The following is a 72,089-nucleotide window of genomic DNA, read 5'->3' as shown; positions in this document are numbered from 1 at the left end:
ATAGAAGTGCAAAGCTATCTAGGAGATAGTTACATAATGTTATTTGTAGATGACTATTCCAAAATGATGACTACCATATTCTTAAAGAAAAAATATGATGCATTTCAAATGTTTAAGTGGTATTTGGCTAGAGTTGAGAAGGAAATAGGTAAGAGTCTGAAGTGCCTAAGATCAGACAGAGGAGAGAAGTATACATGAAAAGAGTTTGAGATATTATGCAATGATAAAGGTATCAAAAGGAAAACATCAACACTAAGAACTCCCCCACAGAATGCCATTGTGGAAAGAAGGAATAGATCAGTGATAGACTGTGCCAGAACATTGATGATGGACAAAAATGTTGCTTTAAAGTACTAGAGAGAAGCTTTAAATACTGTTGTTTACACCCTAAATAGAGTCCAAGTCAAGAAAGGAACAAATGCAACACCTTTTGAACTATGGTATGGGCATTCACCTAATGTAAAACATTTCAAAGTATTTGGTTGTAAGTGCTATATTCTTAAAGACATTAGAAATGGAAAGTTTGATGCAAAAAGTGATGAAGGCATATTCCTTGGATACTCCACTAGAAGTAAAGTATATAAGTGTTTGAATACTAACACTAACAAGATTGTGGAGAGTGTGAATGCAAATTTTGATGAGCATGCAGAAATCCAAGTTGATGAATCTAAGAAACAAAAAGATTATAGATCCTTTGTATACTTCTGTGAAGGAATGACTATTGAAGATGAAGCAAAATGACTCTGAAGCTAAAGAAATTGTACATTTTGATTCTAAAATTAGTACACATGGAAGTGATGATGAAATAACAGAAGGAGAAGAGCAAAATGACTCTGAAGCTAAAGAATCAAATATGGAAAGAAGGATAGAACCAAGACTAGCCAAGTATGTGAGAAGACATCACCCTGTAGAACAAATCAAAATGAAGAAAATGCACCTTCTGATTCTAAAATTAGTACACATGGAAGCAATGATGAAATACCAAAAGGAGAAGAGAAAAATGACTCTGAAGCTAAAGAATCAAATATTGAAAGAAGAATAGAACCAAGACTAGCCAAGTATGTGAGAAGACATCACCCTGTAGAACAAATCATTGGTGACAAGGATGCAAGACCAATGACAAGAAATAGATTAAGGAATGAATCATGTCTACTGAGTAAGATTGAGCCCTAAATAGTGAAAGATGCATTACAAGATGATAATTGGCATAAAAATATGGGAGAAGAGATAGATCAGATTGAGAAGAACAACACCTTGACCTTAGTTCCTATACCAGCTAATAAAAATATAACTAGCAAAAAATGGGTCTTCAGGAATAAACATGATGAGAATGGTGAGATAAAAAGAAAAAAGGATAGACTAGTTTGCAAAGGCTATGCACAAGAAGAAGGATTGGAATATGGGGAAACATTTGCCCCTATTACAAGAATGGAAGGAGTTAGAACACTACTTGCATATGCTACTTACAAAAATTTCAAACTCTATCAAATGGATGTAAAGTCTACTTTTCTAAATGGTATACTAGAAGCGAAAGTCTACATAGAACAACCAGAGGGATTTGTTGATGAAAACAATAATGATATGATTTGCAAATTGCATAAAGAACTTTATGTTCTAAAACAAGCACCTAGAGAATGATATGAGAGACTGCACAAATATCTTGTGAAGATAGGATTTGAGAGAATAGATGACAACAACAACTCGTATATCAAGGAAGAAAAAAAAAAGACATTCTAATATTTGAAATATTTTTTTATGATATAATATTTGGAGGAAAATATGTCCTATACAAATATTTTGCTGATCAAATGAAACATGAGTTTGAGATGTCAATGTTTGAAGAAATCAAATTCTTTGTTTGATTACAAGTACATTAATTGAAGCATGGCATATTTTTGACCCAATAAAAACAAATCAAGTAGATACTCAAAACATTTGGATTAGAAGACTTAAAACTAGTTAGTACACCAATGATAACAAGACATAAGTTATCCAAGAACGATGAGTCAGCTGAAGTAAATTACACAATGTATAGATCAATGATTGGAAAGATGTAGTATGCTATGCATAGTAGGCTAGACATTGCATTAGCAGTTGGAATAGTGGCAAGATTTTTTGCTAACCCGAGAGAAAATTATTTGATGGTAGTAAAGAGAATACTGAGGTACCTAAAAGGAACTGATCACTTTGGTTTATATTACAAGAGAAGAAAAGTTTGAGTTGAGAACCTACACTAATGCAAATTGGGGAGGTAATATTGATGACAAAAAAAGCACCAGTGGAGGAGCAATTTTCTTAGGAAAAAGATTGATTACTTGGACCAGGAAAAAGAAAAGTTGTACCTCATAGTCCATAGTAGAAGCTGAATATGTTGTAGCTATTGTCAATTGCACCAATATTGTATGGATCAAACATCTGTTCCAAGGTATGAAGGAAGAAGTAACTAAACTTATGATACTCTATTGTGATAATACAAGTGCCATCAAAATATCAAAGAATCCTGTGATGCATGCCAAAACAAAGCATATTGCAATCAAGTATCACTATGTAAGATAAGCAAGTAAGGATGGAATATGTTAGTTCTAATGAATAGATTGATGACATCTTCACAAAAATCACTACCTAAAGATGTTTTTGAGTATCTTAGAGATATGTTAGGGGTGATACCCCTAGCCAAGGCTACTTATGAAACAACAAAGATTCCCTACATCAAATGAGTTGATTTCTGAAATATTACATTGATGTAGAGGATACTTACTTTAGGATTTTTCCTAAAGTAATTAAAGTGTTGAAGAACTTCCAAATTAGTCACAAGCAAGGTGACAGAGGGATAAATTGGAAGTATCTACAAATGCTACACTTGTATGTTAATGATGTTGAAACAATATGTCTTTGGCATTGTTGTCAAAGAGGGATAAGTAACATAAAATTGATCAACAATTGAGGGAGAAGTGACAAGATAGTTGAGGAAGAAGTAGAAAGAAACTAATCAAATCTACAGGATCAAGTGGAAAAAGGGAGAAGAAGCTGATACCAGTATAACAGAAAATGAGCAACGCATGTAGAGGGAGAGATAATGAAAGAAGAAGTCGGGAATAGTACAAGATCAAAGTAAATAGTATTAAGCCATAGAAAAGAGGGAGAAGCAAAATTGAAGTAATCAGTTTGGTTTGCCATTAATTCCAAAGAGGGAGATTGTTGGAAATTTGATTGAAAAGATCATTGTTGAACCTGAAGTAATGCTACATTTGCATGTTAAAGATACTGAAAAATTATGTCTTTGGCATTGTTGTCAAAGAGGGAGAAGTAACATAAAACTGATCAACATTTGAGGGAAAAGTGACAAGAAAGATGAGGAAGAAGTAGCAAGGAACTGATCAAATCTATAGGATCAATTGGACAAAGGGAGAGGAAGCTAATGCCAGTACAATAGAAAATGTGCAATGCATGCAGAGGGAGAGATAATGAAAGAAGAAGTCAAGAATATTACAAGATAAAAGTAAACAATATTAAGCCATAGAAAAGAGGGAGAAGCATAATTAAAGTAATTAGTTTGGTTTTCCATCAATGCCAAAGAGGGAGATTGTTGGAAATCATATTGAAAAGATCATTATTGAAGAATGAAGAAGATTGATTACAAAGAAAGAAGATTGTTGTTAAAAAAAAAAATTCAATCATTGTTTTGTCATTTATGTCAAACCTTCTATTTGTTGAAATGAAAATTTATTATAAGATCCAAGTACTATCACCTAGTTGATTGATGAAAAGGATTTAATCAACAAGATGTAACAAAAACACCTAAGGGAAAGGTTGAGTTATGGTTTTGTAATAAAGTGCAAAGATAAATTAAGACAATGGTTAAATGATGTATTGATAATATACATGAAGATATTGAGGTTGGCCATACTTAGAAATACTAGAGGAATAAGTTACAACAAGGTTGATTGCAAAGCTTAAACTAAGTTCATTAGTAAGTGCCAAGCAAGTTAGTTCAAGCCGAGCAAATTTTTAGTTAGTGTCGAGCAAATGTAAAATCTAGTGTATGCCAAGTGATAGAGAATGAGTCAAGCATATTCAAGTGTTGAGCAAAGTAATAGGTGCTGAGCATTAGAAAAAATTAGTGGATGTTGAGTCAATCCATAGTAGGTGTCGAGCATCAGTAAAATGTAGTTGATGCCGAGTAAAATAGTATGTGTCGAGCACTAGAATTTCAATAGTGCCAAGCTGCTACATTATTGGAAATGTCAAAGATTCACCAAATTTGAGCTGACAAAGTTGTTACTTTAAATTTTGTGAACTAGTTCGAGGATAAGGATGATGAGCTAGTGGCATAGAAATTTATGTAAACCATTTTTGAGAAAATTCAAGAAGATTTTTCAAGATTTTTCTAGAAGAAACAAGATGTGGGTTAGATTCAATGAATCCTACCTAATCCTTTTGAATTGAAAGTAAAGGAGGGAAGAATCAAGTAGGAAAATCATTTCTAGACTTCTATTTAAGGAGTCATAAGCCAAGAAGAAATATTTTCTAGTGTGCCAAATAGCAAAGTGGTTGAAGTTTGTCAAGAAGAAGGCATCTAGGAGAAGACAGAACAAAACATAGAGACTCTACTTGGATTAGTGGCCATAGAAATGATTGCACTGGTACATCAAGTATGAAGACTCAAGGAGAAAAAGCTTGAAAGGAGGGCAAGCTGTCAAGAGCTCTAGAGATTGAAAGCTAGGAAATGTGAAGAGTTGAACAAAGATCTGAAATCTACAAGATAAGTTGTGAATTGTAATCAGGTCAAACCCCTTATTGTTACTCTCTAGCCATTGTATCAATTAGGGTAAAAATCCTATGGACTTAGGTTGGTTTAACATCCATTTGTAAATCCTTTAATAGGGTGACATTCCAAATGAATGTTCAAGGTCCTCTAACTAGGCCCACTTCTAGTAGGGTGGTTAAATCCTTTATCTAGGTCACATTTAATAGTGTGTTGTTGCATTTAATAGGGTAGTCCTTTCACAAGGCATCACTGCAAAAGATTGAGAATTGAGTAGCATGTTACTAGTGTTTTTTTCTAAATTTGGTTTTCACGTAAATCACTGTGTCATGTGTTGTTCTTTTCATGTGTTATGCTTGCATGTTGATTTATAGTAACTTGTTGAGTAAGGAATTTTTAAGCTTGGATGAAAGAACAGTTTTAAAGGTTCACTTTATTTGAGGAAAAAGGTTTTAATTGGACATTTGGACCTTGAATAACTGATTCACAGAAACACCCCCCCCCCCCCACCCCAATTATTCTAAAGCATTTCTAACTATATATATAGTATTTTAAAAAATTTACTTACCAATTCAAACTAGTCCAGATATATGGTTACAATTAGTAGGAATGAAAGGAATGTCATCAAATGTTTCATCTTCATCTCGATTATTTGTATTAGTAACAACAAGTGGCACCAAAGTCCATAAACCTACATTCATTGTAATTCTTAGCAAAGCAATAACAACAAAAACATGAATAGTCTCTCATGTACAATGTCAAATTGCAATGATTGGTACTTGTAACAAAATGTAAGGATCATGTTTTTTTCTATCCACACCTGAAGATGCATATTTAATATATACAAAAACAAATTTGAGACAAAAATATATATTAACATGTCATGTGTGTATAACTTAAATTAGATTTAAGAGAAAATATATATACACAAGCATGCACATTTACTTGATATCTCCCAAAAGACACTTCATGGTACTAGTTGATGCACTCTTTATGATGCACCAACCTCATTTGATGCAAAATGTGTCTTACACCATTCAACAACATCATGTCCATTATTTATATGAACTCCCTTATAATTTGTTTGATACTTTCATAGAGTACATTTGATACAAGTTCCATCACCATCATGTTCACCTTTGCCATGTCCACTTTCAAAGAAACTCCATAGATGTGGTATTTTTTCATCACAATGATATCAACAAAGTGCATAAAATGGTTGATTTGATTTGAATTGTGTCGCACACCCATTTGACCAAACATAATGTTCATTGATACTTATGCCTCTTTCTTTGATATATGCAAACAAAATTCTTGAAACAATGTTCTACATAATGAATATCATGTTCTTTATCATCACTTATGTAGAAGTGATATTCTTTTTTAATGACTCATGCTTTGAAGTTGTGCTTTGAATATCATCAGAATCTAATAGCACAACAATAGCACACTTGTACCATAATGGTAACCTAATTTAAAAAATATTAGTCTAATTGAATAGCCTTTTGATGAAAAAATGAATAATTTTCTACAAATTCAACAACTAATAAAATGGTTCCAAGTGGGAAGTTATCTCTAAGTGTTTGAAATTGTTGAGCTTGCCACTTTGAAAAATATGCATGTAAAATATATGGTTGTGTCAAAATTCTAAATTTGTCCATAAATGCTCCAACCATCATCTCCTCTTACATGTATTCTAATCTTTTCAATCCTTTCCCATAGTTTGATTCATTACATACTTGTAATGCTTGCAAGTTATCATTTTTGTGACATTAATATCTTCATTATTCAATGTAAAAAGAGCTTAATTAGAACACATGATATATTCCTCTAGTAAAATTGATTTGACCAATAGGATCATCTATTTTTTCACATAGAATAGATGTGATGAGTTCACTTCATCTACTAGGAGGAGCATTTTTATAACCAACTGATAAACTTGATAGTGGAGATCAAATTCAATATTATAATGATAGAAACAATTTCCAAACATTGTGTTTCTCCTAACATAATATGGCTTCAATCTTCCAAATAATGTCTACCTAATCTTTATATTAGGATTTGAACTAAAAAATGAGACATACATTTCATGTTGTGTTATGTCCAATCAATGTTTTGTAAGATATTCATAAAGGTTAGGTCTAACCCTATGTATGAGAACATCTCTAGTATTTGATGAAGGATGAGTATTATCATTCCAAAATGATATTACCAAATTTTTCATTCTATCATCAATCATATCACAATGAGGAGCTCTACACATAATTGCCAATTTCCTTCCAAAGTGCTATCATCCAAAACCATTCTCCTCTTAATATATTTTGATATGTTTTTCCTACTAAAACCAATATGTGATGGAATTGAAGATATTTGTATATTTTGGGGTATACTACTACCAAGAATAGATTGCAACATAATTTGAATAGGGTGTGCTCTTATCTTCACTTCGAGTTTTCTTCCCTATAGAGCTCAAACCTTTCGTAACATTTAAATAATATCACTTGGCATGTTAGAAATTTTTCTCTTTTTTGATGTTGTGTCTATGCCTAGAAATTTTTAAATGACTCTTCCAAGTTTTTCTGTAAAAGAACATGAGCAAGTACTTGCCAGTTCTTAAGAGTTTACAAAACATCAAATTTAGTTGCTATATCTTTTACCATCTTATTCAAACCTCTTTTTTTGGAAAGACTTAATGATTTAATATCAACAAGTGATTTCAATTTATCCATGTCCATTGTAAGTAAATGATTTAAATTTCTATGACTAATATTTTTCTTTACACTTGTGTTTGGTCTTATGCATTCATCAATACCAATTTGAGAAACTAATCCTGACTCTTCTCCAAGTTCTATTGGTTCATTTCTTGAATTCTCATGTCCTAGATTGTTGTGTCTTAGATTGTCATGACTCAAATCTTCTTCAATATGTATTTTCTCATCTTGTGATTGTTTGTTAAGACATAGATGCATACAAATGAATACATTTAGAAAAATAATTATAAAATTTCAAAATATACATGTCCATATGAATTTATACATGCACATACCTTCTTCTTTTGTGATAATTTGGTAAAGGTTTCTCATGATTTCTTTGTTCTATATCTATTGATCTATTTCTTGTAGATTTAATTTGTCTTCCTTGTTGTCATCCCATCTTTGATTTTCAAAAAATTATCAAAATATTTTGAATTGTAAAGTCAGTCTTCAAAAAAATAAAAAAATATTTCAAATTGTCTTGAGTCTTCTTCCTTTTTCTTCAAAACAACAAATTCCTTGTAAGATTTTTGTGTATTGACTTAAAAAATGAGCTTGCATTTATTCTTTATATCAAACAACTCAATTTTAATATTTTTATTTCAAGCCAATAAGGAGCTTCAAGTGAAGCCTTTTGGCACCCAAAATGACTACCATGGGGCTTCATTCAAAGCCCCATGGCACCCAAATAGATTTCAACAAGCTTCATTCAAAGTCTCTTGGCATCTAAAGTGGCCAAGGGGCTTCAATCAAAGCTACTTGGCCCTAAAGGGTTAACCAAGTGAATTTAATTGAAGGCCCTTGGTTGCATTGGGGACTTTGAATGAAGCCCCCTAGGGCTTCCCACATGGCCATTCTTAGCATTCAAAAAATAGCCTAGGGGGATTTGAATGAAGCCCCCCTAAAAGTGGTAAACTACCCAAATGACTTTTTTTGAAACCCTTTAATTGAAGTATTTCTAATTTAAGATGATACATTTAACCCCACCTTAGTTAGAGTGTGGACTCAAACCAAACTCTTAATCAAGTAGAGAATAAGGCATGATTTGATCTCATCATAATCAAGGAGAAAAATAATCCACCAATTCCCCAAGGCTTTGAGTCTTTGCTAACTACAAAATCATAATAAGAGAGAAATCACTGACTGAAAGAGGTAGAGAGAGTAGGGTTGTGATTAATTCTCTTATGAGAAATGTACATCTCATTGTGAATCATAGAAAAACAAATGTGTGATCTATAAACTCCTTGTTATGAATCACTTACAATTTTAAGATTCACTAGGATATAGATTTAAATTAAAGATCATAATTGATGTTACTTGTGAAATGAGAAAATAATACTTAAAAACACATAAAATATCTAAATGGACAAAAATATTTATCAAAAAGAATAAGAGAGAAAGGATTTGATTTTTGAGTTCACTAGACTCTGGCTACGTCTCTAGATATGCAAACTTGTAAGGTTGATGCCATTATTATGATGCAAAACTCATACATCACCATGGTCTTCCATGGAGTTACAGTCTACTACTTGCTTCCACACTGCAATGATAGGGACTTTCTAGCAACATGTTCATGCCTAGCTTCTTTGCCACTTTTTACAATGCCAAGAAATAAAATTGCAACTCTCTCTTAATGGGCATTAAGCCTTTACAAAAATGACATAATGTCATAAAAATACTCTCAAGAAAATTATATGTTTTTGTCTCATATTATGAGACCACTTAATTCTCTAGATAATTCTCTCCCAAATTCTCCTTTCAAGAATTACAAAGACTTATCAAAATCCTCTTCCAAGATTCATTGTCTTCTCTAGAAAATAAATCTCCTTTTACACAATTATTTTCCCATATTTGGTTTATAACAAAATTACCATCCTATTAACTAAAATAATCCCTTGCCTTAAAATATTACACTCATTAATAGATTAAATCCTTTTTTTAAAATCCATATATTAACAACCCACACTCAGATCCTTGAAGTTTGAGGGGGTTGAAGTTGTTGACCATACCATGCAATTGGTAGTTTAGGTGTTTAAACCACCTATCCCTACTTTGCAAGGATTTATCATGTGATTTGATACAATAAATCAAATATAACCAAAGAAAAGCTCCAAGATTTGTGCATGGCTCAATGGTAAGGAAGGAAAATAGGAGTTGTGAGGTTTCAAGTTTGAACCTCACAACTATATTTTGTTAGGCTTTAAACCAACTAATTATATCTAGGCCATGTGGCACTTCTATGTTTTTCACATCCTAACATGTATCAAATTATTACTAGTCCATTGTATCTAGCTACTGAGTGTATCTATTAATGTCATGCTAACATCATTATTTGGACTTAATCTATTCATGATGTTCAAACAAGTAAATCTTCCACATGTGAGCTCCATTTTCGATGAAATGAATGCTGTTGGAAAGCTCTTGATGAGATCTTTAATTTGAAATACATTGTTGGCCACTTTCAAGATGGTTAAATTTCACCATTTTGGTCAGTGCCTAGTTTGCTAGTTTGACCCAAACTTTGATCAAGCATATCTCGAGCAAACAAACTCCTTTTAACACACTTCAAATTGTGTCAAGAATGTTTTATCATGTTTTATGTAGTGCCTACCCTTGTTCACATCTTTTTGGACACATTATTGTTATCATTATCAGACTATGTTAGACTAGTTTTATGTTGATGGATTAGTGGTATTGTTTTGAGACTATCAGACATTATGCTATGGATTCAGTTGATATATGATGAGATCATTTAGACTTTACATTTCATGTATGCATGATGATCATTACATTTCTTTTAGTTATTGATGATGATTAGTTAGATGGTTTATTATCTTGTGTGTTTTTATTATGGATACTTACTCATACTTGCATGTGTATGGTGTGCGTGATTGTTCTGATTGTATGGCATTTCTAATATGGTTAAGGAAGGGAGTCATAGTCACCTGCTAGTTGGGATCTACATGATGCACCACTTCCTACCATTGCTTGTTTAGTTTAGCATTATATATATTGTATGTACATGCATAGTTTTTATGTAGGTTGTAGGTACCGGGTATCGACTTCCCTGAATTGCCAGGATGAGCATACCCTATTACACTATCTCAATGATAAGAGAAGGGAGATAAATTCTCAAGTCGAAATCCCAAACCCTTAAACCATTGTCCTAGAAAGATAGGACAAATATCTGGATATTTTACCCACCGAATGTGTTAGATGACATAATTTGTGATTTTTAACCCATTAGATTAATTTTGTATGGATTGTTCTATGATGGGTTTTCATATTCTATCTTGGAGGTCTATGGTGAATTTTCTATTAATTAAGTCTTAAATAAATAGATTTAATTAATAAATTAATTATTTGGAGAAAATTAAATATAATATCATGATCTTTGATATTTTAGATTAAAATTAATTAAATGAGAATTAAGTGAGGAAAGAATAAATAAAAGTAATTAATTAAAAATTAATAATAATAATAAATAATAATAGAGTAATAAATAATAATAATAATAGAAGTTATAATAAAATTAAATAAAAGTTATAAGCTTGCCTAGGAGTTAATGCACCTTTTTATTTCTCTTATGTCAACAACATAGGGGTTAGTGCACAAATTAAGCACGAGCTTTAACCTAAAATTTCACTAAGTTTGGTGGCATTTTAGATTAATTATTTGGATCCCTTTGCGGGGCATTACACTTTATGCATTGATGTCAATTTTGGGAGATTTTGAGTGGGCTGAATTTTTGAGGTCTTCAAGATCCACCTAGATCAATGTATGAGAGTCAACATGTTGTGCTTGAATACATTACCTATATATGATATTTAGAAAATGCTTATCTGTTACCCACATATGAGATTTACCATATATGTCTAGATTTGGTACCTATGTATGGGACTTAGTGAGCTAGTAAGTGTTACTCATAAATGAGATTTTGCATATTTTTGTGAAAAGAAGAGAGAGAGACCTAATCTCAAGGACTCTTAATTCCTAAATTGAAGTTGTGCATGGATGATCCATTCTTTAGGATTCTGCATAATCCACAAGGGATTCAAAGGATGTGTGTCAAAGATGAAGTAATGAAGTATCAATGCATAGATTTGAGACAAATTAGAAAGTACACCAAGCCCACAATCTAAAGTACTCTAAGATATACTTGGAACCCATATTTTTTATTCCATGAGAATGATTTTAGAACATGCAAGGATAGATAAAATATTCTAGCAAGTGTGTGTATCATGCTAGTCAACTAGATTCAAGACATATGAAAGTAAGGGAACCATGTGTGCCCCCCTTGAGATGGAAAATTAATTTCTTATTTTAACATCTTAAGGAAGTGATGAAGAAGGATAAAATAATTTTAGCATCAATATAGTATCTATAAGTAACACCTAGTCCAAACTAAAGATGTCACAACTCCTATGAGTTTGTGTAATGATAAAATAAAATGAGACGCCATGAAATAAGTGAAAAATTAAGTTTTTGGAAAATATGACACACTATTATGAGGATCCAAGGTAATTGATCTATTTACCATGAAATCCCACTTGGTAACAATATAAGATTGGACATGAATTGATAAAAAAATAACACACAACCAAAGGAAATATTGGATCTATGAGAGAATGTGAAAGATGGATAGGGTTCCCTTTCCCCCTAAGTGTAGCAATAAATAAAATAGAGGACCTATTATGTTTAATCACAAAGTGTACCATGTAGGACAATGAGCCCCCAAGAGAGAGGCTATCAATTTTACATGGTGCAAAGAAATATAATAGGGACCTAAATGTTATTTTAAGAAATGCAAATTAAAATAGATCTATTACAAGGAGACATGTGAATAATATCATTAAATTAATATATTGTTGAACCTTGAAGTGTAAAGCTGGACAATATTAGTAGACTGATCATGGTAATAATGATACATTCAAAATAGAAGATGCGCAAAGTTTTTACTCTATTTCTTTCTACATTTAGGTGTAGCAATCACCTTAGCATGAAGAAGCATTTCCAAAATAAGTTCTTTATTTGTAGAGGATGATAAAGGAGAGAATATGGATGAAGAAAAACTTTGTTGCACACATCCTAATATATGAGAAGAAAAGATGTTGAATGAATAATTGTGCCCACCATTTTCTATGGGCATATAATATTCATCATTAGGTTTGTCATGCTCAAAATTCAAGGTGAAAGCACATGAAAATTTATTATTTTTATGTTAAATAACACCATGTTTAACATATACTAATTTGAATGAGTTTTGGAAAGTTTAAATTGAATAGATGTCACTTTCAGTTACAATTCATTAAGATGTAGAGTTGACATTTCGACCATACAGTATGGGTTTGGAACACTCAAGTCAAGATGCTATGGAAACACCTTGTTCAAGTCAACTAGGTGGGCTGACTAAACCTTAATTGAGTGATGAAATCATGTTTTGAGGGTATTTAAGTTTCCTTAGTTTTTTCATTGAATTTAGATTAAATTTGTTTAGGTTTTAGTTAGTTTAAGTCCATGTAATTCATGTTCTGACATCTCAAAATTTCACCCTTACAGGGTATATTTGGGTTTAAACCCTAGATATTGACTAGGTCAACCTTACTTTGACTATTTTTCATGTCTCATTTAATTTTATGAAATTTCATAAGTTCTATTAGGTTATCAAGTTATCTCATATGCAGTTGTGTGTCAGGTCAATCTCTTAGGTGAACTGGTTTTACATCTTCAACAAGTTTATCAAATACCTTAATACCTAACTACCATTATTAAAATACACTATTATACTGATTGAGACCATTAAATATTTATTATTTCATTATTCATGACAATTTTTTTTAATCCTTAACTCATATTCCTAATTCTCTATCCAGTTATCAATATATGATTCTTTCGATACCCCTTCGATCTTATAAGCCTTGAAATTAGAATAAATGAAATTTTGAGTAGAAGCATAGAAAATTAAAATGTAATATTAAAATTAATTTTTTAATAATATATTATATAATTTCATTTTTTTTCAATGCTTAATATTGAATCAATCTTCGAACCTACACCTAGCATAACTTCTAAATTGTAACACTATCTCAATTGATATTTAATACTAACCTTTTGACTAATATTCATGATTATTTTATCTATTCCACTAAATTTATTATATCTTATCAAATAGGTAAAATTTAGATTTCAAAATCCCCAATAAAACATTTAAATTTAAAAACTAACACTAACTTATAACTCCTAACCATTCCCCTAACATCACTAAACCTATCCCTTTTCTCTTTATGACAATCACCCTTTTAAAAAAACATGACAAGTAAATATTTTATTAAAATAAAAAAACTAAAATGATAATAAAATAAATCTAAAACCAACATTACAACTAAACTTACTCTACACAACCCAAGTGTACTAACCTAACACTTACCTACTAACCCTTAACTCTTAACTACTAATCCTACCCACTACCCCTCCACTTAAAAACTTTCCATTCCTAATATCCTACACTTCCTAGCATGCTTTACCAAATGGGGATGCTACCCATGGGGATTGTCCATGTCCTTGTCTAGTGGTATGCTTGGAAGGGAGCATATAAGACAAGGAAGGCTGATATATGACCTACATTAATGACAAGGGAGATAGGTGGTAGTTTGAAGATATGTATTGCCTAATTCACATTTCTATTTGTGTTGAATTTCTTTATGTGTAAACCTATGCCAACTTTGAGGTAAGGAGGAATGTGGAACATGTGACATGGGGGTTGGGGAAATTGCATGGGTGTAAGAATTGGAAGAAAGGAATGTTAATCTCAGATTTGTTTTGACATATGAGTGACAATATACTTAAGTAATTTACTTCATTCATGTCGAACAAGTAATGTATGTTGAGCACAAGTTGTCAGATAGTATATGCAAAGCAAGAGATATATAGTATATGCTAGCTAACTAACTAGTAAGTGTTGAGCAAACAGTAAGTGCCTAGTCATTTAGATGCCCAATGATCAGTGGATGTCGAGTCATTAAGAGGCCAAGTTATAGCACTGAAGAGATAGTGGATGCCAAGCATCAAATACTTCAAGTGTCAAGTAATACAATTTTGACATTGTTGTTTGTAATGACAAAAACTACTATGTAAACCATTTTTGAGCCAACTTAATAATTTTTTTGTGATTCAAGATAATAAGGTTAAATCTTTATTGAGGATCCCTATGAAGTACATGAAGCCAATCATAAAAAGGGAAGGATTAAGAAATAATATCGGTGAATCAAAATCATTGATTCATACCTAACCCTAAGTCACCTAGGTCTTCTTAAGGATGACAAACCCTAAAAAAATTATGACTGTCAAAGGAGAAAAGAGAGAATTTTGCATGTGCAAATAGAGCACTCATGGTGACTAAGGAGTTGTGAATTGAGATGCATTAAAAAATTAGTTAGAGGATAATAGAGGAAAATAATTAGAGAACAAAACTGATACATCTAATCAGTGAGGATCAACTACACATCATGAAAGAGGTCATCTATTATCTAGCAAAAAAGTGCTAACTACAGGATCATTGCTAAGACATTCTAAAAGGTGAATCAATTAAATCTCTTAATAGAGTAGTCTTAAAAAGATATTGTAAATCCTTTAAGAGGATGCTTACTTTATTGTAAGTTAAAGTCCTTTTACCACACACACTTCTAATAGGGTGTTGAAATCCTTTAACAGGGTAAGATCTAAAAATCTCATAAGTCTTTAACAAGGTAGACCTTTCACAGGGTAGATCATGTTTCATGATCAAACATTATAACCTTCATTGAATACACTTCATTACTATAGTAGTGGAGATTTGTGGGTGTCATCCCCACCCCAATTTTACCTTCTCATTGGAGGGTTTTTGGGTAACCAAATATCTTGTGTCATACGTGTGTTGAATGTTATTTTCTTTCATGCTATCAATGAATATTTTTAGCTAGCTATTTCAATTTACATGAAAATTATGAGATGAATGTATAATGAATGAATTTATGGTTAAATCTTTGAAGGACTAATTCACTCCCCCCCCCCTTCTCATAGAGTTTACTGTCACTATTGTATTGCCAACAAGTGGTATCAAAGTGAAGGATTTCTACAAAGGAAAACTTTATAGCTTTGAGGAAATATCTTGAAGATGGAAGTCTACAAGTTTGGAAAGATTATTGATAACCAAAAGATTAAAATATAACTTTCCCTACATCAGCTGAATAAAGCAAGAGATGAGTTAAAATAATCATTGAAAGGAAGGAAATATGTAGCTATTGAAGAGAATGACACACATTACCAAGAGATTGATACTATTAGATTATTTACAAATGGAAAAAAAAGTAAATTTGATGCAGTAGTTGTAGATCTAATGGAAAAGAATGGAGCCATAACTAAAGAGGTCAGAAATTTCAAGATAAAACAAGAAGTCCAATCAATATTTCTATGTGAGGTGACGGAGTAGAAAAAGAAAGCTAAATAAGAAAAAGTCACGATTGAATATGACAAAAGGATTCTAACCAAAAGACTAGAAGAAATGACATTAGAGGTGAATATGATCGATCACATGCAACTAGAAACATTCAATCAAATGATGATTGCAAATCATGAATTGAATGGAAAAGATATTGAGATCACAACATTGAATTTTTAGAATGAGCAAGTAAGAAATGATGTAAAAAGAGAAAGAATTTGCTAAAAGTTTCAATAGACCTAGTAAAGCCATCAAGTATTTTGAGAAATTGATGAGATCTCCTAGATCGAACAGTGATAATACTAGATTGGGTTACACTAGTACTAAAGAAGGAGAATTATCTTAAAGTGGTGAACAAAGTAATGTCAATGGTAAGAAATCCAAACCTACTTGTCATAGTTGTGGAAAATTTGGACATACTCCTAATGTTTGTAGGAGCAAGACTACAAATCAGAATCTTAATCAAAAGTTCATGGGTCATTGCCACAAGTACAACAAGTAAGGACATTAGGCACATGAATGTAAGACCAAGACATCAAGTACACAAAGATTTGAAGGTTATTGCTACAATTTTAAGAAGTATGGACATAGAGCATATGAGTATAGATCCAAGCCTAAGTGGTCATGAAACAAGAAAACAAAGGTAAAGCACAATGGTGACTCTTATAATTGGGATTATAATACAAGGTATAGTTTTCACTATTGTCAAGATTATGGACATATTGCTGAAAATTGTATTATAACACATTTCAGAAGTGAGTATAGAAGATGGCTAAGTCAAACTACATGTTTTAGCTATTTGAAGACTAGTCACATAAACAAAAATTGTCCAACAAGGTCAAAGGTACCTAGCAGTGAATTCAATAAAGGAAAAGGAAAGGTTGATGTTAAAGAAGTCAAAATGTAGATGAACAAGAAATGGAAGAAGAAGGAAGATTGCAACACATCAAGTTCAGATGTGATCACTTCATCCAATGGATCAAGTGGTCATGCCATCCCGAACTAGACAATTAAGAGGTATGTATGGGAGTAATATTTTAGAGTTCAATTATACACCAGTTCCAAGAAGTTAGTTCTAAAAGGATCATATATGCATGAAGAAAGATATAAAGTATTGGTTAGAACTTAAAAGAAATCTAAAGTTTTCATGTTTTTGTCGAGCATTAAAAGTTTCACTATGGTTGTTGAGTGAAGGTTAGTTGTTGCTGAGCTATTGAAGGTTATAGTGTTTTCCAAGCTCATTGTGGTTGCTAAGCATGGAAGGAATTCTATTGAAGTCAAGTGAGTCAAAATTTATATAGGAGTCGAGCTTATAGCTATGTAAGCACTATGTATTTATTACAAAGTTTTAAGGGCTATATGGTTGATTTTTGACTCATTTGCAATCATTCAAATTTGGAGAGAGCACAAAGAGCTAAAGGTGAATTGGGAAGAAGGATTCAAGAGTTTGTAAAGTTAATTCAACCACTATTTAACACCATTCATTAGATTTGAGATGGTATTTATCATGTGCCAAACTATGTAGTTTGAATTTTTGCTAACCTTAGTTAGTTGTTATGGCATCTAGTTCTTCTATTGCTGCATACAAGGAAGGAAAGGATGTGCTAAATGTTCAATTGATAAGTAATGCTATTAAGCAACCATATTTTTGGGAAATTCCTAACATTTCATATAAAGGAGACCTATCTGGTGCATTATCAATTATACCACCAAAAGTTTTAATGATACAAGATGTAAGATGTTTCTAAACTTGTAAGGTTGGAAGCATTGGAGACATGGAGATAAGAGAGCTATATGGAAAATTGTGTGAGGATAGAGTATTGAAAGAAGAATTCAAGGTGGTAGTGAGAAAAGAGTTAACCCATGCCCTAGATTTTCCAAACATTTTCAAAATAGAATGGATAAGATTGTTCTTAGCAAAATTCATGATAATTATGTATGGTTGGAGGATGGCCTTATAAAAATTTCAAAGAGGGTTATTCATAGAGTGAGAGGGTACCCAACCATAGATAGACCTAAGACAATTAGGACTGATGCAAAAGAGACAATTAAAAAGAATATAGGGGCATTATGGAACAAGAGAGGAATGACTATAGATATAACTTTTGATCTCCTAATTGCTTTTGCAATAAGAGTTATTGCACATAAGTTCTTTCAATCCAGAAGGTTAAATGGTGCACCATGTATAGTTGAGGATTTGGGTTACAAGATAGTGAAGAAAGACCATTCTTATGACCTTTCCATATTACAACTCTAATAGTTATCTAAGAACTTGTGAGCCATAAAGAAAATAAAAATTGAACAATTCAAATTTGGTTCAATGCTTGTTTGTATATTTTTCTATGTGAAAAACACTTTTCCCACATTTGGGAAAGTAGCTTGGAAGACTAATAGATCAGTTGTAGTGTAGATTGATGAATTTATAGAATAACTTGGAGATAATTTTGAGAGTGTGATGACAAGCTGCTTTGAAGACTTAAAGAATTCAATGGAACAAAGACAAAAGATTTTGGTATCACTAGTAGAGAAGTATTATAATGATGTTTCTTTTCTAGTGATGTTGATTTCACATACGTACAATTTATTGTTCCAAGGGTGAGATGGTTCAAACTATTTCCTTATGAGATTAATATCAATGAGGCATTTGTAGCGATCGCTACTTTATTGGTAGAAGAGGTAGATAAGGATGCTACTACTTTTTGAAACTATGATGTAGCAAAGTAAAAAATAACAATGGATTTAAAGACAACTTCTATGATTAGGAAAAAGAATAAGCTTGTAAAGAAACTCAAAGAACAATTTGGTGAAGGGGAAGAAGGAGATGAAGAAGAAGAAGATAATGAAGATGATGAAGATACACTTGTCCAAGCACCACTTGATATCACACAGGGTCAAGGAGAGGACTAGGGAGAAGAAGAAGCAAAAATTGATGAAGGTGCTGAGGGAGAAGAAGTCAATGAAGCACATGTTTCCTTAGAAGAAAAGATGAGAAAAGAAAAGAAGCTAGAAATAAGAAAACCTAAAAGGGTTGTGAAACAAAAGTCTATAGTTCCTATTACAAGGGCTAGTACTAGAGCTACTATCAAGAAGAATTAGGAGATTCAAAAGCCTAAAGGCAAGTTAGCTAGTACAACTATAGAATGAGATGAATCTAAGTAGAAGAAGAAAAGGAAGTGTATTTCTCTAGCTAAATCATATGAGGATAGGATAGAGTTAGATGATAACAATCAATTCAAAGTGGTAAGTCATTGTCCCTCTTCTGATTTGGACAACTTGCATAAAAATATTAAGAATAATGCTAATTAAGTGGATCTACACATGTTGAGTTTGATAAATTTGAGAAGTTAGATATGAATAAAGTAGAAGAGTCTATATATTCCATGATGGAAACTTTTAAGATGACTCCAACTGAGTTTTCCAAATCTCTACCAAAAAGCCAATATGATAGAGTTGAGGAAAGGTGGAAATATAATCTCACAACAGAGAGAAATATTAGAGAGACTAAACTTGCAAGAGTCATGCTAGAATTGGACAAATCTAAAATGACAAAGGATATTAATAAGTATAAGGGAAGATTTTCTCCAAAGTACCGAGCCTTTGATATCCTATAGAAAAAAATTGAAGGGCTTGTTTAGAATAGTACACATGTATAGATGGTGATCTATGGGCGAACAACACAAAAGTCTATTGAGAAAGAACCTAAGGAAGTAGGTAAAGAAAAATTAGAGGAAGAGGTAGATGAAGCAAAAAATGATGAATCTATGATGGAATTACATGGTGAAGGCACTATAGAGGCAATCGTTAAAGATGAGCAAAAAATAGACTAGAATGTACCAATGTTGAGTGACAGTCTTCAAGAAGATATAGTAAAGATGAAGGATGTGTCTGACACTACTATTTAGAACATCAATCCTCTCACAAAGTAGGATTTTCAAATGATACTGACTAATTCCTCCGCTAAGGCACAATTATTTAGTCATCTTGTGTTGGTGAGGGTGAATGAGATTACAAAGGTAGAATTGGCATCTACAGGGGAAAAAACTCAAGCATTATCAAATGTCCCCTCTCAATATATAGAGTTACAACCTACCATGCATATGGTACTATACCACATGAAGGACATCATGCCTTCACATATCAGCACCAAGGTACCTACAATTACAATAATTGAAAAAGAAAGGACACTAGTTCAAACAGGTCAAGAAGCCAGTCCTACACCTACACAACAAAAATAAGGTGGAGAAGAGATCAAAGGGAAGGAGAAGGATAGGACTAAAGATTTAGTCTTGGCTATGAAGCTAGAGGAAGTAATAGAAATATAGAGACTGGTTACCTTACAAGACAGTGCTACTCCTAGTCAAGCACTTCACAGGCCAAGCACTAAAGCTACACCATTGCAAGCATCAAGGCCAAGTATTAGCACATATAAGGTTGATGAGGTTACATAATTTGGTGACATAAAATTAGATGAGTTGATTGAGTTAAAAATTTATGATCTTACTACAATCACAATATAGAAGTTGAGCATATTGCACGATGCTATAGAAAGGAAGAAACACCAAGAACTGCTCAAAAGGGAGCACATGTAGAAACAAGCACTTCATAACATCAAGGACATATTTATTGATGCATTTAGCCTCCTTACACTTGATAAAGCCAAACCCATCATTGAGAAGTTGGAAAATATTGAAGAGAAAATCAATGATGATACCTAGATACCAATGTCAAATTATTGAATAGGTCTGAGAAGAAATTTCAAACAAGGTGGAAGAAGAGATATCTAGTGCCATTTCACTACACCAAGTTGAGTTAGCAACCAAGATTGAGGGTGTGAAGAAAGTATTAGAAAATAATTTTTTTCTTTACACCAAGTTGTGTGATACAACTTTTTTCACACAAGAAGTGTAGTGACATATTGATACTCTACAAGGAGATATGAAGCTAACAGGTACTACTCTACCCAATTATCTAGTATAGAGTCAAAAGCACTTCAGGACTTTAATGACCTCCCAAGGTTAGTTGGTAGGCTTGCATGCTCAAGATGCAAACATTTAGGCTACACTGATCAGTATCCAGTCCATGTTGACCCCACACATGGTGATACAACACTAGATAAAAATAGTGATGAAGAAATATCCTCATCTCTCTACACATGAAGGCTTAGTGCACCTTGCTACTAGGTTATCTATCCAAATCAAATTACTAGACGTAGCATGTGATAACTGGGATGCAACTCTAAGGATAATATGTGAGGTCCATAAAATTTTCTTGGAAAAAGACACAATTCATGTACAACCCATGACATAAGTGTCAAAAGGGGGAGAATAAATGAAGGGAGAGAATGAAGAAAGGGGGAGAATGCATGAAAGGAGAGATAAGTTTTGGGGGAGATCAAACAAAGATAGAGTCAACATAATAGATCTACTCAGCATGAGTATTCAATTTTAATTTCAGTATAGAATTGAATAATAAACTCAGGCATAGTCATTGAATTTTGAGGTATGACTAATGAGTCATAAGTTTTGTAAAATTTTGATGTTTTGGAATTTTGTATGTAAGAAATAAAACTAAATGGATATTATCTGAGTTATGCTTGAAAGGATAAGGTTATTCATGTATGACCAAGAATATTTTCACTCATGTCAAAGGGGGAGATTGTTAATCTTAGATTGGTTTTGGCAAATGAGTGACAATAAACTTAAGTCATTTCCTTAGTTCATGACAAACAAGTAATGCATGTTGAGCATAAGTTATTAGATAGTATATACTGAGCAAGAGATATACAATATATGTCAAGTAACTAGTAAATGTCAAGTCATTGAAGTGCCAAGCAGATAGTAAGTATAGAGTCATTCAGATGCTGAGTGATCACTAGATGTCAAGTCATTAAAAGGATGAGTTATGTCATTGAAGATACAACAGATGTTGAGCATCAAATGATTCAAGTGCTGAGTAATACAATTTTGACATATTTATTTGTAATGGCACAAACTACTATGTAAACCATTTTTCAGTTGACTTAAGGATTGTTTTGTGATTCTAGATGATAAGGATGAATATTTATTGAGGATCCCTATGCAATACATGCAGCCAATCAAAAAAAGGGAAGGATTAAGCGGTGATATAGATGAATCACAATAGTTGATTCATACCTAACCCTAAGTCATCTAGGTCTTCTTAAGGAGGACAACCCTAAAAATTTTATGATTGTGGAAGGAGAAAAGAGAGAAGTTTGCATATGCAAATAAAGAATTCATGGTGACTAAAAAGTTGTGAATTGAGATACATTGTGTAATCACTTTGAGGATAAAAAAGGATAGAAGAGATACATTTGATTAGTAAGGATAAAATACACATTAGGAAAGAGGTGATCTGTTAACTAGTAGCAGCATGCTAAGCATGAGATCATTGTTGGGACATTTTAATAGCTGAATTAGTTAAATATTTTAATAAAGTAGTCTTAACAGGCTATTGTAAATCCTTTAACAGGGTGCTTACTTCATTGTAAGTTAAAGAACTTTTACTAGGCACATTTCTAATAGGGTTTTTAAATCCTTTAATAGGTTAAGATCTAACAATCTTGTAAGCCTTTAACAGGGTAGACCTTTCAAAGGGTACATCATGTTTCATGATCAAACATTGTAACCTTCATTGCATACACATTATTATTATAGTAGTGGAGATTTTTGGGTGTCATCCTCACCCTAGTTTTACCTTCTCATTGGATGGTTTCTAGGTAACCAAATATCTTGTGTCATACATGTGTTGTTGGATGGATATGTTCAGCTAGCTATTTCGATTTACATGCAAATTGTGAGATGAATGTGTACTAAATGAATTTATAGCTAAAGTTTTGAAGGACTAATCCACCCCCCCTCCCACTCTCGTAGTTTACTTTCCTTATTGTATTTCCAACAAGGAAGGTGGTTGCAAAAACATAATTTGGAATATGACTATGCTTTTCCATTTAATGCCATATTTGACTTCTCCCTTATTTATTTGTAGACCTATGTGGATCTCATGGGAGGAGGGTGTAAGTTGGAGGTGGAGCTCATGGTGTCCCATCCCTCTCCAACTTACTTTTTAAAATTTGAAACTTATATACTTATACACACACACACAGACACACACACACACACACACACACACACACACACACACACATATACATATATATACATATATATACATATATATATATATACATATATATACATATATATATATACATATATATACACATATATATACATACACACACACACACACACACACATATATACAAAAATATAAGTTGGAGTATGAGTATGCTTTGTCATTTAATGTCATATTTGACTTCTCCCTTATTTATTTGCAAACTTGTGTGGATCTCATGGGAGGAGGGTGTAAGTTGGAGGTGGAGCCCATGGTGTCCCATCCCTCTCCAACTTACTTTTTAAAATTTAAAACTTATATATATATAAGATGTTTGGAGTCATCAATAAATTTGCTTTAATATAATAATGAGGAGAATATTAGAAGAATATTCTCTATTGCAAATGGGAATTAGAAATCTCTCTCATACATGAGGTAAACTTTAAGAAAGCTACCTCCAAAAAAAGATATAAAATATTGGTGAATATTTCATTATTTTGAAAAAGAAAAATTATTTCTATTGGTGAATCTCTCATTTTTTATTCTAAATATGATTAATATTGACAATTATTTTTAATAAAATATTGGCAAATCTCAATAATAATAGGAAGTTCATTAATCACTATGGAATATTACAAATCAATATTAAACATTTTTTTACCTCGTGGAATATTATGAGGATCATCACACATACTTTAAATCAATAGTGAAAACTAAATATTGGTGATCTATCCCTAAAGTAACTAATAATTATGATAATTATTGGTTAGTTCATTTTAATTTATCCATTAATATATTATATTTAGGTGACTTAAATCTAATCACGTAATGAATATTCTGGAAAATATTTGAGTTTTAAGTTTTTCAATAAAACAAATCATTGAGTGATTTTAAATATTCTTGAATTAATTTTTATAAAACTATGGCAATTTAGGTTGTATAAAATATTAAATTATTAGCCAAATTACTAGTCATAAAATTATAAAATTAGCCAATTTGAAAATATCAGCCACTAAAACATACCTTGCTCATATACTTTGTAGAGAGCATTTTTGGCTCTTTCGATTACATTAAAGTAATACATTTTCTATTCTCCTTTTTAGTAAAAAGGTTTCCTCATTGGAGTTTGTAGGGGACATTATGTATTATTATTTTTCTAATTTCATCAAGAGGTTTCTAACACACTTGTTGATGATAGGTTTATATCCAGGCTATGAGTGATCATAGGTATTACACAAACATTATAGTATAGGATTTAATCCATTGCTCTATCAAATTTCTACTAGGCAAGGTTAGAGGTGCAAGTAGGATAATTGTATAATGTTGAACATTGTATTAAATCTCACTATCTAGGAGATGATTTATTGCAATTATAATCCAAATAATTCAACCATTGAGATCTTATGACATAAACTTGATCATATTAATATCATTTAAACTTTCCTTCACTTTTTCTACAACACGAGAGCGATCCACACTAGATAATTTATCAATGATATCAAAAAAATACCTTTTTATTCTGGCTTAATGATACATACAACGTAAGGAGATCTATAAATGGAATATAAATATACTCATTCAACTCATAGCATTAGACAAAAACAAGGATAGGAAATGGAGAACTCTTTAACAACAATTTTGATTCAAATACTACCTTGGACTCTTTTCTTCACAAAACTCCAATAGGAGGTTCAAGATCTCTCAAGCTATCCAACAAGGATACACAAACCTAGAAATAATATTGATCATAACCATGGAGAGCTCGCCTCCTATCCAAGGCCTCTATTTGAGGCCACACCTTGAGCTTAGGAGAACCAATAATTGACTGAGTGACAATTAGAATAAACACAATCACACACTCAAGATAAAGTTCCAATCCAAAATTTGCACAACAAGCTCCATATTGAACCAAGACTAGGGAGAAGGTGTAGTTTCCTAGGTAGGAGATGTTAATTATGAACACAAATCATATGTCTCTTTAGATGCTCATAAATCACAATGAAATTTCATTCTTTCTCTCTTTATCTCCTAAAAAAAGTAAGTTCGTAGTGACAAGTAAGGGCCCATAACACCTTACTTTTTCTCTCTCCTCAACATGAGGAGAGACACTGCACTAATTCAAAGTCCCACTAAAGCCCTTCTCCCATACATGGTCACTTCTACCCTATCTGAGGGTGAGTAATGCCAATACACCTTTTAGATTTTCCAACAAAATAAAAAGGAAAATATGAAAGGAAAGAAAACAGAAAACCCACAAATACCCATCCCTCATGTGTTACAACACAAACACAAAATATGCATATGCAAGAGATTTACATAAGAAAGTAATGAACAATGCATGGAGAACATGGCCATGGAGGATCCTACTTCACAAAGGTTATGGAAATGGAGTTTTGAGATGAGTTAAATTTCAAGCTTGACTTCTCTAAATGTAGAGAATGGGTGAACAACCTTCAACTCTCAAAATGGGCACTAAATAGGCTTCTAAACTCATGCACCCTAAATGGAAATAACTCCAGACTTGACTTAATCCTTCTATGGTCTTCCCACTTGTTCTTACCATCAACAAAATATTTTAGGAGAAGTGTGAACTTGACTAACCAAATGGAGATGATTAATTTTCACACTAAAGGAAAAATGAGATATCTAAGGGGTCATAAAAGTTAACCGAAGGAACTGAAAGGGTGGACAAGGTTCCAAACCCATACACATATCCCTTCAGTACTTGGACTACCTCAAATTTGGCCTCTAGGATCATTTTATGACCTACACAAGTGTCTTGAATTATTTGATCTCCAAAAACCCTAAGTATGTAACCTTTCCACTAAACCCTAATTAGGATATTAAATCTATGTTACTAATTAATCAGTCTTAGATTAATGAGTTACTATGCTAACCCTAATTTAACATGTTAGCACGCATATGCATATAACAAGTATCAAGTGAAACTACAAGATTTACTTTTACATACATTCAACATATCACAATTTACAGAATGATACATACACATTTAGATTACAATACAAATAAAATACTTGACAATGAGATTCAAATCACTTTATTGGATTCAACCTTAATCTTATAGTTTGTACATAGGGTGAATTATTAATTCTCTAATAAATTACATGGTTAATTATCTTACACACTCAATTTGAATATCAATATTTTGATAACATCACATTCATTTGTGTAAACCAAATTGCATAATCACATTGATCACAACATTAAACTTTCACTTAAATGACTTTTTTTCTCATTTATGCACACATATTTGATCATCACTAATCTCATAATTGAATCATCATAAAATATTCATCATTTTGAATTAAAATAATGAAATAATTATTGTAATGCATAATATACCCAAACATCAAAACATCATCAATAAGGCATACTGAACTATCTAAATGCATATAATCTAATCATCAATGTACCATAATTAACATCATTATCATATGGTGAAACACCTAATATCATCATTAGTGCAAATTGATATTTACACAATCAAGATAATGAAGTAAGTTTCAAATCGTGGAGTATTAAGACATGAACATATCAACTGATCTTAATTTCCATTAGGATACGTAAACCATAAAATGTTAATTCATATTCAACATCATAATCATTATACATGAGATAACTAGTCATAGTTTATCTTGATGTCCTCTACATGTCTTCTAGCAAGAACAACAATATTTGTACGTACTAGTACCTTGTTGTGCTCATATATTCATTTAAATATCTTATAAAGATTTAACAGAGAAAATACATATTTAAATAAGTACATACGAGGAGTGATCTTACAAGGTTTAATAGATTTATCATGACTTGAAGTAGAAAAATTGTTAGTAAAGAGAAGAGTGGCTTAATTTATCATGAATGAAAGATCCTTAACTCTATATTCACCAATAAATGTTAGATTAGAATATAATGTGCCTCAGTCATCTTTAGATAAAGAAGTAAAAGGTTCATCTTTAGGTTCAAGTTTCTTTGCATCTTGTATAGGAGGAGAAACTTGAGGATATTTGCATTTAAACAAGCATTGCATCATCAACTTCAAGGGTACATACATAAGGTTACTACAAAAAAAACATAACCTTGTGATGAAGAATGCATAGAATGAAACCAATGTAATCTTAAGAGAAGGTTATAAGTCAACAGGGCATAACATGTATAGGAGTATCCAATATCACCAGACCAACTTTCGTAGGTAGCATTATATTAACCAAAGTTATCTTATTAATGTTATCAAATCCATAAATAGGAATTTTATCATGTTGAATAGTAGAAACATTAGCATCCATGGCCTTTAATATATCCATAATATAATTATTCAAACTAGATCCATTATCAATTAATTTTTTTGATATGGTAGTTTTATTAATAGATCCAGCTATTATAAAGAAGGTCATAACAATCTTAAATATCATTAGAAGGAAAATCCTCATTAGTAAACACAATCATAGGTGGGAGAAGGGTAGTTTGTATGTAGTTTAAAAAGGTATTGACATTATCTTGATCAAGAGGTGGAATAAAGAAATTGGGTAAAAAAAAATGAAAGCCTCACTATATGTAGGAGATGTCTAAAGAAGTTCCCAAGCATAAATCTTAGCGAGTTTATTATGCAATTTCTACAACAATTCATAATCCAACCAAATATTTTGAGAAAGATGAGGTGGACAAGGAAGAAAAAGTTGAGAAGGTGGAAGAGACATAGTAGGCTGAGGATTATTCCTTGTATGATAGATTTGAGACACCACATGATAATTAAAATGATCACTAGATTCTACCTTAATAGTTATTTGTGGAAAACCTTGAACAATCATGAGAGGCTATTTAAAAGGTTGATGAATATTGATCATGTTAACTTGATAGAGTTAATGATTGTTCATACCATTTTTATTAGAAGAGAGAGGATAAAACTTTTGATCTTCCATTAATTCTTTTTCTCTACTTTAAGGAATGTTTGCTTGAGAAGATAAATCATGGAGAAAAAAGAGGTTTAAACCATGTGATCTTTTTCATCAGGAAGAGAGTAATCAACATTAACATCCAGTGGTTCATTCCAAATAGTCCCATTATGAAGGGAAAGAACATCATGAATCACTAAAGGCTGATTAACATAATCTTTAAAAAGATGAGCCTCAATGAAACCATTCACTAGAGCATCATCATATGCATGAAATTAAATGTCTAGAAACCCACTGGAAAATAAAGATAAACCCACATTGAAAGTAAATGCAATGACTAGATGCAATTGTTTTGTATTTTCAAAATGTAAATATATGAAAATGAAATATATATGTAAAAGGAAATAAATAATAAAAAGTATATCTAGAAACACCAAGAAGAAATCTAACTATAAAAGTAAACAAAGAAGGCAATCCAATAAACAAAATCAAAAGTGGAAATGTTACATCTTAGGTTCACCAAATATGTTAAGGGGAAAATGTGAATCAACGAAATAAATCCTAAGTTCATCACATAACCAGACATAAATCAAAGAGGGATTCAAGGAAATTTATCCTTTCAATCCAAATTATAAAGGACTATATCTATAAATGTTAGTGCTAGTCAAGTGATAAAGGAGCACCATTGTAAGATAGATCTAGTGGTTAGAATAAGGGAAAAGATACAAAAGTCCTTAGGAACCCTTAGTTATAATGAGAAATAGGGAAAGATATTTAAATGTAATAAGTAGATAGGTTGAAATGATAGAAAATATAGAAGAAAAACCTTGTAGATATGATTTTATTCTTGTTGTGCTATTCCAAACTAAAAAATAACATTAGATATGGGCCTGAAATGCTAAAATCTACAAAACCCTAAAATCATTTAGCGATTTGGCAATACTAAATTCCTCTTGTGATGATTACCTCCATGGCCACCATAAAAAATGGTAACCTCTTTGAACTTGCCAAACTATGACCTTGATTCCCATTTTGTAGTTTTGAAGAAAGCTTAAAAGGGAACACAAAATTGCAGCATGTTCCCCAATCCAAGGTCCAAATTGAACTTGTAATAAAAATAAAAAGGGGTTTTGTTGTTAATGGGGTTGGGCAGGGGGGGGTTCCCTTAGTGAAAATATAGTTTAAAAATTAACCTTTAATTAAAATAATCAAATTACAAAAATGTAAAATAAATGTACAAATTCACCTTACAATTGTAGAATCTCTCAAATGGAATGTAATGAGATCTCTTAAAAAATTGACTTGAATCAAGAACATAGATGAATGGATATAGAAGATGCAACAGAGGACCTTGAATTTATTGAGGGGGATCTTGAATATAAGCTCCTTAATTTTCTTTAACTATTGAATACTTGATCTTCAATGGAGCAATAGATTGAAGAATGCTTGAAGACTTGAATGCTTGAAATAATTGTATACTTGAGTGCTATAGTGTGAGTTCTTGATCTTATGAATGCATGATATGAAAAATGGAGAAAATAGATGGGTCTATAAAGGGCTTAGAATGAGAATACTCCCACACATTGACCCACCTAGAAGTTAACACATCTAAATAATTTGGATATGGCTTTTCGGCAACAAACTCTAGATAGATACTAGGCAGGGATGCACTATGTCCTCGATTGGCCCATCATGGGTACAATGTATCCCTAATTGAGTAGGGATGAACTACATACCTACAAAAAATGGCCTAGAACCCTTGAAATTCCTTTAGGATCTCAAATCATGTCCTGTATCCCAGAAATTATGTCCAAAACTTAGGATATAGTTGTTATTTGATACAAAAAAATAGATTTTGAGTGATTGGATGAAGGATGGGTGGACCTAAGTTGTTAGATCCTACCTCAAATTTTATGTCTTGCTAATAGGAGCTTTAACTAAAGAGGGTCAATTAGGTCTTACTCAAATTTCACCTTAGAGAAAGGAAAATAGAGGTGAAGAAAGGAAGTTAAGTGTAAGGAGATGATGATCTCATATTAAATAGGTGCTAAACCCTCATTGAATTGAAGTGCTTCCAATTTAAAACTATACAAGAAGAAAAGATATAGAGCTAATCTTGATGACTACCGGGATGGATCTAGGTGGATTTATTTGAAACCTCTCTCTCTAGATTTTTTGTCTATCATAAAATTTCTTAATTCACTTTTCTTATATTTGAGAGAGTAGGATAAGATGATTTGTGGGACCTCTTCTTCTAGATTCTACTCCTCTTCCTCTACCTATACTTTTCTCACTTAATCTAATGACCCTGCTCTATATTGAGCTAAAATTTGGACAAGTGGTTTGACCCCCAAGGTTAATATATTCATATGGATCCTCCTTCAGAACATAACTCTTACAATAGACAATTTATTTTAAAAAATAGGATTTATTTTACCTAATAGATGTTACCTTTGTAAGCATGATGATGAAATATTTTACCACATCTTCATCACCATTCCTTTTTTTTACTCACATATTTTTAATAGAGATAATTATTGAGATGCCATTGTGTACGATTGTGTATGATGCTTAATGATATGAATCCTTTCAAGATCCTCTCTTGAAAAGATAATCTAGGATCAATTCCAAGGTTCTGAGTGATCTTGCAACCTACTGGAATCTACTCAATTGAAGATAAATGTATATGTTCATGAGGAGGCCTTTCTTGGTTTGACTAATTTTGGAAAAGATATTTAAACTTGCTATTTGAAAAGTAACCACAAAAGAGAAATATTTTTGGTATTTTCTAATTTATGATGAATGTAATTTATTGATGGAATTATATGAATTCCTATTTTAACCAAGTGTTAGAAAAAAAAATAACAAATATAAGGTAATGAGAGATTAAAGAAAATAACTTAAAAAAGGGAAAATTCGAACATACATAAACCATGTAACAACATGTCTACTGGTTAAATTGTCGAAAACTTGTGTAGGAAACCAATGAAAATAGGAGCAATGCTTCCTCATTCCATTAATGCCATCACCAATGGGAATTCAATAATAACCTAAAGATGTTTCACTTCTCATCAAATTGTAAGGCCATGGAAAGTGTGCTCATGCGAGACAAGAAGCTATGTAGGAACAATAGGTGATCTCTTCTCCAACTTGATATGTTAGCAAAATTCATTAGCACAAGGAGAAAACTAGAACTAAACGGTTGCACAATCAAACAACAAACAAAACCATTGGTTCAATTATTATTCATGAACATGAATTCATAAAAATAGCACACTCTAGAAAGAATAACTACACTAAGAATGAAAGTACTAATAGCATATACTATTGCATCAAAATAACGGTCTAGAGTACATATTACATCCATGTGTTTATAAAAAATCATCTCCTCCCTTTGTGCTAGGAGAGAGAGTTCTTAAAATGTAACTCATGTTAAGAACCTAATAAAACATATCTAATTATACACAAACTGGCTCTCTAAATGGTACTAAGTATGTCTCCACCCTTTTTAATATCAATTAATGGGTGCATGAGCCTTTACATGACTTGAAATGATAAAAGAATAAATAGATAACAAGAAGGAAGTTGCAAGAGGATCTGAGAGTCACTAGAAGCTCTAAAAATGGAATCTTGGCCTTCTCTAAATATTTTTGGGAGTTGAACTATCCACAAAATGCATTTCTGGTACATGGAATGCTCTTAAAATAGCAACTAGTTGTTAACTATCAGTGCACCACTACTTCTTCAAAATTGTCAATGCACCTCTGAAAATAGCACACCTATAGACCTTGATGAAATGTTCCAAAAATCCAAAAATTTCTCATGTCAAAATTTAATTTCCAACATTTGGGTGTTTTCCTTCCTTATCCCAAAGTGATATTTGGATGGTTATTGTTGAATTTATCAAAGATATCTACTACTTTGGAAAACTCAGGCAAATCAAAAGCCTCATACTTATTCTTCACTATTTTTTAGTAATTGCTAACCTCTATATGATTTTCCACAAAATTCTCAAGTTTAGTGTCTAGTTCCAACAATACCTCTTTGGTCTTAAATGCTTTCCTTATATATTCATTTGATGAAGCATCCATGAAAGTTCTTCAAAATTGCTAAACTATTAATTGCACTGAATTGAGCTTAGATTTCGACTCATCTTCAAAATTTCAAGGCAAGCAACACTATAATAGCTCTCTGCTTCCAAAATTTTCTCTTGAGTTTGATCCCTCAACCTCTGTATATCCTCATGTAGTTCTTGCATAACTTTATTCCCAACAGATATTTTTTCTATTCAATCATCAAGTTGCTCCAACTCCTCTACAATATATACTTCCATGAGCATATGATACCCTTGACCTTTTTATTGGTGTCAAAGGTTGAAGGTCTTTTGTCCAGGTATGCACCTCGTCCATCAACCAAAAATCCTAGTTCATTATGGACGCTAATTTATCTGCACTAAAATGAATATAGTGTAACAGGTTCAAATTTCCCTATATTATTTGTAGACCCTTTTCCTCAAAATTGTCATCTCATTGCTCACATGTTCCCAAAATGAATCCACATGTACAATGCCCTTCTCTTTTCTCTCTAGTGCTGCAACAAGAGTGATATCTAGATTATCTAGGTCTATTGGGCCCACACCTCCATGCAGATAGCCTCTCAAAAGCTAATTTTGTTTGCATAGTAGTATCAACTCAAATTTATATTGGTCCATGTGTCAGAACACCTCTTTTATTCTCATAGCAATCAATAATTTGGATGTATCTACCATGAGCCTTCCTAATAGGACCTCCTTGATTTAAAATATTCCTTAGTAGTCAAATCCTTAGTATCAACATGTGGAGGAGGGATGGCTATGTGTGCAAGCAAGTCCTAATCTTAGTTCTTCATAATGGAGCCTAGTGGTCATACATCACCCATAGGTGGATCAAGCTTCTTGATGGATTTTAATAGCTCATTTGTTCCATACTTAGCAATTACATTTAGATTCCTCTTCTTTCAAACCATAACCTCCCTTTTTAGTCAAGCAAGTGTAGCACCCATTGGAGACATATATTTGACTGAAGAGGGGGTTTGTACTCTAGGTCTCTTTCCCTTATTAGTCCTCTCTAGAGTCTTTTCTTGTTGAAAGGGATCACCAGTTTGAGTCTTTGTACCTTCTTGGGCTAAGGTCCTAGAATCAGTACTATGAGGATTTTTTGAAGTTCCTCATGTATTTCCCCCTCCTCTAATACTTCATTGGCTTGAAATTATTGGGGCTCTTCCTCCTCCACCACCTGTTCTTCTAAGTCTATAATAGGAGGAAGTGGCATTATTGAGCCTTTATCTAGGAGTGACAAATCTTGAGATGGTAATAGTGGTAGGCCCAAAAGTCCTTGAGATAGAGGTGGTAATTGGTTCTAGTCCTCTCCTAGGGATTAAGTTGTAGGAGCATCCTGTATCTTCTCCCCCACCATCTTAGTGCCCACGAGCATGAAATCAAATTTAGAGAGGTCAAAGACATCTATCTCTTGACCTTCCATGTTTTTTATCCACTATTTTTTATTAGGTAAAAGCAAGTTTGAAGGGGACTCGAAACCCCAAAGAAAAAGTAACAAAGACAGGAACTATTTTTATATGGACTAGTAACCTAGAGTTTCAAAAAAATAATTGAAGGTTGGTTTTACAAGGAAAGACAACTAGATCTAGCTAGTTTTATATGGACCAGTAACCAAAATAATTCAATTAAGCTAGTAGGGTTTCAAAAGAATAGAAACAAATAAAAACTTAGATCAATTCTTTAATAACTCCAAAAATAGAAGAACCTAACAAAGGGATCTCTTTGAGAGAATCATGAATTCTCTTCATAGGGATTTGGAGGTCAACTTTCTTGGTACTTTGTTTAGTATGCCTACTCAAACCACCATCTAGCATTAGAGAATGACTAGTCAAAGTCACTTCATCTAGAGAGGCTTTCCCAATTGACGCTTCAACAACTAGGATGGATAAAGTAATACCCTCCATTCACATTTCTCTATTCATTAACATATTTTTGAGGGAGGCTTCATACTCCTAAAGTTTTGTTGGGATATTTCCAACCAAAGCTTCCAACTCCATCCACTTCTTGCATTCCTCAACTACCTTCACCTGTAAACTTAGGGTATTATCTTGCAATCACTCATCCTCTGAGGTAATAATCTAAATAGTTTCTTTTAGAATAGATGGTGGAATTATGGTGGAGCTTATTTTTCTTCCCTCTTCTGTAGCCTTGATCAAGTGAGTCCTCCAACTTAGGGGAACATAATCCATCAGTTTATCTTCTTCATCTTCTACATCAACTTCATGGATGGTCTCAAGATCCTGATTAATATAAGTAGTTTTCTTCTTCAACTTCCTCATTTTTATGTTGGCCAACCAAGTTTCAGCTCTTTCTCTTTTGGGTGTTGTAGGTGAGGCTTTTTCCTCTTTGGCTATAGGTAGCATTGGTTTCTCTTCTTCTACCTTTCCTATTCTTTCTCTTTATTTTTTTGAAGAAGCACTTGCTTAATTCCTTGATATTTCTTTGTTGGGCTAGCTTAGGGCTCTACTTCTTCTTTAGGTTATACTTGTTCTTCTTGAGATGCTTGTTTAGGAGTGGTCTACTTCTTCCCCTTAACTAGAGCTATTTTTTTCTTACTCCCCAATCTGTTTGGAAGTACTCAACCTCTCGCTCATGTTGATACATTATCTCTAGCCTCATTAGGGATTGAGCCAGGAAGGTTAGCATTGTGACTTTGGTACCTTTATCCTTTATTAGAAGTGTTGTGGCTTGTAGAGGAAAAACCAATGGAACTAGATTAAGTTTGAATAACTTCTTGATCCATTCCCTTGTTAATTGGACTATGTGGTGAGTTTTATGATTAATGCTAGAGTTCTCATGCCTCCTAATTTTTGCATTCATTATTATCCTATCATAAATTTTATCCCTAATTTACAATGGATCTAAGACATCTTGTGTATCTTTCTTGATAGCCTTCAACAAGATCTTTATTTTGAGGGCCTTGTCTACTAGATATAGAGTAGGATATGTAGATATCATAGTCATCTACTACATTCATCTAGTGATCCTCTAATGCATCTTCATATACAAACTACTTTCCTATTAGATGCTACACTATCCAAATATTATCAAAGTATGGGAAAGGGGAGTTGTACTCTTCTAAAGGATATTGATCCCATTCTGAATCAAACATCATGATGTCTTATTTTTTCTTGACCTTGAAAGCACCGATGGTGATTGGCCACACCAATGTATTTTTGTGGTGTTTCCTCACTCTGTCATATGCAATCCTAAGTTTTCTAGAAATATCCAATGCAACAAGCCTATCTGATGGATAACTTGGGAGTTCTTTAAGTTCACTTGTGTGTCTATGACCTAAGGTATGTGAATGTTTTAAACTCAATGTAGTAGGCACCTATCTCTAAAATATGGGTTGCTACTTCTATTGAAATTCTCTTTTCAAAACCACCCTCGATGAACTAGATGATTGCAAAAATGAAACCATCATTCATAATCCTATACTCCACACTCTACTTTGATATCTTTTTCTTAACTAGTTGAGAATACACCACATAAGACCATGCATTAGTATCTTGAATGCCACCCTTCTTGTAAAGCCCTAGTTAACTTGTTGTTTTGGCCACCAACAAGTACACCAAAAATGATGTCATATAGAATTTGGGGTTGGTGTTAACAACTAACAACTGCTCATCTAGGTAGTCACTTAGAATCCTAGCCTAGTTAATTGGTATCTTGGTCCTCCTAATGGTTTATATGAAGTGTACCATCTAGGTTTGAAAATTTCAAGCTTCTAGAAGTCCCATTGCTCTACTCAGAAGTATAATCACATAGCCAATATCATCTTACATGTACCCTTGGGTCATGTCCACTTTACCAACTCTATGACTGACTAGAATTCTATTAATCAAGAAGGATGATTAAATTATCTATCAAGCTTCCTTCTCATTATCTTGGTACCATCTTTTTCCTCCTTCAAAAGATATGTGTAAGTATTGATCATCCCTAGGAAGATGGAAATCTTTCTCAATATTTCAAGGTCGAAGGTCAAGAACTATTTCTCTAGCAACACTCTTGACAACCTTTTCTTCCAAGACATAGTGTTCTACCAAGGTCATGATTAGCTCTAAAGATTGTATTGAAAATAGATGTGAGGCTATATTGAAAAGACCTAAATACATGAGTATAGATAGCATCATTGACCTCTCCTTATGTTAGCAACATATTATAAGGAAGGTGTTCCAATCAATATGCCTGAGCTCGATATCTTTGATTTCTACATGTCCATCATGAAAGTAGGATTTTCTAGGTGCACCTTGGTATTTGAGGCCTATAGGTTTGAGAGAAATCTTTTTAGCCACTGAAGATGAAGATGGCATAATTTTATCTACACAAGAAAGAAGACATTAGTCCAGAGAGTTAAAATTTACACCTAAAGAAAACCCTAACCATCAAAATCTAGTAAAAATACCCCAAAATATTAAAAATAGTTAATTCCCAATATATCCATCATATGCAAAAAGGTGCACCTAGCTTACCCTTATAGGTGCTATGGGAACACTAAATGGCCATTTTAAGACCATTTATGTGTAGTTGCACACTTGTACACATGCACAACTTTGGAAGGTGCACACATGTGTATGTGCATAATTTCATACATGCAGAAGGCAAGTGCAAGGAGGGGAGTTAGTCCCTTATCTTCTGATTTAGAGCACAAAGGGTGCACACATGTGCACCTTGATGGGGTGTGCATCCTTATTATACATTTGGTGCTTTGAAAAGGTGTGTATGTACATACATGTACACCTTTCTTTAGTCTTAGTTTGACTTAGTTAAGGTAGAAGGTGCACACCTACGCATCTGTAGGTGGTGTACATGTGTGCATCAACTGGTGTGTTAGTTTCCTTAGGTTTTGTTATGTAACTTAGGTTTTTAAAAGTTAATGAAAGTACAAACATGCACACCTTGAAGAGGTGCACATATGTACACCTTTAGTGTCTTACATTTTTAGAGGTTCAGAGGTGGAAGAGATTCTTGAGCACAAAGAAAAGTGAAGTAAAGGGGAGTGGTCCTAGGTTTATATAGACCTAGATCCCAAAGGAGATAAGTGTGCACCTGTGCACCTAAAATAGTTGGACATGTGCATTAGTGCTCATTTATGCCCTCTTTACTTAAAAAAATTCCAATTTCTCCCTAGCTCTAACATCTTGAACTTTCTTAGTTAGAGACCGAGACTTAACCTAGACTCATGATAAGTTCCAAAATGACCTAGGCCCTGGATTAGGGGTCTAGGAGACAAAAAGAGTACTAGGGGGTCCCCATATATAGGAGAAATGGGGCATGGATTGTGAAACAACAAAAAATAGTCCCAACATAAAGGAAGAAATGACAAAGATATTTCTTCACCAACAAGCATTCTTCTGACATGTTGTCATGCCCAAAATAATAACACAACTACAAATATTTTTTTTTGGAAAATAAACTTAGGTTTTTTTGAACATTTTAGGGAGAGAGTAGAAGATTTACTTGCATCTCAATTTACCAATATTTTTCTTACAAGATATATGATTAAATAAAATTTAGGTCATAAGGAACATATTGGGATCATCAATTGATAGGAGAGGTGTGTGTTTCATGGTTCTGTAAACCATACATGATATTTTTTAATATCTCAGTATATCCACTTGGGACCTAATGTATAATATAAGTGAGTCATTATTGGTGTTTGAAACTACTAAACAACAAAATGCTCAATACTAAATTGATAATACCCACATAACCTAAAAATTAGCCAGATATTATGAACAATTATATCTATAAATCACTTGAACCCAACTTCAACAAAACCCATGATGGGTTCCTACTCTTTTGGCTCTGCCAAACCAAGGTGGGTGTACCTAGGGATAATCCAATTGTAAAATTGTGTGGAAATCATCTTAGTTTCGTTTTGATTCTCATCATTTATTTTTCAAATACTTGCACACTCTTTCCAATTCTCTTATTTTTTCAAAATTATACACATCCCTTTAAGTAGATCTGGTCTCAAATCTCCTAAAACTTTCATATATTCCAGCTATTGGCGGCTACTTAATACTAAGGAATACTATGTAAGTGAGTGTTGACCAGCATTATGACCTTAAAATAATCTTTGAGACTTTTTTCCCTTTTCAAAATAGACTTGACATGCAAAAATAAATCAACTCTCAATTACCACTGAATTTCATTACCAGTGCCTTATCCATTGGGCTAAGATTTATGTATTGGTGGGAGACCTAATTCAAACAACTTATGAATGAATTTTATCAATAGAAATCATCCATTCCCATTCTTATAGAATATCCTTCTCATAAACTTATCAATTCTACTATTCTAGTAAAGCATTTATATAATTCATTGAATTAATAGCAACAAGAGAGTCAATACATAGTCTGTCTAGACTGCATTCAATCATATGAACCTAATTCAAATGATCCTAAAATAGACAAGTTCATGAAATGGAGATAGATAGTGATGACACAGAAACATTGTAAACATCCCTTTGCATTGTCCTTTTTTAAATGACTAATAAATCTACAAATAAAGTCTTAACTAAACTCATTAAATCACTGGTTATGTCATGTATCTGTATCAACAATTACACTTGAAAGTATCTAGAAATATTACATGAGAATAAGGACCGACTGTACTATTTCTTGACACTTCAAAAAATACATCAATTTTTAGACCCTCACAATGCCTTGAAAACTCATTTATATAACATGAGTTGCAACAAGCAAAGGGCAATTGTGATTGACAAGTGTCTTTCCAAATAAGTAACAAAACACTATAACAAGAGACAAAAATGAGTATAATAGAATTCCAAGTGCGTCAAAAATTGATTAGGTAGGCCCATTTCTATTACTGCCACAAATCTTCAACTTTTTATTGGTCCCCTACTATTCCCCATCTTCAGAATATGTGGCTACCAAACTAGCCAACGAAGGGTTATCTTCTGGTACCTCAAAATTATTTTTTTCCTGTGGATTTTCACGGCTTTCACCTTGAATAGGCAATATTACTTTTTCACATTCTTCTTCTTTCAGGTCCTGATGTGTTAATGATATGCACCTCACCTTTTTTTTCTTCATCATCATCTGCACTACCTTCTTCTAACTGCTCATCAAAAGCAATATCTGCCATCCAGGTGTTAAATTGTGCATCATTGGGCTAACTAAATTGAAGGATATCATCTTCTTCTTTAATATATATTTAGCCTCATTTTAAAAACCAACAAACTCTTGTCTCAAAGAATCAAAAAATAACTGGACTTTAACCAATTCCTCTGTCGTGATAGCCCACCAAACATGCCCCTTTTCGTTTACAACTTTATTTATCCTTGTGCAAAATAGGTCATCTAATTCTTTACTCCATGCATCCTTATATTTTAATTTATTCTTTCTATCCAAGGCACAAGGGAACAAATCAAATTTTTGATTCTTCTACTTGCTTAAATAAGAAACAATTTTCAGTTGCAAGGCAATTCTCCTATTATCAAAATTTGATAGGTCATAAGCAACATCATACAACTTTTCAACAGGGTCCTGGGAAGACCTTATAACTGAATAACATAAAAGGGTGATTTCTTTCTCCCTTTTCCCCACTTATTAACAATAAGCTTGAGGGTTTCATCATGGGTTTTCAGTTCCTCCCATACACTTGTTACTCTTGCCAAATGATCATAGAACAAGGGCCATTCAATTTTATCTACTAAATACATTAGATCCTTTCTAAGCTTATCCTCATATTTCATATTTAGCTCTACATGTAAGGCCCATAGCTTGCTTTTATTTTCTTCAAAATCCTCAACTGTGTAATATTCTAGCCTTTGAGGTGTGTCTGGTATCTCTATAAGGGGGGTAGATTTAAAAGGTTCCACTGGAGGATGGGGGTATGTTATTCTTGGCTTGGTGGAACTCCCCATTAGCTTGTCTTTAAGCTCAATTCTCCTGTTTACCTCCTTATTATAGGCCTCAAGAATTGTCTCATATTTATTTTGTAACTCAAGTATAGTATGTTCTTCCTTCCTAATAGTGACAAAAAGAGATTTAAATGAATCCTCATTCCACTATGCTTCCTACACATGCGAGGTATCAGCGACACATCTTACAATTATGTTTCCCATCAATCTAGACTCATTTTATTTTGATGGTGCGGCTCTAGATCCTCTTGTTAACGACCAACTAACCAATGTAGCTTGATCCTCAACAAATCAGTGCCATTGAAATCCTTTTTATTGTGATTTTTCAAATTCAATTTATTTGAAAAATAATTGAAAACTAAAGTATCAACAATATCCCAATTTGGTAACAATAAAATGTTAGATGCCTTCACCATTTGCCTCCCCTCCTCAGCGCTTATATTTTGGAATTCTTTCATCATTTCTTCTTTTGTTTGTTTATGGATGGAAGTTTCATCTATTTTTGGATGCTCTATTTTTAGGCTTTTAAATCTCTCTTAAAAAATATCCATATTTTCCCTCCATGCAAATTGCTAGAAAGCCCTAGATCTCACAAAGCTGTAATTAGCCAAAAATTGATGACTTGCATGTTCTAACATAGGGTCCAATTCCCTGCCTCTATAGTGTGCTACTGTTAGATCCAAACTTGGTAGGCTAGGTTTTGGAGGGTTGCCCTAATCTAATTTTTCTTGAGTAATAAAGATACCTCCCTATGATCCCATCTATTCAATCTGCTCGCTAGTGAGCTATTCTTCTCCAATCCTCAAAAGGGATTGAGTGGGTGAATATTCCTCAACTTGAGGCCTCTCTTCTTTCATTACCTTTTGCCTCTTGGGACTAGGTTCATCAGGTTTCTCCTCTTGGGATACACTGGTGGATCCCATTATTTTCTTGCCCTTATCTACAGGAACCATTTTATTTTGAATTATAGTATAACCAGGCTTCTTTTGTACAATTATCTAACTAGCTCCTAAATTAGGAGTGAAAGCCAACCTTCACATGACTTCTCTGGCCTTATTAGGATAAGAATCAATTAAAAAAAATCTTCTCATTCATAGCTTCTATTATTTTAGAGAAGTTACTCATGAGTTTATTTATTTTGTTAGCCTTTATATTAGCATTATCTAGAGGACTATATTTTTGATCAAAACAATGAATGAATTCTAGGACCTGAGAATAAACTCTCCATTTTTCCTTTTTACTTTCCTTCTCTTGCAATTAGAATTCATTCCTTATAATGTCCTTTGGATAATATGAATCATGTTGTACCTATCCCAACTTAATTCTATGCCTCTAGGTCTGATTAAAAAATTCCTCAAAATCACAAAAGTGGGGATGGGAGATAGCCATCATATACTGATCCAAACTTTAAAGAAAAAAGAGCCAACCCCCTTTGGTAATCACAAACTAATGGGCCACTGTGCAGGTAGAGAAGATTTACCCTAGTTTCCTTTTCAACAGAAACATTTCTTCTACTCCTCCTAATAGCCACAAAACTTCAGCCATTCCTACCTTCAAAGGTACTTGGTAAGGCAAGACATGAGGACTCACTTTAAAACCATAGATTCTAAAAATTCTAGAAATAGGGTAAGGAATAATATCTCACCAGTTATGTGAAACTTTCAAGCTATGGGGTTTGTCCATAGGGCTAAGGAGGTCCATTAATACCTTAGTGATTCTGGGATTGTCTCTTAATATGAGACATCTTAATTTAGAAGCAAAATACCTATCAAATCTGACAAAATTGGCATTATTTGCATCCCAGGTCATATCTACACTCCACAACTGGAATGGTAGTGCTTCCCCATTCTCTTCTCTATTCAATTCCACTTCATTACCAAAATATGTCACCCCCTTGAACAAGAACATATGCATCAATAGAGAATAGCGGCCAAAAGTTTTCTCCACTTTTCCCTTCACAATTCCAACTAAACCAGTATGAATTTCTTCAGCCAAAAAGTAGGCAAAATCAAAGATAACATCTACACTGAAAGAAGCAATCTGAACCATCATAGACATAAGGCCAATGGGCATGAAATCTTTCTCATCCTCACCAAAAGCATGGCATAGAGTCATGTATATTTCTAGAGCTTGGGAAGTGAAAAGACTCTTCTTAAAAGATTCCCTAGAGGCTGCGATAATTATCGATAGAGTTCTTATTGTACCAATGTGTTCCCTCAGTGCACCTCCCCTAATCACATCCTTCTTTTCTTTGTATTCATTTTCTAGTTCTAGCAAATTTATTCGCACATGGTAATCTGACAATGGTTCTAAGTGAAAAACCTCTCTAATTTCTTTAGGACTAATTGAGATCAAAGGCACACCATCATTTCTTCTTACCACCCTAATAGCTTCGTCATAATTCTTGGCAATGGCTTCAAGCAAATCACAAGCCATGAAAACACTTAGGACTACTAGCTTTCCCAAATCAAAATTCTAGATGTTAGCATGCGGGGCAAACAAATTCCTCTCTAAAAACCACTTTTTAAACAAGACAAAACCAGTTTGAGTAGTTTTTGCATCCCTAATCTAGTTCCCCTAGTCATATAGGCCATTAGCAATCTTAAGCATAGGGTTTAAGGATAGGAACCATTTAACTTGTACAGGCTCGGTGGTGGATTCTGGGAGTAATTCTAGAAAATCATCATGGACATTTCTATCCATATAATTAATTTTCCTAGAAAATGCTTTCTTAGGAGGCATCTTGATCATAATAATAGGCACTAGAATGCTACAGAGGTTATATATGAGTACTTACTTGACTTGCTAGACTTGTTCTTTTTTGAACCTTTGCAATTGCTCTCGAACATATGAGAAATTGCTTCATGGCCGTGCCAGGCTAAACACAATATGATCAATAGGCCCTTGTGGTAAGAAAATGTGAAATCTTTGTTTGTGTGAGATTGGAACTAATGAAATCTCTTCTATTGTACTCTATTTCTCCCACATGTGAAGGTTTCATTCATCATAAATGTGCAGAATAGAAAAAATAGAGTGGCATCACACTTCCTTTTAAATTTTTACTGTCAATCCTTGAAAACTCATATGATTCAGGAATGAAGACTAGGGTGACTCACTTTTCTTCTTAGCATGCTGGCAGTTAAACCAATAAACTACTTCCATATATACCTTTCCTTCAATGCTAGTGTTTCAATCTGGGCCCATTGATGATTGGGGACATGTGTCATCAAGTTGCTACCTCGCTATGCATAACTTTTGAGCATCTTGTTATAGCGAGATAGTGATAGCCACTAATTTTTATTTGATCATGTGGCAGACATTTGGAACAACTCTTAAGAGAACAATGGTGGGCCCCCCATTCACTAACTCGCTATACATAATCTTCACACATCTTTTCATAGCGAGTTAGCGAGTACCATTGATCCATGCTTGATCTAATGATCAAAATTCTTTGCATATTTTATGCATGGGTAGTGGGTCTAGGTTACCACTAGTGTTGAGCTAGTTTAACATGTAATCACACACACACACACACACACACACACACACACACACACACACACACACACACACACACACACACACACACACACACACACACACACACACAATTTCAAACCTTGAGTGACATCACATGTCCTTGGCCTTTTCGTGTTTTTAATTTTTAGACAGGTTGCTACATCGCTACTGGAAAAATTACTAACTTTCCAGCTAGCGATATAGTGAGTTCTGACGAATTCATAATTTTTGGCTTATAAATGCTCAATAGGATGCCACCGTGTCATTTGATCTACATACCTCAGCTTTTTCAAGTCACTCATTTGGGGCCCACCTTTTTTGATTTCCATTTGTATCACAGCCTTCTAACTAGTCACTACCTCACTACCGACAAAATTACCAACTTCCCAGCTAGCAATATAATGACTTTATGGCAACCCATCAAAATGAACATCAAGAAATAAAACTATGAATGACACAGCCTTCACAAAAATAAAAGTAGAGCTTGCACAATATCTTCCTTGGGATCCTCAAAATCATTTTCTATTATAAAAGAATGCCAACTTTTGCAATGATCGGGCCCTCACTATGTCGCTACCAAAAAAATGGTGATTTTCCAAGTAGCGAAGTAGCGACCTCCGACGGATTCATAATTCTAGTGACAGATAACAAATGATACATTAATTGAAAATTCACCAATTAAAACTGGTGTTAGAGAAAGTGGTCGTTCATATTTATGAAACTACATGGGAATTTTTCTGATCAAATCAACCTTAAAAAGGTTACTGCTTTCTTTAAAATCTGGGCACTCACTATGTCGCTATCGGTAGGTCGCATGGATTTTTCGGTAGTGACTTAGCGAATGACCATAAATACTTGAACTCCAGTGACACCATTTGCAAGTTTCTACCCGTGCATTTTTTTATACTGACAATCCTGGGTCATAGCACGTGATCATAATGTCCATATATTAACACACCTTTTTTGGCATCAGACTTCATTTTTTAGTACCACAACATAGTTCTCCAATGGTCGCTACATCGCTATAGGAAACAACCTTGCAACTTTTTATAGCGAGTATGTGACAACCATGGATTCAAATAAGATCCAACAGTGGGATAAATTTATTCAAAAGGACTCAACGATGACCTCAAAGTAGGTAGGAAAAGAATATTCTCTTTTCTTTTTTAAAACTTTCATGCCAAGATAAAGTAAAAGGGCAATACCTAGGGCTTTACACAGATTTTGAAAGGTACCAAAAGTATGAGACCAAAACCTAAAACCCTAGGTTCTAATAAAAGGACTCACATCTAATTTTTATACCATGATTTTAAGAAAAGTTAGTTATGTAAAAAATTAGACCAACAGTGGCTTTATCTAGGGATGATAGACTATTTGAGTCTATGCAAGAATTCAAAATCTTTGGGAAAGTAGACCACAAACTTGATACAACAATGACACATTCTTTAGAGAGCACAAAAAAAAACAAATAGAACAAGGAACCAAACTATAAAAAAAAATTTATAGGGATTTGTAAAATATACACAATGTACAAGAAAACACAAGGACCCTAAAACTACTATTTATGGAAAAGGAACTTTAAGAAAAGTATCTCTTCAAGAATTGTCCATAAACTGAAAATTCAAGAATCTCTCTAGTTAAATCTTGCAAGAAATATGAATCTTCTCCATTTGTATCATGAATGCTATATGGAACCAACCAAATTGAATCAAATTTACCATGCTTCCCTTTATCTTCCATTCTAGCATTCCACATTAGTACCATGTTACCTACTTCAAATTTCTTGTCAGTGGTCCTTTTATCATAAAAATATTTCATTTGTGACTACTGCTTGGCATTCTGAATAGAAGATTCTCTCCTTGTTTCTTCTAATTGCAAGATGTCATCCATTCTAAGATGCATCTCATCAACAATGTCATTTTCATAAAGTTGAATAAACTTGTAAATTTCTTTTAAGTTATTCTGGGGGAGTCTAGCTTGTATACCATAAACCAAATCAAATGGGGCACATCCAATAGCCTTTTTCATAGTAACCCTAGCAGCCCATAGGGCTAATGGCAACTTTGAATCCCATGCCTTCTTGTTTTCCCCCAAAACCCTCTTGATGATTTTCAATATACTCTTATCACTAGATTAAACCTGACCATTACCTTGAGGATGATATGGTGATGATGTATATTCTGTAATGCCATACTTTTTACAAAAATCTTTATATTCCTCTGATCTGAAACACATGGCATTATCAGTTACAATGTTTTGAGGACATCCAAACCTAATTATAATATTATTCAGGATGAAATTAATCACCACCTTACTTGTTGCATTCCTAGTAGAGATTGCCTCAACCCACTTGGTGAAATAATTAGTACCCACCAAGATCTAAGAATGGCCTCCACTAGACTTGTTTGTGATTTCACCTATGAAATAAATTCCCTATTGTTGGAAGGGTGCTTGCACCTCAATAGGTCTTAAGGGTGGGCTTCCAAAAAATTTCAACTTCCCACTGAATCTTTGACAAGTATCACATAATTTCACACAGTTATGAGCATCTTTAAAAAGTGTTGGCCACCAAAACCTAGCCCTCAGAATCTTATGAGCAGTAGTTTTAGCCATACAATGACCACCACATACACCTTCATCCATATATTTCAAAAATAAATTAGACTTAGTTTCATCCACACACTTCAAGAGGACTTCATCCATGCTTCTCCACCACAACTATCCTTGGACTATAACATATCTTATAGCATGCAACTTAAGGAATCTCTTTTGGTTATTAGTTAACTCTGATGGAGATTTCATAGTTTGAAAATAATAGATTACATCCTTGTACCAATCAGAGGTGTCCATATCATAGAGATCTTCTCTGCAATTATCATCCAGTTGATTAATTTGGTTTGCCTCTAGATTTTGTTTTGTCATCAACTTGGCCAAACCTTGACCTCTAACCAATTTAGTAATCTATATGTCAATATTGAATTCTTGTATTCTATTGATCCACCTACACCTCTTACCAGATACCTCTTATTGTGAGAAAATGTCTTTTACAACAGTAGTAGGGACAAAAGAAATAATTCTAGCCCCCATTAAATAACATCTGAAGGTCTTCACTCCTTTGACTAATGCATATGCTTATTTTTCATTAATATCATACTTTAGCTTAGCTGCTTGCAATGACTTGCTAAAGAATGTAATCAGTTGCTCATAACCCTCCTCATTTCTTTTTAACAATACTGCAGCAATATTGTGAAAAGAGGCAAAAGAAAAAATATGCATTGGTTTGTCATAATCTGGTGCTTTGAGAATAGGAGCATCCTTAATGGCTTGCTTAATTTTATTGAATGCAGTACTAGGATCACCATCCCACTTTATCTCAGACCCTTTCTTCAACATCCTTGAAATGGGCCTGGTAACTTCTGCAAAATTAGTTAGAAATCTTTTAAGAAAATTTATTTGGCCAAAGAATGATTGAATACCTTTAACACTCTTGGGTTTCTATATCTTATCTATGGCTTCTACCCTTTCAGGATCAATCCTAACTCCATGTTTTCCAACTAAGTGTCCCAATAATCTTCCTTCAGTTACACCAAAATGACACTTTCTGGGGTTTAAAGAAATACCATATTTGAGAGCCCTAATGAATACCTTCTCAAATTGTGTGCAATTGTCATTCTCATATTTTGATTAGGCATTTAAATCATCTTGATACACAACCAAAAATTTGTCAATAATGTCAACAAATGCCACATCCATTGCATGTTGAAAAGTAGCCCCAGCATTAGTAAGCCCAAAATGTATCCTAACATATACATAAGTCCCCCATGGAGTAGTGATCAAAGTAGTCTTATATTGTTCTGATTCTTTGACAACCACCTAATTGTAACCTAAGAATCCATCCATCATAGACATGAGTTTTGAACCAATAACCTTTTACAACATATCCTCCATGTTTGCAAACCATAATTATCTTTTAATGAAGATATATTTAAATTCTTGAAATCAACACATAGCCTTATATCTCCATTTTTCTTTCTGATAGGGACCAAGTTGGACACCCAAAAGAATGTCTAATAGGTTTTATGATCCCAACATCCCTTATTTTGATTGATTCTTCTTGTATCTTAGGGGCCAAGGTTGGATTTATTGGTCTTTATTTTTTCCTAAAAGGCTTTGTATCCAGCTTTAAAGGAATCTCATGCTGGAATAGATCCTCTTTGTAAGCCTTTAGATCATCATATGACCATGCAAATACATGCCTATATTTCCTTAACAAATCTATCAAATTTTGCCTAATTTTATGAGAGAATTTTCTACCAATATACACTCTCCTAGGTGTTTCCTTAGTTCCTAGATTCACTTCCTCTAAATCTTTGGCATCATATTTACTAACATAAATTTGTGATCTATCTTGATATTCAAAAATAGTCTCTAAGGCTACCAAACCCTTTGGGATCTTATTAGTTTTTAATTGCACAACTTCCTTCCCAAAAATAGTATCTTTTCCATTTATATTCTCCACATAAGCTGCACAATCAATTTCTTGTCCTAACGACATATTTTCATAGTTTAGAAATCTCAAAATGTCCTTGTCATCTTCAAATACTTGCCAATTTTGGACATTTTCAGGAACAAAAGGCCTGATCTGAGTTTCAAGTTTAGATATACCAGCAAATGTGATATCATCAGGTTTCACTACTATATTTTCTAGTAAATCTGCCATCTTATTGTTAGATCTATCCTTCCAAATTATCCCAAATGCATCAAAGCACTCAATCATGTCCCATACTGCATTTCTATACTATTTTAACCTTTTATTCTTTGACACATAAACATTTCTCACCTGGGATACAACTAACTCAGAATCCCCAATTACATGTATACATAGCTAGTCTAAGTCCTAACAACAAAGTCTCATATTTTGCTATGTTATTAGTACATGGGAAATTCAATGTGAAAGAAAATTTGTAAGTTACCCTAGTAGGAGAAATTAGTAAAATACCTGCACTTGCTCCATCTTTGCAATAAGCACCATCAAAGAACATGGACGATAAGTCACCTTTATCTATCTTTTTATCAACCTCCATTTCTATCAGAGATTTTTTCTTGCTTTTCTTCAAAGTTAGGACATCATCTTTGAATGCATTGACCTCTATATCAACAAAAAATTTCATATCATCCTCAACTTATTCTACTATCATATATATGCTTTTTGGCTCTCTATTGATCTTTACAAAATTTCCATCAATATTAAAGTAGTAAATGATAAGTCACATTGCAAGCTTCCTCCCATGGTAGCACTCCATTTTCTAGATAATAACATACCATATTGAGGTGGTATGTCAGCAACCAACATGCTCATAGTGAGTTCTTTATTTGAACATGCTATCAATCTATAGGGCAGGGCACTAATAGTGCCTATGACTATAACTTCCCTTTTATCCATAGCACAACATCTTCCTTGAGTAGTGTCAACCTTCAAACCTAATTATTTCATTATCTCAAAAGGCATAACAGTACTAGAAGCACTAGAATCAATCATACAATTCTTTAATGTCTTACCATTCACTAGGATACTTAAGAAAAATGGCTCAACATTTCCCAAACATTCATTGACAGAGTTATCCAAAAACATCTAAGGAATTTGAGACACAACTACTTTAGGCACCTACTCCTTCACCTTTTCCTTTTTCACTTCTTTAGGAACATGATTTTCATTACATTCTTGACTTACCTTTACATTAGTATTTCCCAACCATGCTATAGCTTTATCTCGGTGCTTTGGGATTCTCAGTAACTCAGACAAAGGAACCTTAAAATTAATCTGAGACAAAATAGCAAACATATCTATAGAAGAATAAAAAAGGTTATCATTATTCACATTCCCTTTCTCATCATGCTTACCCAAAGTGTTCAAGGCATTATGATGACTCTTATCTTTCTCATTGACATTTTGTGATATCTTCCCATTTCTTCCCCTGGAGACATTATTTGAGAACTCTATATCCTCAGGGTCACCCCCTTTCTTTGGTTCCCCTTTTTTATTTGCAAATTTAACCTTCATAGTAAGGGACTTTTTAGGTCTTACAATTTCCCCTTTCTTATGGTCGGTTCCTTTTATGAAAATACTGACTACCTTATTCTTCTCATTTCCTTGAACCATGCTTCTAGTCTAAACCTAAGCTACCATATTAGTAGTAATTTGGTCAATTTCTTCTCTAGAGGATTTTCTCAAGGTCACTTCTTCCTTTGAACCTACCATGTTACACACATTGTCCTCAACATCACTTTCATCAAAAAATACTTGTTGTTGATTGACATTCTAAAACTGTCTCTAATCATTTACATCTCTGTCATAACCTTCATTGTCAAAATAATGTGAATCAAACATGTTACATCCTACATCATCATTAGTTTCCTCCTATTCCTAACATTTTTCCACTACATTCTAATTCCTTGGACATGATAGTGCTACTGCACAGGATTTAAGAGAATGAGGTAACTGACATGCAAAACACCAAATAGGCTCAAAAATAAACTTAGGGTCATCTACCAAATTCACAAAAAAATTTGATAAAGGATCAGGGGTCACTTTATTGATGTTGTTCTTAGGAGGGGGAACACTAGGCTGACCATCCTTCCAAGTAGTATTGTATGGAAAATTCTGCAATCTATTCTATTTGTTGAAGTTAGATTGATAAGGGATCCTATTATCATTGGGATTCCTATCATTCTTTACTTGAGGAAGATTTAAACTCTTTATGGCATTAAGAACTTGAGTTATCTCACTAGGCTCATGTTTCTTCCCACCTACAACTTTATGGTCCTCTCTCCTATTTCCCTTATTACCAAACAATCTAGGGTCATCCCTTTTACTTTCTAATCTGCCTAAAATTCTTAGATTATTTTCAATGTTAACAACAACCCTAAAGGCTTCCCTTAAAGTTCTAGGCTCCTTGTCCCTAAGCTGATATACTACTTTACCATCAAAAGCATTCAAATAAGTGATCAAGCATACCTTGTCATCAACTTGCATGGCTTGCATTATCTTATGCATCCTTTTTTGGAACCTATTGTTGAACTCAATGAATGATTCATTTGACAATCTCTTGATGTTATTAAATTCAGTCAGAATGTAACTCTGATTTAACTTGTGACCATATTGTTCCTTGAAACAATATTCAATATCCTTCCAATCCATAATAGACAATTCAGGAAGTCTTTTAAACCATTCCCTAGAATCTTCAGTAAGTGACTAAATAAACAACATCATTATAACATCTTATGCTTCAACCTCATAGTCACTTCTTAAGTGATCTTCATAGGTAATAGCTTTATTTCCAAAAAATTTAGGCAATCTTTTTCTCATCTCTTGGGGGATAGGATTAGGGAAACCAAGAATTCCATCAAAAGATATTTTCCTATAGCCTTCTAAATTGATAGGTCTTCTTTGCAAATCAATCCTAGGATGGTAGGCAACATTTGTTTTGACATTATCATTAGCATTGCTAGTACTAGCATCACCAAGAGGCTTATTCAGATCTACCTTTTGTGAAAAAGAAGATAAAAAAGGAAGAGGTACTTGAGTGGTATCTTGATCTGCCTTATCATAACCACTATCTACATTACCCCTAGGCATAATTGTAGATTGCTTCTTAGCAATTTCTAGGAACTTGAACTTATTATTCATCTTAGCTATAGCAGCCTCATTTTCCACAATCTTCAATTTTTTAGCTAAAGCATCTCTCTCTTTTCTTTTCTTTTCTAGCTCAATATCTGAAGGTGACATAGAATCATGAATTTGGATAGCTTGTACTGGTTCATTGATCCTAATACCAACTTCCTTCTATTTTCCTTTATCTTGAAAATCAATAGCATGTCGTATATCTCTTCTAGCTTCTAAAGAATTATAACTCTTGATCTATTGTATTATAGGACCCTCTTGGTTAATGTCTTGATTCTATAATAATTTTTTCTCTTGTAATCTAAGTCACTCAACTTGACCCACAATCTCAGGTTGCCCAACACTAGCCGCTATCTCATTTTTCTTTTTTAAAGCAATAATTTGCCTTAGTAATTCTTGTTTTTCTTCATAGTTCTTTGTAATCACTTCTTCCCTTACCTTTTGAATCCCCATATTAATAACTTCTTGGTCAGCACACCTCTCTCTCAAGATTTACATCTCAGTATGATCAGGAATAGTAAATTTAGAACTAATCATTCTATCTTCATTAAAACTTTCAGGCTCCAAGTATTTGGGTCTCACCTCTTTAGGTGAATAATTTGACATGAAAGGGTTTGTACTACATTGAAACATATTCATAGTATTTCTATCACCTAAACCAAGTGCATGGGGTTGTACACTCTTTTCTTGATGTATCATTTCAGGAGTATTATAGAATTCATCATCAAACAACTCTGTGTGAGATCTAGGACCTTTTGAGAAATGTTCCTTATCAACAACAAGATGATAAGGGTTGTCTTTCCTTATTATTTTCTCTTGAGAATAACTTCCTTTCTATATTTGATCTCCTTTCACAACCCAATTCTACCTTCTCCTAGGAGGGATATTAGTTTGTAACTTGATTCTAGGATTTTGCTTCATATTTGCCATTGTATTTTTCTTATTATTTGTCATAATTTGAGAGAAAAAACTTGCAAGTATTGACACTGGTTAAAATTTTTGAGTCACCACCCACTCTTATTTGAATGGGAAGATCACTGGATATAATGAAAAATGCTTAACTAATGGGTTTCGGCAAAATGTGCACAATTTCTAAATCCACAAGTAAATTCAACATGAAACACTTACCCTAGACTCTTCACAAGGAAGACACAGATCCTAAATGACACACTTATGATGACAATACTAGTTCCCTAGTAGAGTCACCATTTTGTTGGTGTTTGAAACTACTAAACAGAAAAATGCTCAATACTCAATTGATAATACCCACATAACCTAAAAATTATCCAGATTTTATGAACAATTATATGAGTAAATCACTTGGACCCAACTTCAACAAAACCCATGACGGTTTCCTACTCTTTTGGCTATGCCAGACCAAGGTGGGTGTACCTAGGGATAATCCAATTGTAAAATTGTGTGGAAATCATCTTAGTTTAACTCTGATTCTCATCATTTATCTTTCAAATATGTGCACAATCTTTCCAATTCTCTTATCTTTTCAAAATTATACGCACCCCTTTAAGCAGATTTGGTCTCAAATCTCCTAAAACTTTCATATATTCTAGCTATTGGCAGCTACTTAATACTCAAGAATACTATGTAAGTGAGTGCTGACCAGCATTATGACCTTAAAATAATCTTTGAGACATTTTTCCCTTTTTAAAATAGACTTGACATGCAAAAACATATCAACTCTCAATTACCACTGAATTTCATTACCAGAGCCTTATCCATTGGACTAAGATTTATGTATTGGTGGGAGACCTAATTCAAACAACTTTTGAATGAATTTTATCAATAGCAATCATCCATTTCCAGTCTTACAAAATATCCTTCTCATAAACTTATCAATTCTACTTTTCTAGTAAAGCATTTATATAATTCATTGAATTAATAGCAACAAGAGAATCAATACATAGTCTGTCTAGACTACATTCAATCATATGAACCTAATTCAAATGATCTCAAAATAGACAAGTTCATGAAATGGAGATAGAGACTGATAACACAGAAACATTGTAAACATCCCTTTCCATTGTCCTTTTTCAAATGACTAATACATCAACAAATAAAGTCTTAACCAAACTCATAAAATCACTAGTTATGTCATGTATCTGTATCAACAATTACACTTGAAAGTATCTAAGAATATTACATGAGAATAAGGACCGACTATACTATTTCTTGACACTTCAAAAAATACCTTAGTTTTTGGACCCTCACAATACCTTGAAAACTCATTTATATAACATGAGTTGCAACAAGAAAAGGACAATTGTGATTGACAAGTATCTTTCCAAACAAGAAACAAAACACCATAACAAGAGACAAAAATGAGTATAACAGAATGGAAAGTGCGTCGAAAATTGTTTGGGTAGGCCCATATCTATTACTACTACAAATCAACAACTTTTGATTTGTTCCCTGCTATTTTGGATCTTCAAAATACGTGGCTACAAAACTAGCTAACGAAGGGTTATCTTGTCGTGCCTCAAAATCAATTTTTTTCCTGTGGATTTTCACTTCTTTCACATTAAATAGGAAATATTACTTTTTTACCTTCTTCTTCTTTTAGATCTAGTGCTGATGTGTCAATGATCTGCACCTCACCTTTCTATTCTTCATCATCATCTGCACTGCATTCTTCTAACTACTCATCAAAAGAAATATCTACCATCCAGGTGTTAAATTGTGCATCATTAGGCTAGCTAAATTGAAGGATATCATCTTGCTTCTTTAATATATAGTTAGCCTCATTTTCAAAACCAACAAACTCTTTTCTCAAAGAATCAAAAAATAACTAGACTTTAACCAATTCCTCTGTCATGATGGCCCACCAAGCATTCCCCTTTTCATTTACAACTTTATTTATCCTTATGCAAAATAGGTCATCTAATTCTTTACTCCATGCATCCTTATTTTTCAATTTATTCTTTCTATCCAAGGCACAAGGGAACAAATCATATTTTTGATTCTTGTAATTGTTTAAATAAGAAACAATTTTCAGTTGCAAGGCAATTCTCCGGTTATCAAAATTTGATAGGTCATTAGCAACATCATACACCTTTTCAATATGGTCATGGGAAGACCTTATAACCGAATAACATAAAAGGATGATTTCTTTTTCCCTTTTTCCTCACTTATTAACAATAGGCTTGAGGGTTTCATCATGAGTTTTCAGTTCCTCTCATACACTTGTTACTCTTGCCAATTGATCATAGAATAGGGGCCATCCAATTTTATCTACTAAATAAATAAGAGCCTTTCTAAGCTTATCCTCATATTGCATATTTAGCTCTCTTTTCTCTTCTTCAAAATCCTCAGCTATGTAATATTCTGGCCTTTGAGGTGTGTCTAGTATCTCTATAAGGGAGGTGGATTTAAAAATTTCCACTGGAGGAAGAGGGTATGTTATTCTTTGCTTGGTGGACTTCTCCATTAGCTTGTCTTCAAGCTGAATTCTCCTTTTTACCTCCTTATTATAGGCCTCAAGAATTTTCTCATATTTATTTTGTAACTCAAACATAGCCCGTTCTTCCTTCCTAGCAATGGCCAAAATAAATTTAGATGAATCCACATTCTAGTGTGCTGCCTGCACATATGAGGTATTAGCAACCCTTCTTACAATTATGTTTCCCATCAATCTAGACTCATCTAATTTTAATGGCATGGCTCTATATCCTCTTGTTAATGACCAACTGACCAATGCATCTTGATCCTCAATAAATGTAATGCCCATGAAATCCTTTTTAGTGTGATCTTGCAAATTCAATTTATTTGAAATAGAACTGAAAACTAAAGCATCAACAATATCCCAATTTGGTAACAATAAAATGTTAGATGCCTTCACCATTTGCCTCCCCTCCTTAGGGCTTATATTCTTGAATTATTTCATCATTTCTTCTTTTATTTATTTCTGGATGGAAGTTTCATCCATTTCTAGATGCTCTAGTTTTAGGTTTTTGCATCTCTCTTCAAAAATATCCATGTTTTCCCTCCATGCAAACTACTAGAAAGCCCTAGATCTCACGAAGCTATCATCAGTCAAAAATTGATGACTTGCCTGTTCTAACATAGGGTCCAATTCCCTACCTCTATAATCTACAATTGTTAGATCCAAATTTGGTAGGGGAGGTTCTGGAGGGTTTCCCTCATCTAATTCCACTTGAGTGATAAAGATACCTCCCTATGATCCTATCTGTTCAATCTGCTCACTAGTAAGTTGTTCTTCTCCAATCCTCAAAGGTGATTGAGTGGGTGAATATTCCTCAACTTGAGGCCTCTCTTCTTTCATTACCTTTTGCCTCTTGGGACTAGGTTCATCAGGTCTCTCCTCTTTGGGCTGCACTAGTGGATCCCATTATTTTCTTTCCCTTATCTACATGAGCCCTTTTATTTTGAATTATAGTATAACCAAGCTTCTTTTGTACAATTATCTGACCAGCTCCTAAATTAGGAGTGAAAGCCAACCTCCTCATGACCTCTCTGGCCTTATCAGAATAAGAATCAATAACAAATTGTTTCTTCTCATTCATAGCTTCCATTATTTTAGGGAAGTTATTCATGAGCTTATTTATTTTGTTAGCCTCTATATTAGCATTATCTAAAGGACTATATTTCTGATCAAAATATTGAAAGAATTCTAGGACCCAAGAATAAACTCTCCATTTTTCTTTTTTAGTTTCTGGCTCCTGCAATGAGAATTCATTCCTTATAATGTCCTTTGGATAATATGAATCATGTTTGATTTGTCCTAGCTTAATTCTATGCCTCAAGGTCTGATTAAAAAATCCCTCAGAATCACAAAAGTGGGGATGGGAGACAACAATCATATAATGATCCAAAATTTTATGCAAAAAGAGCCAACCCCCTTTTGTAATCACAAACTTATGGGCCACTATGTAGGTAGGGAAGATTGATCCTAGTTGCCTTCTCAACAAAAACATTTCTTCTACTCCTCCTAATTGCCACAAAACTTCAGCCATTCCTACCTTCAAAGGTACTTGGTAAGACAAGACATGAGGACTCCCTTTAAAACCATAGATTTTGAAAATTGTAGAAATAGGGTAAGAAATGATATCTCCCCAATTATATAAAACTTTCAAGCTATGGGGTTTGTTCATAGGTCTAAGGAGGTCCATTAATACCTTAGGGATTCTTGGATTGTCTCTTAATATGAGACATCTCAATTTAGAAGAAAACTACCTATCAAATCTGACACGATAGGCATTATTTGCATCCTAGGTCATATCTAGACTCTACAACTAGACTGGCTTTGCTTCCCCATTCTCTTCTCTGTTCAAATCCATCTCATTACCAAAATATGTCACCCCCTTGAACAAGAACATATGCATCAATAGAGAATAGTGGCCAAAAGTTTTCTCCACTTTTCCTTTTGAGATTCCAACTAAACTAGTATGAATTTCTTTAGCCAAAAAGGAGGAAAAATCAAAGATAACATCTACACTGAAAGAAGCAATTTGAACCATCATATACATAATCCTAATGGGCACGAAATCCTGCTCATCCTCACAAAAAACATGGCACAGGGTCTTGCATATTTCTAAAGCCCAGGAAGTGAAAAGACTCTTCTTAAAAGGTTCCTTAGAGGCTGTGGTAATTATTGGTAGAGTTCCTATTGTACCAATGTGTGCCCTCAGTGCACCTCCCCTAATCACATCCTTCTTTTCTTTGTATTCATTTTCTAGTTCTGGTAGATTTATTGGCACATGGTAATCTAATAATGGTTCTATGTGAAAAACCTCTCTAATTTCTTTAGGACTAATTGAGATTAGAGGCACACCATCATTTCTTCTTACCACCCTAATAGCTTCGTCATAATTCTTGGCAATGGCTTCAACCAAATAATAATCAGTGGAAACACTTGGGACTACTAAATTTCCCAAATCAAAATTCTAGACGTTAGCATGCGGGACAAACAAATTCCTCTCTAAAAACCACTTTTTAAACAAGACAAAACTAGTTTTCAAGTAGTTGTTGCATCCCTAACCTAGTTCCCTTTTTCATATAGGCCATCAAAAATCTTAAGCCTAGCATTTAAGGATATTAACCTTTTAACTTGTGCAAGCTCGGTGGTGGATTTTGGGAGTACTTCTAGCAAATCATCATGGACATTTCTATCCATATAATTAATTTTCCTAGAAAATGCTTTCTTAGGAGGCATCTTTATTGTAATAATAGGCACTGGAATGCTATAGATTTTTTATATGAGTAATTACTTGACTTTCTAGACTTGTTCTTCTCTGAACCTCTACAATTTCTCTTGAACAAATGATAAATTGCTTCACATTCATGCTAGGCTAAACACGATATGATCAACAAGCTCTTGTGCTCAGAAAATGTGAAATCTTTGTTCGCATGAGACTAGAACTAATGAAATATCCTATATTATACTCTGTTTCTCCCACACATGAAGCTTTCATTCATCATAAATGCACATAATAGAAAAACAGAGTGGCATCACATTTCCTTTTAAATTTGTGTTGTTGATTCTTGAAAAATCCTACGATCTAGGAATGAAAACTAGGCTGACTCACTTTTCTTCTCAACACACTGGTAGTCAAACCAATAAACTACTTCTGTCTGTACCTTTCCTTCAATGCTGCATTTCAATTTGGGCCCATTGATGATTGGGGACAAGTGTCATCAAGTCACTACCTTGCTATGCGTAACTTTTGAGCATCTTGTTATAGCAAGATAGTGATAGCCATTGATTTTGCTTTGATGGTGTGGCAGACATTTGGAACAACTCTTAAGTGAACAATGGTGGGCCCCTCATTCACTAAATCACTATACATAATCTTCGCACATCTTTTCATAGTGAATTAGTGAGTACCATTGATCTATGCTTGATTTTTTTATCAGAATTCTTTGCATATTTTATGCATGGGGAGTGGGTCTAGGTTACCATTGGCACCGAGCTGGTTTAACATGTAATCACACACACACACACACACACACAAATAATTTTAAACCTTTAGTGACATCACATGCCCTTGGCCTTCCAATGTTTTTAATTTTTAGGTGGGTCGCTACATCACTACTAGAAAAATTACCAACTTTCTAGCTAGCGATATAGCGAGTTCCAACGAATTCAGAATATTTGGCTTATAAATGCTCAGTAGGATGCCACCATGTCATTTGATCTGCATAACTCATCTTTTTCAAGTCACTCATTTGGGGTCCACCTTTTTTGATTTCCATTTGCATCACAACCTTCCAACTAGTCACTACCTTGCTACTGGCAAAATTACCAACTTCCTTGCTAGCAATATAGTGACTTTTCGGCAACCCATCAAAACTGATGTTGGGAAATAAAACTATGAATGAAACAAACTTCACAGAAATAAAAGTAGAGCTTGCACAATATCTTCCTTAGGATCCTCAAAATAATTTTCTATTTTAAAAGAACACCATCTTTTGCAATGATCAGGCCCTCTCTATGTCGCTATTGAAAAATTGGTGATTTTTTGGGTAGCAAAGTAGCGACCTCGAAGGATTCACAATTCTAGTGATAGATAACAAAAGATACATTAATTGAAACTTTAGAAATTAACACTGGTGTTAGAGAAGGTGGTCGTGCATATTTATGAAATTGCATGGGAATTTTTGTGGTCAAATGAACCTTAAAAAGGTTACTACTTTCTTTAAAATCTGGGCACTCGCTATATCACTATCGGCAGGTCGCATGGATTTTTTGGTAGCAACTTAGAAAATCACTAAAAATACTTGAACTCTAGTGACACCATTTGTGAGTTTGTCCTCATGCATTTTTTTATACTGACAATCCTAGGTCATAGCACGTGATCATAATGTCTTGATATTAACACACCTTTTTTGGCACCGGACTTTATTTTTCAATACCACAACATAGTTCTCTGATGGTCACTACATCGCGATACGAAACAACCTCACAAATTTTTATAGCAAGCATGCAACAACCATGGATTCAAATAAGATCCAACAATGGGACAAACTTTTTCAAAAGGACTCAATAATGACCTCAAAGCAGGCGGGAAAAGAATATTCTCTTTTCTTTTTTAAAACTTTTGCGCCAAGATAAAGTAAGAAGGCAAGACCTAGGGCTTACATAGATTTTGAAAGGTACCAAAAGTATGAAACCAAAACCTAAAACCCCAGGTTCTAATAAAAGGACTCATATCTGATTTTTATACCATGATTTTAAGAGAAGTTAGTTATGTAAAAAATCATACCAATAGTCCTTATGGTAAACAACAATCTAACACATCTTTTCTCCTATGTCTTTTTATATACCAATCATAAGGTGGGTTAGATGAATCATTCTATATACATCTAGGCTATCCCTAGCTCATGAGTATGCATCTATATATAATTGTATATATAATTTTATATTATGTATTGATTTTTTATATTATTAATATAGTATTTTTAACACTATTTTTGTATGACCTATGTCATAAGTATTCTTTGACACCCATTTAAATCACAAGTGCAAAACACTACTCATAAATATTTAAGTTTGTCTATACTATTGTGATATTGCTATCAAGATTTAACTGTGTGATTTTGAGTCAAACTCATTGACCCATGTTTCATGAGTAGTGATTCAACATGAATCCATCTCTCATGAGAATAAATAAAACACTTAGCACTCATTGGATCTAGTTGATTCTCACATGGGTGAAACACCAAGACTTCCCAGAAGGTCACCCATTCCAGTACTACTCCAACCCAAGTGTGCTTAACTACGAAGTTTCTTCCATGGTTAAACCCAAATCTTGCAACCCCATTTAATCTAACACACATATTCTAGTAACTATAATCTAACATGCATCTACTAACTAAGAATTCAAATGATTCTAAATAGTACATTTATTATTTAATATACTCTCTAATCCACTACATAACTTATCACTATATTTACTTATACCAATTATATAGTAACACATCATTGAAATCTAACTAATTTACCTTCCTAATAATTCAATTTATTTTATTTAGCATACAAATAGTATACTATTAATATCATATATATTGGCTTCCAACTATATACTAACATGTTAACCAACCTTACTAAATAATTTACACTATACGCTTAACCAATTATTTGTAAATAATTCACTAACTACCATTCTAATTTATTCACTGACAAATGTATGTTATAATAATCCATAATTGATTAATATCTTCTAATGTTTACTCCATCCTAGCCTAAAAATACTAACTAAACCTAAATGCTAACTAATCTTTCTTTACTACTCATATTAACCCTTACTATGACATTCTTAACAAAAATCTAGTCATTGACTACTTAATAACTACCATTAATTATCTAACACCAAGCTCTCCTTCCATAAGTGCTTACCACCAAGTCATGGGCACAATCTTCTAGGGCTGGTACCTTTCAAATCTGTTAGCACAAATGGAATGCATGGTGGTTGGGGTCAACATGGGATGTGGAAAGTGTAAAGATAATAGGATTAATGTGGGGAATCTAACCCTTGATTACAAATGTTATCCCAAAATCAACCTTACTCTACCCAACCAACCCTCCCTTATATTTCTTTCTCTAGCACTCATGTGAGTCAATTAAAGTAGCATGGAGAGCTAAGAGGGGGACCACCGATCCATGGAAGCCATCCCCTCCTAGGTATCTCACCAACAATCATGTACCATTTTTTCATTTTATTATTTTTAACAAGGGTAAAGTGTAATTTCCTGGGGAATTTTTTTGGGTGACCACATCTAGGGATAAGACACCCTTCTTAGTTAATATAGGTGATCTTTTTTTTGATGTGACTAGAGGACCCAATTCAAATCATAGCATTCTCATATGACTACCCTCCTTGTTAGTTTATAGGTTATTATTAAAGTTAGTCTATGATATTTACTTTATTTCTTCTCTTATATGTGTGTCTAATTCTTTGGAATATTCTTGATTATTATGTTGATTTGTATTAGGAGGCTGGCTAGGAGTTATTTTTCTCCACTCCCATATGAAAACTAGAGCGTTGAAAGTGCACCTAATGCATGTGATTACTTGTGAGAACTTACTCTATGTTGTCTATTTGGTTGCATATTCTTTGGTTCCAACTAAGATATTATAAAACCTTTGATATTATGTTCACATTTTAATGTAGGAATCTAATTTAGTGAAGTTATTTGGATCCTTTATAGAAATATACTTACCTCAAGTAGAGCATTAAAAATAGATCAATGAACTATTGGATTCCTTCATCCTATCATTAATGGAAGTTAGGTGATATTTCATATTGAATGGATGCATAATATAGTTTCTTTGCATGGTCAACTACATAACATGGAATCTTACAATGAAATCACTTATGTTTTAAATAGAATAATTGTTAGATGAATCTCTTACATGAGAATTCTATGAAATATAACTATTTATTGAATCATGAATATACATAAGGAGGAAAAAACTCATTTACATAGACTTCATACTAGTGGTTATTCCTTTACATGAAACTACTTTTTTCATTCATATACAACTTATGAATATAAAAAAATCTTTCCATTACACTTTCGACCATATACATAGCATCACATATCATTTTCTACTTTCATAATACTATAAAATAAGATGGAAATCCTTTCCTCATAACATAGGACACAATGGAGTTTCTTCAATCACAACACATTACACATGACATGGAAAGGATTGATTCCTTTAACTACATGATACATCACAACACTTGATCCTTCAACAATACCAAGGGCAAAACCCTAAGTTCCTTACAGATCCCATCCTCACAAACTTGCAAAAAGAACATAAAACCAAGAACCATGGGGTCTCACCTCCCATCCTAGGCTTCTAAGAAGCCACCCACTGAGTTGTGGAAACAAGACTTAAATGGGTTACATTCAAGAAACTAAAAATGCATACAACATAACATCACAATAAATATACAATCCTTCCAAGGTTTAACACAATGATTCACTATTGGAATTATGAAACAATGGGTGAAGGTGTGCTCTCCAAAGAGGAGAATGTCATATCCACATATACATATACATCTATGATTGCATAATGTCTCTTCAAGGCTATCAAAGTACATCCTCCTGGTCACATCAATATGCTTATACCTCCCATGATAAAAAAAACAAGGCATATGTCCTCAATGAAAAAATCCTCTCAAAGAGGAAAATCTCTCAACTTCAATGTTGAACCCAACTAACCCCTTCACCCAAGGCTCTCTACCCTCCCAAGGGTGAGTGAAGTCTTCACACCGATTAACATTCATACAAAAAAAACAAAGAAAAAAACTTCAAGAGAAATCCATCACAACAATAATACATAACAATCCACTCAACACCACATGCATTACATGTTTCCACCACTATATGAACAAGGATCCAACACAATTAAGAAAATTCAATTAATGCCATGGCAAGGGTACCAACCTTGATCCAAGATAAAGGAAAATGATAGTTGATGAAAAGCTCCCTTCCCCTTAGTCTTTCTCCTTCCAAAACCCAATTTGTCTCTAGAATTAGAGAGCAGGTGAAAATCCCACTAGGTTTCCACCAATCCTCTAAAAGGACTCTACTACCCCATTTTTGGTATAAACATCCAGCCCACTATTTCATAAATTCTTGTCCCTTATAAAAAGGAAACTTTAATCAAGTGGAAGTGTGAAGGTACACTCATGGGAAAGCCCAAAATTTCGAATTGGTGGAAGAATGCATTGGTTAAGGGGTCCCCTAGGCTAGCTCAACACTAAAATAGTCAAATTTAGGCCCCTAAGATGTTATGCTAACATATGAGTGGCTTATTTTAGCCAAAATGGTACTTTGGAACCAATTATTGACCTTTGAAAATCCTTGTCAAGTTTGAATTCGAATTTCCCTTGATGGTGATCCATCCTATCCTTTCTCCAAGTGGATTTACTTAATCTTATGAAAGGTAGTTAGTTTAAGGTTAAGTGTAACCATGACCAAAACCCTAGGTGACATGTTTTCAACACTTAAACAATTACAAGTGTCAAGTGACATATGAAAACACATTAAAAATCAAAATGACATGTCCCTACTTTACTCATGAATTTAAATTTATTACACACATGAAAACTCACAATTATAAAATAAACACATCACATCGAGCCTTTGAATCTTTAAAAGATTCGCCTTGGCGATACTATGTCCACATAAGTTTGGACCTTGATTCCCCAATTAATTTTTATGGTTCAATTACCTATACACTAAATTTGAACAACAATAGCCCAATGAAAAATCATATAAAATGCATGTATATAGGTGCATGACAATTTCATATTAAATAATTTACTTTAACATCATAATCATTTTTTATTTTCTAATCATTTTCATATAAAGCATTTAAAACATTAAAATATTAGGATCTATGCATCAACATTAATATATAATCAAATGATCCAACTAACATTCTAAATCACATCATAATCCATTTCCTATCGTAATGATGAAATGCTGAATCTATACTGTTAAATCAGCCAACATGAAAAATAGTTCTAAATAATTCTCTTAGGTTAAAATCACCAAAATGTAAACATCACAACTAGTATCCTTTGATTCAATTAAGTATAGTTTGATTACTAACATAATCTTGTTATCATTATGAGATAATACATTATAAGGTGCATTGATTATGTTAGGTAATCAAGATGTTTGCATAGTCACATAGTTTTAAAATCAATCATAGAATAAATCCATTACATTTTATTTGGCCATAAAATCTATCCCTATGAATATCAACATATCCACCTAATACTACTTGCACAATACTTAACTCATTACATTACATTATGTCGAGTTATACTGTGTAGACCCTTATCCCATGTCGATAAGAATTTTTATCTATCACTATAAGTAATAGCATAAGGGTGGTTTTTGATTCATCTTTCCATAATAATCATCTAATTAAATTATCCTAATAGGCCATAAAATATCATGAACTCATCAATATAGCACAACAATAACTTACACACACACACACACAAACACACACACACACACACACACACACACACACACACACACACACACACACACACACACACACACACACAAGCACACACACACACACACACACACACACACACACACACACACACACACACACACACACACACACACACACACACACACACACACACACATATCAGCCTCAATAAGATCTTAGGTTCATTATTGACAAGGAAAATTCCAATAATGACATACCTAGATCCAAAAACCTTCTTACCATCATTCTATCATAAGGTGCATGGTAACAATATATAATTTGCATTATATATATAAGAGGCAAAAACATGACATCTCATCCCCTTAGTCTTCCTAGAACTAATAATACTCATGTCATTAAGGTTTATAATAGGGTACTAGGGAAGGGGCCTTACACATGTGAAATAACAACTGAGTATTGAAAACTTCAGACAACTTTCAAGTTCCTCGATACTTAAAACTTCAAAATCTTGAATCTTCAAGCTCAATGTGTGCACACTATATTAATTTCCTTTGACTTTTCAAGGTGTAATATATGATGAGCCTATAGAAACTTGGAGACAATCCTCCACTCCACCAGTCCATTCATCAAGAATCCTTGTAGATCATGTGCATCAACCACTATTTAACTAGATGAGATAATCCATTCTAAGGGCTCTTAATGAGTTATCATTTTTTGCATTTCAAGTCTTGAGTAATCTTTGGATTTTACCTCACAGAGCTTGCATGTTGCTCTTTGATTCTTCCATGAAGCAATTTTTATACATATTGGATAGCCATTTTGGACGGCATATCCCTATTGTTATATTATCTTTCTCAAAACATTTTGAATCTTTCATTCTTAACACCACTATTTCTTTTTATTCTCTTTCTGTACCCTAACCATGCTTAGACTGTGTGGCCAAGGCATTGGTGTCACTTCTTAGAATCTTTCTTTAGTTTGATAAGTCGTGTGTTCCTCTTTTATGAACCTTTGAAAACTCTCATGCCAAATAGTGACCTTAGTAATTCTTTGAAAAGATCTTTTGTCTAAATTGGAAAGTTTTGGACTATCTCTTGCTGCCATCAACCTTGATTTGAAAACACCAAGATGGAAAATCATTTAAATTTGAAAGGTTTTATGAACTATTGATTTGCAATTTTGATTTCAAGACTAAATTCCTTTATGACTACAACTAACACCCATTCTTCAGTTGCTACAAGAAAAAAAATTATTTGAATGCTTTGAGAAATAAATACCTCTTCCTAAAAGTTGAAACCACAAGGAGTGTTCTATGAAATGAATCATGAATGAGTCTTGTTTACACTAACCCCTAGACTAACATGACTTTGAAAGAAAAAACACATAACTAAAATCAAACACACAACTAAAACAAAACACACTTACATAAATCAAAGACACTTGTAGAAAATAAACACAGTTGCAGAAAATAAACACACTTTGTAGAAATAATTTTTATTACTATTTATTTTTAAAATTATTTTTTAGGCCTCAAACTAATGTTTCAAGAACTAGCCATTGATAGGAAATGGGACCAATTCCCCTTGTAGGGAACTCAACCTAAAAGTATTTTCTCCCAAAATATCTACAATTTGATAAGGGACAAACCACAAGTGTTGAAACTTATTGTGAATGCCCAACTTTTCTTTCACCTTATCCCATAGGAGAACAAGGTTGGATATTCTAAAAAAAATTTATTATGGCCCACTTGTCAAACTACCATTTGATGATAGCATGATCTTCTTCATATGCTCTAAAGATGTTATTTTCTTATCCAATTCCAAGAGATTCATTAATATGATTTGAAGTCTATCCATGTCCTCAGCATACCCCTTCATAAACTTCAAAATTGGAATCTTGAGATTAAGTGGGAACACTGGTTCTTGTCCATAGATGAGTAAATAAGGAGTTGTCCCCAAAGAATTTCATACCTTGAATCTGTCTATCCATAATGCATACTTCAATTAATTGTGCCAATCTTTTGGATTTTCTTGTAGCAATTTATTTATCATTGTAATCAAGTTCTTATAGGTGGACTCAACCACACCATTCACTTGGGGATAGTGATTAGAAGAGAACTTTATTATGACCTGATTGTCTAATACCCATTGAGTAAGGAAGATTGATGCAAAAGATGACCCATTATCACATACAAAGAAGAATAACATACCAAACCTTGTGAAAATTTTTTCTTCAAACAAATTTATAACCACCTTTACTGTGTGATTTTGAAAAGTTTCAGCATCTATCCAAAGCATGCAATAGTCTATAGTTGTGAGGATGAACATATGTCCTATAGATGATGGTGGATTCACTAGAACAATAAAGTCCAACCCCCACTTAGAAAAATGGCATACCTTGAACACTAGTTGTAGTGTTATAACTAGATGCCTCTATTTATTAGCACTTGTCTAAAAGATGTGGCAAGAACGTACACGTTCAAATGTATCTTTAGATATGGTAGGCCCAAAATAACCTAATCTCAAAATCATATGAGGTGTAGCTTCAGCTAATCTATGTCCTATGTCATACCTATTATGAAAGTATTCCAAAACTCTTTTTACTTCTTTGCATCCCAATAATTTCAAATAAATTCCTTTGTAGTTTGTTTTGTAAAGTTTTCTATCTTGCAGTATATAGGATTCACATTTCATCTCAAGTCCTCTATGCTAGGAACTATTCATCTAGTTGGGGTATTGGTTTTGCAAAAGATAGTAAGCAATATCTTGATACCAAACATCAGTAATTATTCCTTGATTGATATCCACTTGAGACACTATGATCTTTAGTTGATTATCTGTGTTGATTTCATCACCAAATCTTATTTTGTTGTCATTATTGACCTCATTATTAGCTATCATCTTGGTCAATCATTGTCCTCTTACCATCATCATTGGCTGAATCTCTAAATCAAAATCTTTCAATATAGGTGCCATCTATTTTCCTCATCTCTCACCCAATTTGTTCTACAATCAATATCTTAACCACAGGATTATGCACAATTACATATATCTTGCTCCTAAGTATATAGTGGAAAAATTTCTTAATTTCCTTTATCAATACAAAAGACTATTTATCAAGATTAAAATAGTTCAACTCAACATTCTTTAGTGGGAAACTCATGAATGTGATAGGTTTCTCATCCTCTATGTCTTTCTTTTGAGTAAGTATCCCGATGCATGAGTTTTCTAAAGAAAATGAATAGACTTTTTCTCCTTTCTTGAGTAGATCATTAAGAGGACATACTATATCAAGAAATCCACTAATGAACTTACATACAAAATTGATTTTTCCAAAGAAAGATTTTAGGTCTTTACAACCATTAGGAGGTGATAGATTAAGAATGGTTTCTATCCTTTTAGGATCAATGGATATCCCAACTTTAAAAATAATATGACCATGAAGATTTCCTTTGGTCACCCCAAATGAAAACTTTTTGGGATTTAGTGATATACCATACCTTCACCATTGGTTGAACACTTGTTTCAAGTCTACAATATGAGTAATCCTATCTTTAGAACAGATAGTGAGGTCATCCATCTAGATAATTATGCACTTATTTATAAATCCTTTGAATGCTTCATCCATCTCTCTTTGGAATGAGGCTCCTGCATTGATCAGTCCCAAACTAATCCTTCACTATGAAAAGGTTCCCCATTTTGTTGTAAAAGAGGTCTTTAACCTGTCTTCTTCATCTACCATCACTTGGTTTTATCTAAAAAATCCATCTAGAAAAGATATCATTTTAGACCCATTCACAATTTGTAACACTTCATCAAGCGAGGGTAATGGGTAATTATCTTTCTAGGAAGCCAAGTTCAAATTTCAAAAATCCACACAAAGGAAAATTTCTCCAATCTTTTTCCTTGCTAGGACTAGGTTAGCAACCAATGTAGAATGTTAGATTGGGAAGATAATTTTACCATCAAGTAAATTTTGTACTTGTTTTATTATCAAAGGCTTAATTATGAGATTGACTGGTCTTTGTCTTTGATGAAATGGTTTGGCATCATGCTTCAATATAATTTTGTGAGTGATGATCTTAGGATCATAGGTCTTGAGCTCTTCATAACTCCATGCTTTGACATCTTTGTAATTTGTACTTAATTGAAGCATACTTTCTCATTCTTGATGGTTACAAGATTTTTTGATTCTCACCATCTTTGGATCTTCTTTTGTGCCTAGATTATATGAATCACATTCTTCAACATTCCTTTTACTATGTGCTGATTCATCTTGAGTGAAGATATGTTCTAGCTTTACCATCCCCTTAGGAATAGTATTGGTCTTCAAAATTTATAATTCCATCTTCATCCTCTAGCTCATCTTCTTTAGGGTTATCATCACCTAGAGTATCATCAATATCTTGTCCCTTGAAAAGCCCATTGCACATGATAAACTCAAGAATATGTTGGTCATCATGGAAGAATTGAAAGTTCTTAATATTATCTAGAATAGATGAGGTAGGAACCAATTCAATTAAAAATCTCTTTATCCTTTTCCTTTAAACATGTTGTCATGCACTTGCTAAAATGGAAAGGGCATCATATGCCATGTTCTTCCTTGGGATGGAGCTTATATTCATGGCCTCAAAATCTTCCAACAATTCCCAAACTCTTTTCTAGTATGCAAGTAGTCTCTTACCATTGCAAGAGTAGATTGATTTCACCTATCTAATGACCAAATGAGAGTCTCCTTCAATTACAATAGATTTGACATCTTTTTCAAACATGAAGAGAAGTTCATGAATCAAGGCTTCAGAATCTACAATGGTTAGTACATCTAAATTGTAAGTAATATGTTGCATAAAAGGCCTACCTTTGGGATTAATTAGTTCAATACTTGCACCAGCTCCTAATTTTCATTTAGAGTCATCAAACTTGAGTGTCCAAATTGGTTTTTCTTTGGGGTTTCTAGTCTTGTGCTTGTTTGAATGTAGCTTTTAGTTCACTTGAGTTTTAAAAGATTGTTTCTTTGGGATCCATTGCAATCTTTCACATGGTAGACCTATTGAATTTCCATAGTTTATATTTGACATAGGGGTCATTTTTTTTCTTGTTGACTTTGAATATCCCAAATCAATTCGGTGATCTTATCAATCTAGGGTTTCAAATGAATGAAAACTAAGGTCCAACCTTAGCCATTTACAAAATGTCTTCTCCTCTAGACTTTGATCATCCTAGGTGGAGGATTAGATAGAACCCCGCCATCTAAAGAAGTGTCACTATATGCTGCATTGGAATCTTCTTTTCTTTCTTCATTAATCTCAACCAATTAAAATGTGCTTGTAGAAATTTAAATTTTGTTTTGTACCTCATTTGGTATTTGGTCATTTTTTAATTGCATTATCTAAGTGAGTACCCTAGTAACTACTTCCTAACAATGTCAACGTTCAAATTTTGAATGACTGACTTTTTGTAACCTACAAAATCCTAGAAGAAGAAAAATATTTAGGCCTACTTGCTCCCATAAGCATTTTAAGTTTGTAACCATACTAACTAAAAACTAAACAATGAGTTATTCTTTTGGAGTAGGGATCATATATTCTTTATTTAGATGGTTAGGTTTCTTAGTTGCATTTATGTCAAGGGGCATCACTTTCCATGATTCTATATTAGCTTGAAAAAATTCTATCTCATTTGGTGCATTATATTTTGTGATCATTGTCTTCAACTTTGGCTTAGCATCAATCTTAATTTGGTTATTGAGTCTCTTCCAAAGTATCCATAATTGAGTAAAATTAGTTGAAAACCATCCTCTCAAGTACTTTTACATTCTCTACTTAGTAATAATATATAAGTTTCAAGGATTTCTACCACATGTATGTCTATACTATCTTAGATTCGGGGGTCTATAGTTAATTGTATTCTAACATCTTGCAATACCCCAATAATTTTTACTTTTGACTTGTCAAGTTGTATCACTATCCAATTTGAGTGTTGAGGAGTAACTCCCAACCTGTAAGCTATTGAAAGTGGCATGACATTGAAAGAAGCTCCCAAATCCATAAGGCAATTGTGCAAGTTCTTTACAAAAATTCTAAGACTAAATTAGAAAGGAGGCACTTCAGACTTATCTTTATACATGGTAGGCATTGCCTCAAAAGTATTGATTTTTTTTATGCTATCTTTTGAGGGATTACATTCACATTTGGGGTTGCCTTTGCATGATCAAGAGTCCTCAACACTGCTTCCCTTTGATTAGGAAAATTTTGTACCATATCAAACATGGACATATTAGCCTTGGTTCTCTTTAGATTTTCCACTATATTTTACTTTTTAGTTGCCCATATAGGATTCTTCAAGATTGTAGGCACGTTCTCTTAATTTTGATTCTATTTCCCAATGTAGGGTGCTCTGGTAGGTGCTATATTTTTATTAGCTCTTGGATCATGAGGTTATGGATGCAAGGTAGGAGGAATCACATTAGCCATAGGTTCCCTTTGGTTATGCAAATGCTAAGTATTTTGATTATCATTTTGAAAAGCTAGCATATCTTTTGGTTGAGGATCCGATTCTTGACTAATCAAAAAATTGAATTCTTCACTAGATGGTTGTTCCATTCTAGGATTCTATGAAGAATTATAAGATTCTAACATCATAACATTGTATTGCATAGAAAACTCATCATTATTGTCTTGTGAGTTCTAATTCATTTCTTGATTTCCATTGAAATATGAGCTACCCTCATTAGGTAAATTTTGGTTATTGTCATACTGGTTGATGTCTACAAATTGAGCATTATTGTTATTATCAATAGGGATGATTCCATTGTCTGGACGAGTATTCCATTGCCAATTCTACCTTTGGAAGCTACTGTTGCAATATGGATGATTGTAATTATTCATTGCATTGTATTTCCTACATTGTTATTTTCGTTGAAATTCTTGTTGTAATTCTGATCATAGTTATTGTTATAAGGGGTGGGATTAGTTCTCTAAAAGTTGTTGTTCTACCCTTGCAAAAACCTCAAACGGGTTAATTTTTTGGTAATCTAAGACATAGTTTTCTTCATTTGGCCAATCTTTGATGTGACATTATTTTTTATTTGAGAAAAGGTTGTTGCCTTTTGCTCAAAGAAAGTAGCTTTTGGAGGTTCATATATTGGGTAGGTTATGGCTAGAACAAGTATAACTAGTGCCTATTATAGTGAGACTGATTCATTGGATTGAATTGACTAAGCATCAGTGGTGTTCCAATAGGATAGGTTGGTATCATTATAGTTTCTTGAGCTAGGACCATAAATCTCCTCCATTAGAATTGGCTTCCTTGGTAAAGGTAATTGCTTCATCAAAAACCTTTTCTAATGTGTCAATGTCTACAACAAGTAGCTTTCATAGAATGATAGCCATGAGATGGTCCATACCATTAAGATAAATCTAAATTGTTGCTTCAACTAGTATTGTGTAGGGCATTTCCAACTTGTGGATAGCCATATGAAAACAATGTTTGAAATGTGAGATGGTATGCATTGGATCTCTTTTGATTGATATGAACTAATGATGTATCACCATTGGGTTGACAAATGTTTTGAATTGTTCTAAGAATAATTTTTTGAAGGTGGCCCAATTCTAGATACATGGTGGAGGAAAATTCACATAAAAATTAAAGGAAACTTCTCCCAATGAGTATGAGAATAAATAGAGGACCACATTATCTTTTTGAACTGTCTTTTGATTGCATATCTCTTTAAAGACTTTGATATGGTCCTCAACTATTCATATTTCTTCATAGATTGAACCTTGGGCATAATTTCTCAAGATTCTTAGGAAGGTCATTAAGTGCAACTTACAAGTTAATTGGTGAATCTACCATGTTCACAAAGAAGGCCATCAATGGAGGATTTGGGGGAATAA

Source organism: Cupressus sempervirens, chromosome 6 (assembly GCF_028749045.1).
Source record: "Cupressus sempervirens isolate cs-2001-9-10 chromosome 6, ASM2874904v1, whole genome shotgun sequence".
NCBI classification, from domain to species: Eukaryota; Viridiplantae; Streptophyta; class Pinopsida; order Cupressales; family Cupressaceae; genus Cupressus; species Cupressus sempervirens.
Note: the sequence above shows the minus strand (reverse complement) of the source record.